This window comes from Aotus nancymaae, unplaced genomic scaffold (assembly GCF_030222135.1).
Source record: "Aotus nancymaae isolate 86718 unplaced genomic scaffold, 86718_ANA_hifiasm-v0.15.2.pri h1tg000029l, whole genome shotgun sequence".
Classification (NCBI taxonomy): domain Eukaryota; kingdom Metazoa; phylum Chordata; class Mammalia; order Primates; family Aotidae; genus Aotus; species Aotus nancymaae.
The window spans coordinates 65,177,612-65,249,700 of NW_026988442.1; positions in this window are offsets into that span (position 1 = coordinate 65,177,612).

The window sequence follows — 72,089 nt, forward strand, 5'->3', positions numbered from 1 at the left end:
TTTTATAGCGACTTTTGGCTTTTAGGCTAATTTGTGTTGTGTTATTTAAGTGGCTATTTTAGGGTTTATAGTACAGTAGTCCTCCCTTATCCAGGAAATATATTCCAAGACCCCAAGTAGATACCTGAAACCACAGATACTATCACACCCTATATACACACTGCTTTTTCAGTCTGACAACCAATATGGCCACTAAGTGACCAATGGATGGGTGGCATCTACCACATGGATATACTGGACAAAGGGAAGATTCACATCCTGGGGGAGGTGGGGAAGGGGCAGAATAGGGTGAGAATGTATCACACTACTTAGAATGATGTGTAGTTTAAAACTTATAAATTGTTCATTTTCAAAATTTTCCATGTAATATTTTTGGTTGACAACGAGTAACCAAAACATGCATGGAAAAAGAAACAGCAAATGAAGGTGAGCTACTGTATACGGTACGGTAAGTTTTTTAAATGATCATAGTCTACTTCAAGTGATAGTATACTATTAGACTTCAGGTATAATATTAGACATTAACAGCAGCAAGTTTCAATTCCTCCATTCCAGCTATTTTTAATGCAATTTAAAAACATTTTACCCTGAAATGTCTAAACATGTATCTGAAATAGGTCTCATTAAGCTAAAATCATGCTATCAGCAGGATTGTGTTCCTTCTGGAGGATGTAGGAGTGAATCTGTTTTGCCTTTTCCAGCTTATAGAGGTGACCTGCATTCCTTGGCTGATGGCACCCTTCCATCTTCAAAGCCACCAACGGCTGGTCAGTGTTTTTTATACTGTCTCACGCTGACATTCCCTGTCTTCCATTTCTCTTTTTCACTTAGGAGGATTCTAGTAATCACAAAGTGTCCACCTGTGTAATCAAGGACAAATCACCCCACTGCAAAGGTCAACTGATTAAGAACCTTAATTCCATCTGTAATCTTAATTCTCCTTTCCAGCGTAACCTAACATAACCACAGGTTCCAGGGATTAGAATGCCCACATCTCTGCGATAAGGATATCTTATACAGTATACAACATAATTTTTGTATTAGATGATTATTATGTAAAGATATTTTAAAATAAGAAAAATGTATTCTTTAATTACATAATTTCCTTCATTCTTTTGTTTAGATCCAGATTTGTATATGATATCATCTTCCTTCTGCCTGATATCCTTTATTTTTTCTTTAAGTACAGTTTGCTGGTGATGAATTCTTTCAGCTTTTGCACTTCTAACAAGGCCTTTGTTTCACTTTTTGTTTGGGAATTTTTTTTTCTAGTAAAGAATTCTAGATTGACCATTGTTTACTTCTGTATTTTAAAGATGGTTCTGCTCTGTCTTCCAGGTTAAATTGTTTTTGATGAGATGTCAGCTTTCATTCTTACCTTCGTTTCTCTGCACATATGTGTCTTCTTTTCTTTGGTCTCACTGTTCTTAAGATTTTTTCAAAATCATTGGTTTAAAGGTATTTGATTAAGATGTACCTTTTAAAAAATTTTAGATTTAGGCAGTATGTGTGCAGGTTTGTTATCTGGACATATTATGTGATGATGAAGTTTGGGCTTCATTGAATCCATCATCCAAATAGTGAACATAGTATCCAATAGGTAACTTTTCAACCCTCACTCTCCTCCCTACCTTCCCCAATTTGAAGTCCCCAGTGTCTGTTTTTTCCATCTTTATGTCATGTGTACCCAATGTTTATCTTCCACTTATAAGCAAGAGCATGCAGTATTTGGTTTTCTGTTTCTATGATAATTCACTTAGAATAAAAGCCTCCAACTCCATCTATGTTGCTGCAAACGACATGCTTTTGTTCTTTTTTGTTGCTGCATAGTATTCCATGGTATATATGTACCACATTTTCTTTATCTAATCCACCATTGATGGAAATCTAGGTTGATTCCATGTCTTTACCATTGGGAAAGGCACTGCAATAAACATACAATTGCATGTGTCTTTTTGGTAGAATAATTTTTCTTTTTTTTTTTTTTTCCTTGAGACAGAGTCTGGCTCTGTCACCCAAGGTAGAGTGCAGTGGTGCAATCTTGGCTCACTGCAACCTCCACCTCCTGAGCTCAAGCTTTCCTCCCACCTCAGCCTCCTGAGTATCTGAGACTACAAGTGCACACCACCATGCCCAGCTGATTTTTTTATTTTTTATTTTTTTGTAGAGATGGGGTTTCTCCATATTTCCCAGGCTGGTCTTGAACTCCTGAGCTCAAACTATCTGCCCACCCTGGCCTCCCAAAGTGCTGCAATTACAATCATAGGCCACTGTGCCCAGCCCACAATTTATTTTTATTTTAATGTATGTTCCACGATGGGATCGCTGGGCCAAATGGTAATTCTAATTTTAATTGTTTGAGAAATATAATGAATGTACCTTTGTGTAATTTTCTTCTAGTTTCTTTAGGTTGAGGCCAGTTGAACTTTTTTTTTTTTTAACATGGAGTCTCGCTCTGTTGCCCAGGTTGGAGTGCAGTGGCACAATCTTGGCTCACTGCAACCTCCACCTCCTGAGTTCAAGCAACTCTTCCTGCCTCAGCCTCCTGGCTAATTTTTTTTACTTTTTTAAATAGAGTTGGGTTTTCACCCTGTTGTCCAGGCTGGTCTTGAACTCCTGATCTCAGGTGATCCGCCTGCCTCGGCCTTCCAAAGTGCTGAGATTACAGGCATGAGCCACCCCACCCAGCCAGTTGAACTTTTTGATCTGTGTATTTATTGTTTTCATCAAGTTTGGGACATATCTGCCCATATTTTTCTCTTGAAATATGTTTATATCTCTCTTTGGTCTCCTGTCTTTAAGGATCTCTTATCACATGCATATTTGGCCACTTGATGGTGTCCAACAGAATTGATTTTTTTTTTCTGTTTTATTTTGCATATATTTCTTTAATATGTTTTCAAGTTCACAAATCTTTCTTCTACAATGTATAATTGACTCTCATTCTAGTGTCTTTTTCATCTTAGAAATCAGTTTTCTCCTCTAAAGTTTTGATATGGTTCATTTTTTTTCTTCCACATCTATATTTATCACAAGATGATAAATCATTTCTCTAACTTCTTGAATATATAAAACATACATATAATGACTGCTTTAATGTCTTTGTATAGTAATTCTGTCATCTGTGTCATTTCAATATTTTAACTGATACTTATTTTCTTCATTTTCGATCATAGATAACTGGTTTTTTGGCTATCTAATCATTGCTATTAGACGCTATACAGCATCCATTTTACATTACAGAGTTCTATTGTTGCAATCCTAGAAATATTATTGAGGGTTTTTTTTTGGGACATAGTTAAGCTATTTGGAATCAGTTTGAATCCTAAGGTATTGTTTTTAAGGTTGTTGCAGAATATTACTTAGTGTTAATAGTATTTAGTGTTAATTTTATCTTTCTACTAAGGCAAAGGTCTTCTGAGTATTCTAGCAATGCCCCATGAATTAGGAAGTTTTCTACTCAACCTAGTTACCATATGAAGGTTTGACTTAAGCTAAAATATTTACTTTCATACTCACTTATATGGCTGTGGGCAGGAGGCTTCCATTTCTTGCTGACTTTTGGCCAGGGGCCTCAGTTTCTCAGTGCATAGGAACCTTCACAGGGTTGACAGTGTCTGCACTTCATAGCAGACAACTTTCCTTCAGTGAAAATCTGAGAGAGAGCAATGTGAAAGCCACAAACCCTCTTTGGTCTATAATGGGAAGTCATATTCCATCATTTCTGCCAGAGTCAATTTATTCAAAGCAAGCCATTAAGTATAACCCGCACTCAAGAGGCTGGAAATTGGGCTCTGGCAGAAGAAGATAGTTTATGTACAAAATTTAGAACCACCACAGTCAGCCTTCTGGCCTCCAGTTATAAACATTCTTATCATATGCATTTTAAATGCACTTACCTGCTCCAAGATCCCCATATTTTCATCGCTTTACCTGCTCACCTCAAAGTCCAGGATCCTGGCTTCCAAACTAGGTGCAGGCATGGATGGGGTCTCTTGGATGTAATTGCTTAAATAAAGCTTCCCAAGTATAGCTTCTTTTAGATCTGTGAATTAACAAGACCAATTACATGCCTCCAATACATACAGCAGTTAATGATGGGATAGACACAGGACAGCTGTTCAAGGAGAAGGAAATGAAACTTCATCAAAGTCAGAAATATCCAAAAATTTGTGGACATATTTTTAAACTACCACACCCCTGAAAATAATTAACTTTTGACATTTATGATCATTTAATGTTCACCATCTTATTTTTCTTACAGTTATTAATGATATAAAAATGACAAGCCCTTTGAAAATCCCCTTCATCTAATGAAGTGTTGTGTTTATAAGTAGAGAATTTTACTCTTGTGATTATTCTTCAGGCTCCAGAGATTATTTCCTGAGGCTTCTCTCTTACTCCTATTTTATCTCAAAATTGGGGTCAGTAAGAATACTCAAGATTTGGGAGATTCATCTCTTTTTCTTACCACTGTTACTGTGAGTAGGAGTGAGCATAGTTAATTCTGCCTCACTCTACAAACATTTGTATGTTTTTTTTTTTTTTTTTCCTTCTGGGCACCATCAAAGAATATGTCATGGGGTTGTGCTTTCTTCTTTCACAGGGCTGTCAGTGAGTTTTGTCTAGATCTAACTTGATTTTTCTATTTTGTTTCATTTTGGAGGAGGGAGAGTCTGTGACATGATGTGATTTGACTTGTTGTCTTTCCTAAGGAAGGATCTCATGAATTTTAAGTGAGAGGACATGGGCCTGGATCAGGATCCGCACTTTTTTGTGTGACCCTATTTTAGCACTCCCTCTCCTGCTGACAGCATGCTCCTGAAGAATGAAATTCTTTTATTCAAAAAAGTATTCATAAAATAGAAAAATCATGGTTTCTAAAGCTGTAAAGTGCAGTATGAAACTTCACTCACTTATATATTGATTTCAGTGTACAGTATCCCAAGCTTTCTGATTCAATGTTTATTTTAGTTGTAATTGAATTAGAATAAATTACAGTTGCTATGTATATCATTTACTTCAAAATACTTCTAACTCTAGCTTACCTAAGAAGTGTTAGGCATGTTTGGGCAGGAGTCAAAGACATGCCTGAATTTTTCTCATATTTCCAACACTCAAAATGCTGCCTTAATAGAGTGCTGCCTTCAGATTCTACTTTTTTGAAGTACATAGCATTCAAGCCTTTTTATTCTGAAATACAACATATTTTAACTTCTCTGTTTCTAATGATTGTATAATTTGTATGTTATTCTCACATCCATGAGATATATATTATATAGAGTGGATAAAAATTAGAATTGTAGTCAACAGTGTTAAGAATCTATGTTGACTTTATGTTTTTCTTTATAATATTTATAGTAGTCTTTTAAAATTCAATCTCTTATTTGACAGTAACAAACAGATTTTTTTCTTTTTTTATAAATAGAGCCAATAAGGTTTATAGAGGTTTTAATGTATTAAATCCCAAACAATCTGCTCAAAGTAGTTTTCAGTCAGGACCAGAGATTTTATCACTTTTAAAATAGCTTCTACTCCCCAAATCTCATCACATCCCTGATTCATGTAATTTAGTCTATATAGCTGTAGTTATAGCTATAGATATAGATGTATATTACAATTAGCCATTTTAATATTTGCATGTTTTCCTAAGAAGCCAAGATGAACTTATAATTTTTCTTAATTATGCAGTTCTTTGGTTTTGAGAATCAGTGACTTTAATTGAGAACAGAGAGGTCTGTACTTCTTACTATTTACTGACTTTAAAGACCTTTTGATAAGGGCTTCATATCTGCTTTTACTGATATCAGATAGAAATAGAAGACTAAAGGGGAAATATTTTTCATTCAGTGACATATCAGTGACATGAATGATGGAATAATAACTTTTCCCTTATTTCAGTCAATTACCCAGAAACAATGAAAAAGCTTATGTTTTTAGATAGCTTTTACCTACACTGATGCCTGAAATGCAGATAGGATAATATGGCTTGGAAACAGAATATGAATACTAGATTTAAACACATACAAGACACAAAAGAAATTATATAATTTTATTTGCATCAGACTACCACCTGGTAATATGGAATCATTCTTATAGAAAAGAATAAAAAAATTATACAATGTTAGATGAGAATATGACACCTTATATGAAGTTGGTTTTAAAACAAAATATTTTCAAGGGACTTTAAAAATCAATTTAAAGTTTGGCTTTGGAAGGGAGATAAAATGAAGGATTTTTTTTTTTTTTTTTTTTTTTTTTTGAGGTGAAGTCTTGCTCTGTCGCCCAGTCTGGAGTGCAATGGTGTTATCTCAGCTCACTGCAATCTCCACCTCCCGGGTTGAAGTGATTCTCCTGCCTCAGCCTCCTGAGTAGTTGAGATTACAAGTGCATGCCACCATGCCCAGCTAATTTTTGTATTTTTAGTAGAGTTTTCACCATGTTGGTCAGGCTGGTCTGGAACTCCTGACTTCAGGTGATCTGCCTGCTTTGGCTTCCCAAAGTGCTGGGATTATAGGCGTGAGCCACCACACCCAGCCAGAAATATATTTTTTAATATAAAGCATTAAAATGATGTAATAAGAGTAATTGATACTTCTGCTTTGTTTCAAGATGAGGTAACAAAGACTGGAGTTATAATGGCTTTTATGTGTTGAACATTAGGCAACATGGAACTGTGAATCCCAAGAGAAGGGACGTAAGATGCCTAAGTTCTGACTGGAGGCAGTTTCCATATCTCACTGAAGGGAGTCAGGGCTTAGACAGAAATCAGCAGTCTCAGGACTTGAGGAAAAAGTTATGGTCTCTGCAGAAGCAGAAGTTCCTAAAGAGTTATGCCAACAAAACGTATTTCAGAGTTGAAAAGAATACCCTCCAAAAGACTCTAAACTGAGATGGAAAAAAAAAAAGTAAAACTGTCTTATTTGCAGATTACACAATTATCTAAAATTTTAAGGAATCTATACAAATAATCTCAGAAGATCATAAATGAGTTTAAGGTCAATATGTAAGAATCTATTAGAATTTATATTGCCTTCAAATGTCCATTTAGCAAAACTAACCATATGCCATTCCAAAAACTTAGCTTCAGCACATTTCCAGAGATATATATTATTTAATGCATATTCTCTGATATAAATGAATTAAACTAGAAATCAATACTGAATTGTTAAATAGAAAAAAAAGTAATGAACTAGAACCCAAACAATATATTTCAAAATAAAATAGTAAAAAATATAACTTAGATACATGTATAACTTGGTAACTTGTGAACTGCATCAGAAACACTAATTATACAAAAATATGTAGCCTTAAATGAATGCATGAAAAAAAAAAACAGGCTGAAAAATCAGTGATATAAGCTTCTATCTTAGGAACCAAAAAGAAATGGACAAAAACAAACAGCAAAGCAAACATAAGGAAAGTAGAAGAAAACAAATAACACAAAGATAAGAGTACTATTAAAGTGGAAAATATTCAAGAATTCATTATATAAAAAGATTGATAAGCATAAACTTCAACAAGAATTATCTAAAAAAAAAAAGGGAAATCATAAATTACCAATATTAACACTTTTAAAAAAGACAGGTACCTACAGATCCAACTGATATCAAGAAGGTAGGAGGGGATTACCAGGGGGAAAAAAAACAGTCAATTTGAAAGGAATTTCTAAAGAAGTGGACAAATTTCTTGGAGAGGGACTTAACAAAACTGACACAAGAAGAAATTAAATATCCAAATGGTCTGTTATCTGTTTAAAGCAATTGAGTCTATTCTTTAATTCAATTTCATAAAGAAAACTGCAGCTACTGAAGCCTTTACCAGTGTCTTATTTCAAAAATTTAATGAAGAAAAATTTAATGAAGAAAAAGTTCTTGAAAATAAAGAACACTTTCTGACCCTGCATAAGGTCAGTAAAATCTGCTTCAAAAATCTGCCAAATAAATTACAAAATTAAATTGAGTAATTTGAAATAATATATTTCATAAATATTGTTATAAAAATCCTTATCAGCATAATGTCAAATCATCACCAAGTAGGGTTTATATCAGGTATATAAAGATAGTTAGACTTGTGATGTTTAATAAATGGAATTTGTTATTGGGAAAAATAATTATTTCAACAAAAGGAGAACAACTACAAAATTCAACACCCATTTATGATACAATTTAGCAAATTAGGAGTAAAGGTAACTTCATTAAATTAATAAATTGTAGCTACAAAAAAACATACAGCAATCAAACTCTGTAGTGAAAAGTGGAACCGTTTCTTCTGCTAGTGAGAATGATACAAAAAAGAAAGAAAAGAAAGTGTAATTATTAACAACTCTGTTGAAAATGAAAAATACCTTATATATAAATAAATTTAAGATGTAAATTTAGCAGTTTTGCTGGACACATGTCAGTATACAAATTTAATTATATTTCTATCTGCTGTCAATAACTAAATGATATTTAAAAAATATACTACTATATACAAAACATAAAATATGTATGGATAAATTTAATGTAAAATTTACACAGAGAACCACGAAATAATTTTGAAAGATATTTAACATGTTAGGGTATGCCATTTTTTATTACAAACATTTTATGAATCAAAAGACTCAATATTGGAGCAATATCAATTCCCAGAAATTCAGTGACATACCAATCACAATTGTCAAAGTATTTTGTGAAAAATTAATAAGTTGATTATAACATTTTTATGGAAATAAATATTGCAAAACATATAAGTAATATTGAAGAATACAAAATTGAAAGATTTATTTTATTAAGCATCAGAGTATTTTATAAATCTACACTCAATTAGATAGAGGGGTGTTGGCCAGGGAATAGACCAATAGCACTTAAATAGGAAATAAAGTTCTGGAAATAGAATCGCACATACAATTCACTAGATTGATGATAGTTATTTCGTTGCAGAAAAATGGAGAAAAGACTGTGTTTTTGATAAATGATGCTAGATCAATTGAATGGCCATATGGAAAAAGAAAATCTTTATCTCTACCTTGTATCACACACAGAAATAAATTCCAAATGAATTGCAAAGCTAATAATGAGAGGTAAAATAATAAAGTTCATTAGATACTGAATTTGTTGAAAAGAGTACAAAATCTTGCTTTAAAAAAAAATCACCTTCTCCTGTTCTTTCTATTCCTCTACCTAACACCCATAGTTTATCAGCTAGCTATGTTTCATGTACTATTCTAAGAACTTTACATGGATTAACCTGCTTAATTAGTGTAATAACCTTATGAAATAAATATGCAATTCTCAATATATACCCAGATGGGGAAATGGAGACAAAGATTGATTAATGAAAGTAACTAATTCATTCACTTATTTCTCTTTGCTTCTCAAATGTTTTAAAATAGAATTTTAGCCAAGGAATCCGAAATCTTGAATCCCAAGCCTGGACTGACTTTTTTTTCTCTGGGAGACCAGGTTTAAGTTGTACAATCTGTTTAAGTCGTACAATCTGTTTAAGCCTCAGTGTCTTCACACACACACACACACACACACACACACACACACACAAGTGTAATATGCAGGGCTGTTATCTCCTGAAATTGTGAAGATCAAATAAGACAAATTTACATGAGAACTTATGAACTATAAATTACCATTTAAAATGTGTTAATGTTGAAAGATACCCAAGAAAGAAAGGCAATGCAGTTTAGGAAGCACCGAGGTTTAGGAGTGAAACAGATCAGCATTTGAATCTCCTCTTTTCTGTCTAGGGATATGATCTTGGCAAATTACCTGATGTTTCTCAACATTTTCCTCATATAAATTGGAGGTAATAGCATGCTGTTAATACATGCTGGCTATTATTATGTGCCAGATATTCTTCTAGGTGCTTTACATGTATTAACTCATTTAATCCTCACAATAGTCCCATGGAGTAGGTTCATGACTGATTTTCAGATGACAAACTTGAAGCACAGAGAGTTTAACTTGTCCAAGGTTACACAGCTAGTAAATGGCAGAATCCTTATTTAACACAGAAAGTTAGGTTGTTTTTGTTGAATAAGTTTATTGTGAAAATGGAACAAGGTGATATATAGAAAAATAAGTAGTATGTATATACAACACAGTGTACACACTCAATAAGTGGTAATTATTGTTTTAATAAACTAAGAATTTATACCTCAAGGATAAAAAGAACTATTGGAGTAATATAAAACAGAAACTAGAACTGAGGAATACATGGAGTTGCTTAAGTATTTGGCAAGAAAAAGGGGATACTTAGGATGATGAAGGAAGAGCACAGAGATGTGAAAATCTGAATAAACAGCAGCAAGGATGATGTAACTCACAAATAGGAATTATCTGCCCCAGTGACAATGAAGGCATTGTGGGTGTCTAGTGGGCTGCATAAATATCACTGAGGTTGTTATAAGTTGGTAACTTGTTGCCATGGTATCTTTAAACTCTCTTAGAGTATGTCCTGATAAAAGTCCTTAAATTAGCTTATCATTTCAGCTTTGTGCACCACATAAAAGTTATGTGATTCTGGAAAGTGCTTATAAATAAGAATCTGTACATCATCAACCAACACAGTACTAAAATCCTCATGTGTATCTTCATAGATTGACTCTTTTGAATGAAACAGAGCAATCTGTCACTTGACTTTTCTATGACATTCAAGATATTGAAGTTTATAAGAAAAGACTGATTTCGACACAAGTTTAATGAAATTAAAAATGTGTGATTAATGACATCTGTTTTTTAGGCATGATATCTGAAGTAAAATTAATTAATACCTTATATAAATTACACATTACACTGTAATTTGCCTAGAAAGAAGGGAAAATTTGTTAATTTTTTCTTAACATTCTTGAGTTTAATGCCTAGTATATATTAGATCATATAATTGCATTGGTCTTTCTTTTTATCTCACTATTCCCTCCTGAACTTCAGCATTGTTTAAATATTGTGATTCCATTTTTCAGCACTATAAGTTATCTGAGAAGCCAGATAATATCCAATTTTATTAGTTAGCTTATTTTAAAAAGTCTAATATGAGCTTTAGCTGGTTTTGCCTCTAAGGCATTATACTGTGCAATAAACTAGGGTAAATGTTTTTCTTCTTTATTTTTTTGATATGTTGGAAAGAATAAAAAAGAAGGGAGGGATATATTTCCATAGTAAATGTTGTTATATCATGTACACAAAATGTATACACTAGCACACCCCAGAAAACATTAAGAATCTTTTAAAACAAGCTTCATTTCAAATATACATGAAAACTAAACCTAAAAATATAGGTATATAACCTGTATCAATAGAAAGTTGTAGCCTCATTTTATTACTGCAGTAATGCATTTCTAATTTCTGTGATTATACATAGTTTTATGTTTTTAAGTACATTAGTATTCAGACATATTGAAAACACCTGGAACGTTGTAGAATTGTGTCTGTCTTGAATTCAGACTGAGCAGTTTGAGCGTTAATATCCATTGTCTTTTATACTGAGGATTGTAATTTGGTCATATCCTTGTAGCAACCAGTAAGAAATGTCAATAGATCCTCTTGGTGCTGTTTACTACTCAAAACAGTATTTAGTAAGCCTAGAGTTATCTACAAGAGCTTATACATATAATCTGGCATGACCATTTAGAAAGGATATCTGAATTGTAGACATGCACTTTCAATAATATTAAAAATAATATCAGGTCCTTTTCCATCTCAGTGCACTATACTTATATGTAGTTGAATAGGCAGAATTGTGTGTGTGTGTGTGTGTGTGTGTGTGTGTGTGTTTTAACAGCAGCTACTAAATTATACCAACTTTGGAATTTCTCTGTGGTAGCCAACTTAATTGAACAAATTGCTTTTGTGTGAAATTAGAGATTAAAATGAGTGAACTAAATGGTTGATTAACAGTATGCTGTGGATATTACCTTAAGCAGGAATTCTTCATCTTTATGCTACATTCCCCAATATCCTTTATTCTTTATGAGTCACATAGAACAAAGCTACTGCCTATGAGTTTTCTAATAACTAAGTCAAGTAGTTTGAATTAAACATATACCCTGAGAATCATGGCCCACAATAGAAAGTAAAGTGAAGGTAAAGATTGTTTGTTTCTATCAGTCTCCAAATAGAGAATCAAATAAATAGAAAGTAATAGCATGACAAGGAATATCTGAAAAATCTCACAATAGGAAGAGCTTGAAAGTTATGAGACCCATTAGTTCTCTTTTTCCAAAATGTGAGACTCAAGCTCCTGTGGCTTGTGATGCATGAAGGCATCACGGATAGACAAGATCTTGTTTTGATTAATTTTAAAGATAGTCTTTCAACATCTTTCTGTAACTTTGAGTCTTATATACTCATCATTAGGATATTCTTTCAACTAGAAAGCCCTTACTATATGCTATGATTTAAGATCATTCCCTTCTTATCAAAGTCAGACATCATCATTTTGTGACTCCCACACTTACCCGACCAAAAAATAAAAAACAACATCACTATGCTGAAATTACGTATGACCTCTTTTTTAGAATATGAATTATTTGTGAGGGAGGAAGGCTTCTTTGCTCAAAAATATTTGCTGACTTCTCACTATTAAAAGATAAATTTGGGCTGGGCACAGTGGCTCACGCCTGTCATCCCAGCACTTTGGGAGGCTGTGGTGGGTGAATCACTTGAGGCCAGCAGCTCAAGAACAGCCTAGCCAACATGGCAAAACCCTGTCCCTACTAAAAATACAAAAAAATAGCCAGGGGTGGTGGCAGGTGCCTATAATCTCAGCTTCTTGGGAAGCTGAGGCACTAGAATTGTTTGAACCTGAGAGATAGAGGTTGTAGTGAGCCAAGATCGCATCACTGCACTCCAGCCTGGGTGACAAAGACTCTACCTCAGAAAAAAAAAAAGATAAATTTGAAATCCTTAGATTGGTGTTTGCCAACTTTTATCATTTGAACATTTTTTTCTCCCACTACTTTTCTATGCAACCTCCAAATGTCAGTGAAATTCCTTATCCTTTCAGGATCCCCTTGAGGAGTATCATAATAATAGTTTCAATAAAGCATGACTTCTTGTATCTATACCACTTCGCAATATGGCCTTGCTTCTCCTTCCTTCAAAAGATGGAACCTTTGAAACCAGGACTGGCCTGGGAATTGCCTTGTCCAATCAGATGTGGCAGAGGTGATCTGAAGCCTTTATTTCAAGAGACCTTGAAGTTTCCACCTTTGCCCTCTTGGAATCCTAAGAACAGCATGCTATTTAGAAGTCAGTTTATCCTATTAGAATATGAGGGCCATGTGGAGGAGAGCCAAAGTGTTCCAGAAAACAACCAACATTCATTTCTTCATTTTTCTGGGTCAATCAATCCTCCATCAGAAATCAGTCTCATCTACAAGCTCAGGTAAAACCAGTAGAGGAACTGCACAGTCAATGCACAAAATCATGAGAATGGGAAATCTTTGTTTCAAGCTTCAAGTTTTGGGATTTATATTAGGCAACAATAAATAACAATAATATAAAGCAATAGATGACTGACACATGGTCCTTTCTATAGTAATTTCCCTGAATATTCATCAGCACTATACTTTCCCCTTAGGAAAGTTGTAGCACTGTATATCAGCTAATGCTATCTTATACATTTCATATTTTAAGAAACTTCTATGTTCCAATCTTAATGTAAATTATTTTATTATAGAATGGCATATTTTAAAGAGAAGGGCTCCTTATTCTTTAAGTGGTATTTAGTGTCCTTGAAGAACTTTGGTCAAATGTTCAGATTAAATAAACCTGGTTGGTTTTGCATTTTATTACACAGATTGTTCTTAAACTTTTAGAGATAAGACACAGGAAAAGGGAAGTGGGAAATACAGGATAATTTTTTTTTTTTTTTGAGATGGAGTCTCGCTCTGTCGCCCAAGCTGGAGTGCAACCTCTGCTTCCTGGGTTCAAGAGATTCTCCTGCCTCAGCCTCCTGAGTAGCTGGGATTACAGGTGGGTGCCCCCAAACCTGGTTAATTTTTGTATTTTTTAGTGGAGAAGGGGTTTTGCCATATTGGTCAGGCTGGTCTCAAACTCCTGACCTCGTGATCTGCCTGCATTAGCATCCCAAAGTGCTGGAATTACAGGCATAAGCCACCGTGCCTGGCCATACATGAGAATATTTAACTGTAGGTTTTATTCAGTGTACAGTTATTGATAATATGCAATATGAAAGACAAATAATAGAACTTCTTCAATATACATAAGAGACCAAAGTTAACATCTGTATTCAAAAAGTTTTTCATTTAGACAGAATTTGTCTGTGGCCAGCCAGACAGCTGCCTGCTTCTTTAAATAGGGTTTTACTGACACATATTCATGCCCTTTTATCTGTGTATTATCTATGGCTGCTTTTGTGTTACAACAACAGAGCTAGTAGTTGGCTAAACTACTGTGTGATTTTTCAAAGCCCTAAATATTTACTATCCGTCTCTTTAAGAAAAAGTAAGCTGCCGGGCAAGGTGGCTCACGCCTGTAATCCCAGCACTTTGGGAGGCCGAGGCTGGTGGATCACGAGGTCAACAGATCGAGACTGTCCTGGTCAACATGGTGAAACCCCGTCTCTACTAAAAAAATACAAAAAATTAGCTGGGCATGGTGGCGCGTGCCTGTAATCCCAGCTATTCAGGAGGTTGAGGCAGGAGAATTGCCTGAACCCAGGAGGCGGAGGTTGCGGTGAGCCAAGATTGCTCCATTGCACTCCAGCCTGGGTAACAAGAGCGAAATTCCGTCTCAAAAAAAAAAAAGAAAGAAAGAAAGAAAAGAAAAAGTAAGCTGACCTATGTTTTAGTATAAATAATAAATATAAGTATAATCACAGAAAAATATAAAGTTCAAATGGTGGCAAAGAGACAAAAATAAAATATTTGACAAGTAGGAAAGAGAGATCATTTTTGGCTAGAATATTGAGGAAAGTCTACATGAATAAGAAATAATTTGATACGGTTAGCGAAATAAGGGTAATGTGCTAGAAAGTAGTTAATTTAAGGGTGAGAAGTTTGAGATGAGGAAAAATAAAAAGAGAAGACATTCCTCTTCTGAGACCTCACCTCAGAAGTGAAGAGGAAGATAAAGGAATAGTTGAGAGTTAGGGAGAGAATTGGGATGTTGTTATGCCTTTGGAAACCAATGGAGAAGAGTTATAAAGCAGGATGGCCCCCAGTATAGACAGCTGCAGAGCATTATTTTAGTTCCCTGGAGCTGCTGTAACAAAGTACCCAGCACTGAATGGCTTAAAACAACAGAAATGTATGGCTTCACAGATCTGGGGGCTTGAAGTTCAAAATCAAGTTTTCTACAGGCACTTATTCTCTTTGACAACTCCAGAGAAGAATTATTCTAAGAAATGCCAGCAATTTTTGGCATTTCTTGGCTTGTAGATGTACCACTCTAGCTATACAGCAGTCTTTTCCCTATACATCTTTACATCTTCCCTCTGTAAAAGTCTGTCTCTGTACCCAAGTTTCTCCTTTTTATAAGGACACCAGGCTTATTAAATTAGGACCCACCCTAATGACCTCATTTTAACTTGATCACTTCTGTCAATAATTTATTTGTGATCATGGTTACATTCTGAGGTACCAAAGGTTATGGCTTCAGCATATCTTCCTTGAGGGACACAATTCAACTCCAAAGAGGTATAGATCAGAAAAGGTGGAGGGGCCAGGGGATGTGCAGATTAGGTTATCACTGGTGAAATTTGAAAAACTAACTTAAATTAGATTGGTGAGTTTTGGAACCATCGGGTTGCTAGAAGCTGTTATGGTAGAATAATTTGTGCATAAATTCAAAACAATGAAAATAAAGATAAAGAGCAGAGTAGTTTTAGAAAATTGCAGTGTTAACCTTCGTTTTAGGAGAGTCAATACCTTCACATAGAAAACAAAGAAATGGAAGAAATACAAGAGAATAAAACAAGGAATTGAGCAAGTTTTAGATTTAAAGGAAGGAGAGAAACAATCAATATGACAAGCAGAGGAGAAAACTTGGTAAAAAAGAAAGGTATATTTTTCCTCGAAGATTGAGTAAAGGAAAGAGAAGTCTCAAAAAGTCATGAAGATAGTTCATACTAGATTCAAAATTTCTAAGCAAAGTAGGATATGACATTATATGCTTACAATAAAACAATATAGAGTGTATATAGGGCCTAAGGTTGTGAAAAAGTGTAGGAAAAAAGCCAGCATTATAAATTTGCTTTGGTACCAACAGAAGATGAATATGTATATATATATATACACATATATGCTCTTCAGCAGAGTGCTCCAAATTGAAGTTAGGGAGCATGGATTTGTAGTAAATGTTAGCATAGTTATGTAATTTTTCTACTAATGCTTAGCAGCCCCAGAGACCAAACAGAGGATGCAGACTGTAGGGATGATTGAGACCTGGGGCCCAGTAAGTATTGGAGATAACAAACACTCTGCAGTAGAAGTGAATGCACAACATATTTTACTTCAATGCCAGTTTGTTAAAAAGTCAGGAAGATGATAAAATATGGAATGAACTTACGGACAAGAAAAAGGGAAACATCTAGAGTTCGTAACGAGAACTGAGCCCAAATCTAGTAGCAGTGATTGAAAGAGGTGAGAAGGAGATTTTAGAGTTTGATGTCTTAGAGATGGAATTGTTGAGTACTGACGAGGAGAAATGTGTGACGAGGCCAGTGGGTTGTTGCCATCAAAAGACTTTTGGGAAAAACAGGATTTATAAAGCCACCTTGATCTAAACAGAGGACACAACTTCAAAAGTCAGACAAAATGAAAAAATGGACAAAATGGACAAAAACCTAAAAGCCAAACTCCTTTTATATATTTTTTTGAATGTGAGAATCTGAATGAAGTGAATAAAACATTTTCATCAGAAAAAGATCATTTTTCATATGACTGTGATAGCTGATGATAGATTTTAAGTCAATGAAAATGTACATGCATGTTAATATAAGGTCTTTTTTTTTGCTTTGCAAAACTGGAGGGTGGGTGGAGGAATTATTACAGAATATTTAATTGTTAATAGGAAATTGTGTGGGCAGCTTGTTTTATTGCTAGGCAAATGTTAATGAATAAATGCCTGAGATTATTGGGTTTTTATAAAGGATTTAATTTGAAGTCATCTTTTCTCTTACTTTTCAAATCATAAACTGTGAAGAATTGTCTAGGGAGGATATGTTATCCTTGGCCTTGGAGACATGAGTTACATAACATTTCTACTTGCTAAGTCGGTCAGATCGAACTCAAAGTAAGTACAAGCAGGAAAACTTCATTTTCTCTTTACCACACTCTTAACCAAGATCTGTCAAATCTCTCCTGCTATCTTAGACAGAATCTCAAATAGGTCTCATTACTTTTCTGTCTCATTTCACCATAAAAATAGTTTTATGTCCAATTGTTAAAATGTTCAGTCTAGTGTTTTTTGTTTTTTGTTTTTGTTTTTTGACAGAGTTTCACTCTTGTTACCCAGGCTGGAGTGCAATGGCATGATCTTGGCTCGCTGCAACCTCCATCTCCTGGGTTCAAGTGATTCTCCTGCCTCAGCCTCCGGAGGAGCTAGGATTACAGGCACTTGCCACCATGCCCGGCTAATTTTTGTATTTTTAGTAGAGATGGGGTTTCACCGTGTTGGCCAGGCTGGTCTAGAACTCCTGAACTCAGATGATCTGCCTGCTTCGGCCTCCTGAACTGCGGGGATCACAGACGTGAGCCACTGTACCTCCCTAGTTTTTAAATTAAAATTTCCATCTCACAAACAATTAAAACACTTTTCCTCTTAATAGCTTAAGCATGATATGTCTGACTTTATAAAACCACCAGTAAGCAACATGGTAGGGAGTGGGTGGTCCTTTTGTTCATCACTTTTTTTAACCTACTCTTTCCTTCTTACCTTTATTCTCTCTCCTCTAAGATTAGGGCAAGAGGTGATGAGGAAAGGTTAGAAAAAGAGGCACAATGGATTGTACTTCTCTGATGCAATCTGTGATTTTCTGTTAGTCGGTATTTTCTATCTTTAATCACTGTGATTATTGCAGGCATTTGAAAACTGAAATAAGTTTGCAGAATTTGGGGAGACTCCTCTGAGGTCTTGTTATATCCCTGGTGGTACACTCTTCCCCTTGGAAGATCTCTCTGTTTGACAGAATTCCTTAAAATGCCTCATGTCTGCTACTTTCTGCATATATTTACTTTGCCCATTGGATACTCATGTATCCTTGTCTCATCAAACTGACGTAGACAGGTTTTCTGACTTCTGACTCCTTATTTCTCATCCTGCCACGTGGGTAGTCCCAGCCAGCTCCTGTGTTTAGACCTTTCTGTATAAATAGCAGGCACCCTTCTCTATGTTTTTGTTTTCCCCTAAAGTCAGGTTTTCTCTGGAGCTTTCTCATCTTAACTCATCTAAATGATAGGAAAAGTATGGGCTCTAACAAGTCTCCTGTTGGGGAATGAGATGCCTCTCTCCTTCTGATAAGCACCTTAATCCTATAAGTAATTCTTTTGAGGTGTCCATCACTTAACTTGAATGGGGAAGGAGACTACACATCCCCTTTTCTCAACAAGAAGAGTTAAATCATTCTGTGTTTCTAAGAATTTTCTTCAAACACTCTATTTAAACATTGAGTCTTTCATTATAAAGGCTCTTAGGGATCACCCTCACTGGATTCGCTCCATTTTGTTTAATGTCACATGGATGATTTTATTACCACTCTTTAGAAGTTTAGGCGTACACCATTCCTATTGTTTTCATCTTTCAAGTTTTAGCTGAAAACCTGAAACCTCAGAGACAGTCCCAAACTTTCTCTGCAGACTAATTTTGACTACTATTTATGTTAAGCATGAGACTGAGCTTACACGTGGAGAGCTGTAACCTACAGCAAACAACACAGTAAGAAGGAGGATGATATGGTTAGGCTTCATGTCCACACCCAAATCTCATCTTGAATTTTGATCTCCATAATCCCCACATGTCCAGGGAGAGACCAGGTGGAAGTAATTGACTCATAGGGACAGTTTTCCCCTACTGTTCTTATAATAGTGAGTTCTTGCAAGATCTGATGATTTTATAAGGGGTTCTTCCCCTGCACTCCTTACTCCACAGGCCTCCTTCCTGCCATCATGTGAAGAAGATGCCTTGCTTCCCTTTTGCCTTCTGCCATGATTGTACATTTCCCGAGCCTCCTCAGCCATACTGAACTGGGAGTCAGTTAAGGCTCTTTCCTTTATAAATTACTCAGTCTTGGGCAGTTCTTTAAAGCAATGTGAAAACAGACTAATACAGAGGATATCTAAGTTTGTCATCACTTTCTCCTAAGATTACTGCTGAAAATAGGAACAACTCACAACATTTACAAAAAACTTTTGGCATTTTCTTTATGGCTACAGATTGAGATTTCTATTGGTTGGTATGGAGTACTTTCATTCAAGTTAGTATGTGGTCATATTTGTATATGTAATAGTCATTAAAATCTTCAGAGCAAATGAGTGCTTACATAGCTGACACTTAATTCATGATGAAGAAATATGATGTGTGATTTTCATAATTTTACAAAAATTTAAGTCCTCCATTTATTTTTTATAGAATATTTATTTAATAAACATTTAAGTAGCATTTACTATGTGTCAGATGCTGTTCTAAATGCTTTATAATGCATTTAATTCTCATAAAGACTCTATGAGGTGGTTACTCTTATCATTATTTTACCAGAATAAACTGAAGCACGGGAATCTTGAGTTTGTGTAAGGTCATACCATACAAAGTGAAGCCTGGGTTTGTGCAGAGAAAGTCTGACTTCAAAATGTGTGTTCTAACCGTTACAAAACGTGGCCAGTTACTACTAAAGAGATTAAAATAAAAGACACACAAAAATACCACTAAAATAAAAATTGGAAAATCCAAATCATGAAGTGAATGAAGGGAGAAATTACCATAATGAAGAGCTAAGTGCTAAATTTAGCTAAGAGTTTTCTAACAGGTAAATCACAAAGGAAAATAAGATGAATTACATAGCTCTTATAGTCTCATTCTCATATCAAAGGAACTTTAGAATTTATTTAGATGAAGAAACTGACTCTAGCTTTCAATAAGAATAGGTTTATACCAGGAGGGTCTTTTCATAAAACATACCTCCCATAAACTTTTTGCAGATTATATAGAAATTCTATTTCTATTACATCTTATAACAAGAAATAAGCTGAATATAATAATGAAAACACTAGAAATTTATTAAGGAAGTTCTAAAAGACACTAATATTTATTAACATACCTGGCAAGCCTCTATTCTCTTTTAATTTAATGATATACTGTAGATAGTATAGAGGAGCTATTTTTATAGATTTTGCTCATCTACTTCCTAAAAGAATTCTCAAAAATAATTTATCCCCTTGTACATTTTAAACTGGCATCTTATTTATCTTATACTAATTTTAAATGGTTGTAATGAATGTAATTTCTGAAATATAATTATTAATATTTAAAATAAAGCTGTTAAATCATTCTTTTAGTGTGTCCAGTAGAATCTTATTACTCTAATAATTTGATATCTACCAAAATAAATTTTAAGATTTATGAACCAGACAAAAATTTTATACTGTGCTTCAGAATTCCATTCTATTATACATATAGAATATTTACATTTTTATTCTTGAAAATCTTTTGCTAATCACATTTTCTTACGTCTCTTCAACAGCTACCTGTCTATAAAAATTATCTACATTTTAAATTTAAATTCTAAACATTTAAATTAAATGATATTTAAAATATTCTGTACCATTGGAATCTAAGTTTTAAGAATTCTTTTTGGATCAACTATAATTGTAAGCATTATTTATGTTATCAGAACAAATAAATAACAGATTTTGGTAAGTACTAAATACAGAAAATAATATTATATTAGCAATGACTTTCTCAATGATCTTTTTCAATTAATTCATAAAACTTTTGGATTAATATTACTTATTGATAGAATGATACAGGGTTTGGTAGAAAGTAATTGCAAGAACAAGTTTTTGGGCCACTAAGTGCAAGACTTACAAAAATACATTAATGGTTGTTGTGAGTCTACTTTTAGAGTAGCTCCTGCAAAATACTTCTCTAAGGATATTTTCTTGTAAGTACATAGTAGGGATGAAAAAAAGTTCAAAATTCTATCTTATTAAAAACAAATATAGGTTATCAGATTTCAGACCTGAATAAGTGTTAGAGGAAATATGCAACACATTTTCCCTTCAGTATATGGTCATTTAATTCAAAGATGTAATGCTGGTCTATTGTATATGAGAGCAGAATTTATACTACTATATTCTTTTTGAAATCATGGCAAAAATATGTCACTGATACAAACAATGGTCAATGAGAATCCCCTCCCCAAACTCTTTCTCATTATTGAAAATGATAAAATTGTGGAGAACGTGTACTTTGTAGCAGATTAATATTTCTATTAGTCCGTTTTCACACTGCTAATCAATACATACCCAAGACTGGGAAGTAAAATAGGTTTAATTGGACTTACAGTTCTACATGGCTGGGAAGGCCTCAGAATCATGTCAGGAGGTGAAAAGTGCTTCTTACATGGCAGTGGCAAGAGAAAATGAGGAAGAGGCAAAAGCAGAAACCCCTGATAAACCCATCAGATCTCATGAGGCTTATTCACTATCACAGGAATAGCACGGGAAAGACTGGCCCCTTCATGGTTCAGTTACCTCCCGCTGGATCCCTCCCACAACACATGGGAATTCTGGGAGATACAATTCAAGTTGAGATTTGGTGGGGACACAGACAAACCATATCAATATTTAAAACATAATTTTCATATTTTAAACTTCTAAATATTTAAATAGATGGTTAAATAGATAAGCCTTACATTAGTGTATCACTTGGATGAAATAAATTTCCACTAACCTCTGTGTTTTTATTTTGACCTCATGTGATACTCCCTCAAAGCAACAGATTCCTTAATGATAGTCAAGGGATAGAACAGATGAAATTATTAAACAAAAGTTAACAGTTCTACCATATCACTATAAAATATATCTAATTCACAGCACCCAAATTACATTTGTAGGATTCAACAACATTCATTTTTTTTGATATTGTATTCCATTCTAATGTCATAAAAATACATAAAAGCCATAATATAATTGCATGGTGACTTAAAGGAATATACTCTGATAGCAATATTTGAATTAACCTCTTTCCCCACTTATTGGGGTCTTATAGATTTTAACATTGTAAGGCATTGTATAATACTGAGATATGAAATGGTTGGAGAATGTGATTCTCTTTGGTAAAGTATGAGAAGGGAGAGTGTGGATGAAGAGCTGAAAGCAGAAAGCCTGCATGATGTTCTTATTGCTCCTACTTTCTCAGGTAGGTCACCTTTCAGGAGGAGTGTGGATTTCTATTGAAGATCTAGAAATTGACTATATGAGACTTTGAGCCCCATGGAAAGTTTCTCTGTACCATCAGGGGTATATACAAACCCACAGGTACCTATACCATACTAGACTATCAGTCAGATGTTTAATGTAGTATGTCAGTTTGCCATTGGAAAGCTCTAGATGTTGACACAGAATTTCTCTGATGGATATTTAACTGTTCAAATTTTGTACCTTGGTTATATACCCCTCTCTTAACCACTGTTTTGACTTTAACATCATAGATTAGTTTTGTTTATTTTTTAAACTTTATATATAGCATGTAGCATTTTTGTGAGTGAGGGTGTGAATTCTTTTGTCAAATTAATTCTTGGGAAGGCCATTTGTAGTGTGACTGCGGTTTATTTTACTTTGTATTGCATTTTATTTTATGAATATACCACAATTTACTTGTCTATTTCATAGTAGATAACAATTTCAGGATGCTTTTCATTTCAAACTTTTCTGCTATACATTTTCAGAAGTTCCTCAGTCTAGTGGTGATCACTATCATTACTAGCCAATGAAGAGTACTTTGGTTCCTCCTCTTATCCCTCCTACTGGTAGAGCTGGGTAAATTTCTTGTTACAGGAATAAATGCTCATAAAGAATGCTAAGTAGATGAGAAACATGAAGCTACTGCATCCAATTACGACTGAAGAAAACAAATTTTATTTTACCAAAGCATGCTCACCAATTAAAGCTGTTTCTCTACAAAATTCACATTTCAAAAATATGATCAAAATTTGCAGCCATTTATTTACTTCATTTTAGCTACCAGAATCTAGATATTTTATTGAAAAGGCAAATCATATGAAAAATTCCTAGAAATAGAATTATTGGATGAAAAAGCAGATATATTTTAAGACTTCTGACAAAGGAACAGTGACAATTTACACCCTATCACCAGTGTACTGGAATGCCAATCTCCCCTTGCTAATGCCACATGTTATTGATCATTGCCAATTTAATTGGCTGAGAATGGGATCTCTGTGTTGTTTTTATTTGCATTGCTTTGACTGCTAGTGATGTTGAACAGTATATCTAATAGTGAGACAGAACTTGAGTAAGAAGAGAAGGGAGGGAAAGAGATAAGTAAGCTTGTGTGTGGTTGCTATTTTTAATGCTCACATTCTAATTTATGTTATTCGAGTGTGTGAAAATGACTTTGGATAAAGTGCCCCCTTTATCATCTGCTTATCACTTCTTCAACTCTTTTTCTACTGAATTATCTCCCTATTTTTCTAAATTTCAGATTTCTAGATGAAGCTGAATATAAAAGACATGGAGGGACATCTAGGAGATGTGATTAGCTGGGACCAGATATCACATTTGACTTTCCTCCTCGTCTGTCCTACCTAAATTTAAATTGTGATTCAGGGAAACATATACTGTGATAAGTATTTTACCATGCTTCAAAAATCACAACACCCCTAAATATTGAAATACATTTTGTTCTGTTGCCTTGGGAGTAATAAAACATAAAGGAACCACACTTGAACAACAAAAAATTAATGGCAAATTATCTTTCTTCATGTTTCATCTCCTTGTATACAGTAGACCTTTTAAACATTTTGAAAAAATAAATACATAAATGAATGAGAAAGTGAATGAATGAAGGTTCTAAATAACATTTACTTGAGATATGTGAATGCTAGCAGAAAACCATTTACAATTAAGTAGGAAAATCTAAGCTGATTTAAATTTCTTCTATGTCCACTGTTTACTGAAAATCTTTGACATTTGATTTATTAATCAGTGAATGAAAAAATTAATCTAAAAAGGAAATAATGAATTTCATAGGGTCCATTATTATATGACAGTTTATGTGATAATACAGTTTGTCAAAAGTAAATCCAAGAATTTGGTGGTAATTGCTGTTGAACATACAATTACTCCGACTTAGCTGGTAATGAAATTAAACATTCTATGGTAAGAAGAAAATTATACAAAATACTATCAATGAAAAATCCACTTTGATAAATATGCATGATTTCAGAGATTAACCAGTGTTGTTACAACTAAACAACCAATCCTGAAATTTATAATATTAAATGTAGATGAAATATTAGAAGCACAATTATAATAGTAATAATAGAGTATCCATTACAAAGAAATCAGTTCACAAAATAGTAAGCAGTTTGCTTCCATAAAGGATTGAGAAATGTGGAATTAGAAGGGAAATTAAAGAAGGATAGATGGGGGCAAAGAATAGAGACCCATTTCCAGGTTAGCTTAAATGATGGAAAATGTTTATAAGGTAGATATAGAATATAAAAAATGAAAGTGGTCTCTTAGCAGGCCTATGAAATATTGGTACACAATTTTAAACAAATTGTATATGAGAAGTAAAATACTGAAATGCAGCTCAGCTCAGGAACTACTCCCACTGAGCGCGGAAACAAAAGTAGTTCTCTCTAACGCTCTGCATCACAAAGACTCAAATTACTTCCAGTTTCAACTTCAACAGCTCTTGCCCTTGCAAACTGATTGATTCCTCTCTTCCTTTTTCTCTTGAGCTGTAATATGTCTTGATGATTTCTGATTACTTATGGCTTATGTAGGCTTTGATTGCCTCAAAGGGTCTGCTTAAGGCTTCTTGTTTTGTGTGTATCCAAATTTGCTCAACGTGTCACCTGATTTCTACTTTGTGTGTCATAGTCTTCAAATTCAGTGAGATTATCCAATTAGGCAAAAGAGTCACTAAATATGATGTATTTCTGGTGGAACTCACATCAGAAAACTCAGGAGTCCTTTCAAAAGAATCACCACTAGTACTTATTTCGTATTAAGTGTTCTGGAGTTTATCCTGAGAGTAAAAATATAGGCCAAAAAAGTGCTGTCCTGGGATCAAAATTACTAGTCCAATCATTTGGTGGAGTTCTGAGATTATGTACCTATAACGACACCCTTAGGGAAAGGTTGTAGGTAAGACCGGTGCACTAGAATTTTCCTGAAGGAGAGATTGTGGAACTGGTAGATACCTTCCACTCTGTTCCCTTCAACCTATGTTAATGATGAGACTAAACATTTTGAAGACTCAGCAAAGATCACGGAGCTTAAACTCCAGTATGTTATTTTAACAGGAAATCATTGAATACGTTGCAATGCTATTTATCATCAATATTTTGCCAAGAAGTTGTGGTTATAATGAATAACACCTGAATCAATGGAAGATGGTAGTAATATGTTGATATTTTAATAGTTTTTATGGGATCAGACCCTTAGTGTAAACATAAACTTTAAATTTAGAAGGCAAAGGAATTGGTGATTTAGGGAGATTTGACAGTAATAATTAGTTTTTTTAAATTAAACATAATAGTTTATCTTGAAAACATTTAGTCACCAAAGCCATAGAATTATTCTGTGTCTAGAACTTGAGGCTCTCACTTTCTCAGTAATCAAAAAGATAAGAAATTTTCAGAGAAGGAGAAATGTGAGTTTCTCTGTGAATTTTATTGTGTGCTCTTATGCACTGGTGAAATGTTTTCCTATTTAAGGTGATGTATTAAGTAGAGTGACATGTGGCTGCACCATTCTTACACCTCCTTGTTAAATGACATACACTTCCATACACTGTTTGAAATAATAAGTGAGCAATTTGAATTAAGTGTGGGTGTTAGTAGCATTTGCAGAATTTTCCACATTTTGCTCTTGGCTCCTGCAGTTAGACTTTTAACCATTGAAAAACTGAAGTCGTAGACATTTAAATTATGCCATTCCTGATTTCTTCATAATGCCAATATGCAGCCAGCTTTTGCCATCAAATGAATATGAGGAATTTCAGGATGAGGGTACTATGTCTAGGATAGGGGATTATTCCCATTATTGCAAGTAAATCCCATTAATTTGATTAAATTAGGAACAAATGAAAAACCCCTTGGTTTATGTGCAGTCTGTGTGCTACAACATTTTGTTCTTACTGATATGCTTCTTGATGCTTTCATGTGGCATTCTCTCTAAAAATCTCAAACTCCTAGAGGTTGAAGAGCATGTTCTATATTTCTCAATACTTCTCCTTAGTGCCTGGTGCAATGCCGTGAATGTAGTTGTTTAACAAATATGTGTTTTCGAGGTAATTATGGGATTATCCTTAAGCTCATGAATGAGGTGAGTTATCAAACAGGTGTAGTCATATATGCCTTTAGTTTTAACTCTTTCTCTCTCCATTTAAATTTGTTTGCTGATAATGTTCTTTAAGAATATCTACAAGTCCTCAGGTATTTCTGCCTTGTGCATTGTAAGAAAGTAACTACTCTGTCATTTTTCTGGGAGGAAACTAAAATTGAATGATCAGGTGACCCTGGAACTTGGAGATAAAGAAATTGCAAGTTTCAAACTGTCATGACTACTGACACTCTGAGCTTTAGTAGGTGTTAGGGAAATATATCAGCATTGAGAACTTTTATACATGTTTACATATTACTGAGTGTTTTGAACAGTTCATATATGATACTAATCAGAAACTGTTGTTAAGTGATAAAGTGGAAGACTTCTGAAATAAAACTGTGATGCTGTAGAGAATCTTAGATTAGCTAATCCTATAAGTAGTAGTGTCAAGAAAACCTGGAGAAGAGCACATGGTCATAATGGGCACATGCACCCAAACTGTACCTGTTAGGGCAGTGTATAGATGGCTTAAGCAACGTATCACAAACAGGCAACTTCTAGACATGTCTTACTTGACATGTGCAATACTTAATAATATTTGAAATCGTTATTGACATTTAAACGATGGGAAATTTTACTTAAAAATTAGAAGGTCTGGTAATTTTGGTTTTTCATCTTATCATGACTACAACTGGCAGGATTGGCTGGCCCTTTTTGATGAGGTAGTCACTTTACAGAATGGTTATATGTAATTTTAGTCCCCACTGATCTTCTTCACTCATTGATGTAATCTGTCTAGGACCTTTGGCTTCTGGCTTTGTAGGTCCTGTCTCAAGCTCACAAAGATCCCTGTCCTAGGAAATTTCCGGACTAATCTACAGGACATTTGAACTACATTCAAAGTCAGAACAAGAATTACATTCAAAGTTAAAATCCGTGCTGTTCAGTGTAGTAGCCACTAATTGGGCTACTTAAATTCAGTAAAATTAAATAAAAATAAAAATTTAATTCTGGAGTTGCATTAGCTGCATATCTAGCTGCGTGTCACATGCACATGGAGAACATTTTCATAATTGCAAAAAGTTGTATTGAACAAACTGGTATACTTAGTAAAATCTTTACAAATGACAATTACAAAAGAAATGCCCTAAAATGATAGACTTCAAATGGAAAATTCTAAAGCACAAACAGACAAACAACTGGCACTCACTGGCTGAAGCACAGAAAGGATGAAGTATTTTAACAGATCATTTAAATCTCCTTAAACCAACTTAGGAGCACTGGACCAAATGAATTGCATTCCAAAGAAACGGAAGTATTTATACGTATAAGAGGAAAAATTACCACTGACAACAGTTGAGATGAGTTTCCAGAAGAAAAAAACTGAAATAAAAAAGAAAAATTCAGCCGGGTGCAGTGGCTCACGCCTATAATCTCAATGCGGCCGAGGCAGGGGGATCACCTGAGGTAAGGAGCCTGAGACCAGCCTAGCCAACATGGTGAAACCCCTGTCTCTACTAAAAATACAAAAATTAGCTGGGCGTGGTACCACGCACCTGTAATTCCAGCTACTCTGGAGGCTGAAGCAGGAGAATTGCTTGAACATGGGAGGCAGAGGTTGCAGTGAGCTGAGATCATACCACTGCACTTCAGCCTGGGAGATAGAGTAAGACTCTATCTCAAAAGAAAACAGAAAAATTCTTATTTTGGATTCAGGGGGTGCATCTGCAGGTTTTCTGCCTGGGTAAAATAAGAGGTGAAATTATAAGAATAAAATAATAATGTGCAAAAACAAAAGAAAAATTATACTAATTAGATATGAGGACACTTACTAATCTCCGGGTGGGCATAATTATATGATGGCTCCAAAAGCTGATAGCTTAGGAGCACTTCAGAAAACAATTGCATAATGGGCCAGCTTAAGAGAAAAGCAAATAATGGCAAAATATCTATTAATTAGATTTCTATTTCAAAAAATGTGATAAAGACCTTCAAGGTATGTTATCTTCCCTGATTGAGATTTGCCTCAGTGATCTTCAAGTCCTCTTAAAGCTAAAAAACTGACATTAGACTTTTACTACTGAAAGACGAATAGCCTTGAATGTAACATTTAAAACAATTAGGCAGATGTATAGGTAAGTAAATAACTTTACTTAAAATATACTCACTAAATAGATGGTAAGTTACAGCACTCTATAAAATCAGATTATATGTTGAGCTGTGTCATGTTTTATATTTTTCTCAATGACTTGAATGAGTGAATTCATAGAAGGCAAGCTTATCAAATTATCAGGTGACACAAAGCTGAGAGAAAAAGTTAATATATGCACTGTAGAAGTTAAAATTTGAACAGATTTGATGTAAAAAAAAACTAACAAGATATGAGTTAAGAGGATTTTTTTCATTTTAAAGATGATGCTTAATGGGGATTAAAAAAAAAAAAGAACACGAACTTGTATTGCTTGAAAAGTTGTGAATTGCAAACTCAAGATTCAAACTAACTTGGCAGCCTAGAATTCTGGGTAGAATTGAACAAGATGATTAACAGTAATTCATGGTATTCAGCCTGAAATAAAACCAGCTGTGATGGTAAACCTCCCCCTTGAAATGTATTCTTCACTTGCCTTCAGATTCCTCTAATTAGTCCTGGTTTTCCTCCTGCTCTACAGACCATTTCTCAGCCTCTTTTACTAGTCAGTTCACCCTCATCTCCTGTACCTCTGAACATTGGAGAGCCTCAGTTCCTGTACCTCCATTTTCATCTCCACTCCTTCCTTTAGTGAGTGGGTTCTCATTCATAGCATTGGTTCCTTTATGTAAGGGAACTTCTCAGTTTTTAAATCTCAAGCCCACACCTGTCTCTGAACTCTGGGTTAATATATTCAGCAGCCTCCTGGGATATGAATCCTCCACTTGAATTCCCATTAGATTTCTCATATTTAACCTGATGGAATTCCTACTTTTCTCTTCCAATCCTACACTAACTTGAGTTTTCTCACCTCAGTTGTTAATGGTTCTTCTGTTCTTCCTGCAGTTCAGGACAAAAAAAAAAAAAAAAAAAAAAAAAGAGTCATCCTTGATTCCTCACTTTTTCTAATACCTCAAATCTAATTAGTCAAAAAATTACCCGAAGATTTCTGATTCCTAGGTTTTCAATATTTCAATATCCCCTCTGATCAGCTCTAACCTCATCTCACACCTGGATATTGCAGGAGCCTCTCAACTATCTTCCTGTGTCCACCGTTGAAGCATTCAATGTATTTTGAATGTTATAGTTCAGTAATCCATTTTATATTTAAATACATATTACTTCTCAGCTCACAATCCTCTAATGCTGTTCTTTCTCACTCAGGATGTGCTCCTATCATCTCTTTACAATCGTCTTCAAGTTGCTACTACTGCATTCGGTTTCTGACCTTATGTAATTTCTATGGCCACAGTGGCCCCCTTCTATTCCAGTTCTGTTCCAGACCTGATCTCACCTCAGGCATCTGCATCCTGCCTATAATGCTTTTCTCTGAGATCTCTTTGTGGCTCATTCCTTCATATCCTTTAATTTTTTATTCAGATATTACTCTCTCCGTGAAATGGTCTTGATTTCTTTATTTAAAATTTCTTTTCCACCCAATGCAATCTTGCTTCCATACTTAACTTTTCTCCATGACATATATTACCTTCTGAACTAAAATATAATTTATATATTTTATTATCTTTATTTCTTCTGACATAAATTCCATGATGACCAGGACTTCTTCCTGTTTTGTTCACTGTTCTGTCCCTCACTCTGAGAATAGTGTTGGTATATAGTAGGTGTGCAGTAATTGTTTCTGAATAAATACATCTTTATGGGAACAAATCAAGGATGAATAAATAAAGGTACTATAAACTGGATGTAGAATATAACATAATCAGGTAAAATGTTCATAATTGTGAGGCGTCTAAAAAAGAAAAACATCCAAGTTTATAGAAATGAAGTCCAGAATAATAAATATAAAAACCCCTTGTTTTCTGCACCAGTGTAAACTTCTTATTTTGCATTCATGCCTTTGAAGAGGACACTTGAAAATCATCTGTGTATCAAGAAGATTCTGAAGAGAATGTTTAAAAGGTTTCAAAAATAATTTAGAAATCATAGATATAATAGAGTAGAAAATTGGAAAAGTTGAATTAAATTTACATACTTTATGTTTTAAGATGTTAAAAGAAAAAGGAATTAATCTTATAATGAGTAGATTCAGAAAGAATAACTAGTAATAATAGGTGAAAATACTGATGAGGGTTCAACATTTGAAACATTGCCTTCAATATTCTATACAATTAATATTTTAAATTTGTATGGTCTATAATAGTAGGAAGCTTCCTTTTCCAGGGAGAGCTCAAGTAGATGGCAGATGGTTAACTGTCTAGAAAATTATCAATTGAGATGTGCATTGCATGGGAGGTGAGGCTTATAGATCCCACTTGAAGTCTTATATTACATATTTGTTTTCTATAAATAGGCATAGCTATGCACAACTATGGCTATATGAACAGCTATATGTGTAAGTATATATATATACACACACACATATATACATATATTAGATTTATGTATATCTACATATATATACATGTATATGCCAGTTTTATTGATATGGACATTAATTGGATCCTGGAGATTACCTCATTGCATATAAAACTCATCTCATAATATCAACCTTTACCTAAGCTCAAAGTTTAACTACCACAACCTTTTCTCTTCCATTATTTTCTCTTGTATAGTGAAATAAAACTTTCTGCACAAAAGCCTTTGGGTAATAAGCATAACTTTGGGCTTTTAAGATCAAGATCTGGGTATGCTGTTAAGTATTTTGACCGGACATTACTTACTGCTAAACCTAAGTTTTAAATTTTCTCCAGTATAAACCATTTTCCACAGAATACGCAATTATAATTACAGTTCTATTTAACAGGACATATTTCTATCTTATAAGTTAGTTCTTAAACTTTTCCAAATTCATGCAATTTTCTGGAAATAACAAGCATCAATTAATCTATAAGTGTGAAGTTTACTTGTTGAAACATGGAATTGTCTTTTGCTTACTGAACCAGGTCAAAGGGAAAGAGATTTTTTTAAAAAGTCAATGAGCTGGCAAGATGAGTAAAGATTATATTCTCTGTTGTCTCAGAGAGCAGATGTTACATTTATTATCTCTGCAAAACATGTAAGAATGTTAGGTGAGAATTTTTGTATTTTAGAAAAGATTCCCTTATGATTGAACTCCTTGCAAAAGATGATGACATGGTTGTCAAATAACACCTAGTTTGTTAGGTTTAAACATTCACATAAGTTAATGTTTACAAAAATAACAATTTTAAAATAGCCCCATACCAGTGCTTCTTAAACATTAAAACACATGAGAATTACCTGAGAAGTAACATAAAAATGATTTCCAGGGCAGAACTATAGATATTTTGATTTTGTAGGTTAGAGTAAGGCACAGAGATATGCTTATTTAACGAGCACAAACCTCTAACATCTCTCTGCTATTACAGTATAGGTCATCCAAGGACCACTCTTTGCCTAACACTATAAACCTCTATGTAGATCTATATTTTTAAATCAAAGGTATCTTCTGTATGCCTGATTCATACTATATAGTTATAAAGAGAGTATTAGTCCTTTGGTGTTAAGGCTGAGACATTTATTTCATTATTTTCCTACAGGATGTACTTATTCTAACTCTTTCTTGTCTTCCAAAATGTATGTGGAAGGAAACAGCAAAACAATCTTTCCTAGCTGTGGTTGGCTCACTTTACATATAACATTTTTGGGGATAGAGCACCCTCATGTGGTAATATAATGCTACAAATATTCCATTATTTTATTGTATGTCTTGAGCAACCACAAGCTAACAGTTGCTGGTAACTTGTACCAACTCATTGCATCATATTTCTAAAGAATTTTTAGAGCAACTTTTGATAAAATCTAAAGAAGATATTCATGTACAAAAATTAATACATTCCCACTGTATATTTTCATATTCCAATAACTGTGACTTCCTTTAATGAGTCAGGAAAGCTGTGACAATGCTTCTGTTAAGTCATTATAAATGACTTCACCAAATTAAGCTTCTGGGACACAGAGCTCATCAGCACACAAACACAGCATTCTGTTATTAGTCTAGTGTTTTTTTTTTTTTTTTGGACCATGGGAATAATTCCATTCTGCTCCAAAGTAATAAAAATCAAAAATATTCTAAGATTTAGGGAAATTTTGAATAAACACTAAGTGATTCAAAACAATAAAAATAATTTTTTCACATAAACGGAACTGCCTTGAACTTGAGCATGAAGTCCTATGGATAAAAACATTTCTGTAGAAGGCAAATATCCTGCTCACTTTGCTGCCGTTTGGGGAATACCAGACCTTCTAAAAAACACAAGCAATACCTTCAGCCAAAAGAATAACAGTAACCCTACTAAACAAAAGGATATTGCAGTCAAATATGCACTCTTGATTAAAATGTACAATAATGTAAATGAATAATTGTGAATGCTTACAATGAAATTGATAATCGTTTTTAAAGTCATTTCAGTGTCATAATTGGCCATGATTGTTCTATAAGGAGGGGAGTTGACTTAACGTATGCCTCCCATCTCCCAGTGTATCCAGAAGTTAATCTGATGTCACAGTGACTTCTCAAAAATTGTATCCTTCTTGGAAAAGTGTTATTTTGCCGTGGTTTTAAAAGCATTTACATTTGTTTTTTTCTGTTGAATATTTTCCTTGTTCGACAAATGTGACTTACCCCATAGGTAAAGGGGTTTTTTTTTATAGTTATAATATAGATTTGCTTTTTATTAATACCATTTCAATGTAAGCAAGCAGCTTGTGCTCATTATAAATAATATAGTATCAATTTTTTAAAAAGAGAGAGAAAAGTATGTCACCCATTACAATCTCTCTTTCTCACACTTCCTTGAGATAATGGTTCTTACTGTCTTGGTATGTTTGAATTCAGTATTTTCATTCATGCAAAGAATATGTTTACAAATAATTACAATGTATATAGAGAAAATATGTATGAATATATATACATGTTTATACTTGTGATCATGTTGTATATATAGCTTGATGTCTTTTGACATTGTACCGGGTTAATTTTTCTGTTAAATCAAATGTTCAAAACTCTAGTATATGAATATATATAACAGTTGCTGGTATCTTGTACCACCATTGGATCAATTTCAAAAATGTTCATATATACTCTAAAGGGTTCATATATACTCATGTATATATGTATTCATGTAAATGTATAATACATATATAAACTCCTAATAATATATATGCCCCATTAATAATAGATATATGCTCATGTAAGAATTAACATTTCTTTAGCCATGTTTTAAAAAATTTGGAGGTGTATCCAATATTTTAATAGTAATAAATAATTTGATAGTATTTGTCACATGGATTATAATCATGATTATCATCATAATTAGTGCTATATATAATGAATTAAGAAAATAAGAAAGCCTAAGAAAACTATAATAATGAAGATAATAAGAGAAGATTCATTAAGAATTTGAATAAGATAAAAGTTCATTAAAGATTTGAACCCAACAATACAAATGAGTGATATTACCATGTATGAGAGTAAAACATTGATAACAACCAAGAACAAGAAAATCTACAGTTGATGGTGTAAACTGAGACTTCTTTAGCTACACAGTATGTAATTGGCCTAAGGCAACGGAATGACATTTTCAAAATATGAGGCTCAGGAGTTATACAATCCAGACATTGTTCTAAAAGAAAAGAAAAGAAAAGAAAAAAGTGAACAAACACAGTTTAACACACAAGTTTATTTTGTTTATTATCTTTTCATTCAGTTTGCATTTTCCTGATGGCCTACAATTAGCATTTACAGAATTCTAAAATTAATCAAATAATTTAATTTAAATTAGTTTTTAAAAGTTTATTTTCTAAATAAACACACATTAGAAACAGAAAATGAAAGTCATATGACATAATGTGCTAGAAGGAACACCACATTTTAGCAATCAGAAGGCTCTAGCCTTAGTTTAAAAGAAACTTAATTTATTCAAGCCTATAAACATTCCTAAATGCCAATCTTTTAGGCATGAACTGGTTTTTAAGATAGCCTCTATTCTGCTGATTTTGCGGCTTTTAAAAATAGTTCCTTGATTACTTATTCATAACATGAGTTAATGTTATTAATCATATGTATCACTGAAGGATAATACTTCAAAGATGAAGTAACCCTTTTTAATATAGGCATTAGCATCTGCCTAGCTTATTACCTTTCTAATGGAAATGAGAACCAGCACATTGCAAACAATATTATCATGTAGCCCAAGCTCTCTGTGGACCTGCAGGAAGCAGGGATCTAGCCTCTTATTCACCTTTCCATTGTCAACATCCCACCCACATGCTTACTTCACACTTGCTATTTCATAATAGTGGAATTAATCAGTTGATTAGCTAGTTAGTTATCCAATAAAAAGGAAACTTAAAAAACATTTTGAATAGTGGAAAGGTCTTAGGATTTGCTAAAGGAAAGAGGATTTGTTGAGAAAAGCCAAGTTTACTCATTAAAATTAATTATGTTAATATTATTAAACATTAGATAGCATACTTGAAAAATTAAAATAATCAGATATAGCTATATCTGATAGCTTTTTTCACAAAAAATGACAGTCTGGCTAGCTGTTCACCAATTTCCCTTCCTTCTCACATAAACAGGCTATAATATTCTATACCACACAATATAGTGATTCGTATTAGGATGGCTCTATCTTTGTATCTAAATGTATTTATAAATTTCAAAGTTTTGAGTCATTGTGCGTGCAACTACTGAAAGAATAGCATTTAAACTGTGATCTTAATCAATGGGATTTCTATGGCTCTTGCTTTTTCTTTCCGTTTGTGATTTATACACACTGTAAGCAAGTAGAAGACAGTCACACTCACAGCATTTCAAAACGTCTTTAGCATCCTATAACACACACATTATGTTTTTGTTCAATTTCTTTTTCCCTAGCTTTGAGCATTGAATCTAAGAGTCAGACTGTTAACTGTATTTATGAAAATTTGGAGAAAGCTGATAGGTTTTCTAAGTTACGGCAATTCTATTATATTTGATTTTTAAAATCTGAATCTAAGTCTTCCTTTATATTACCAATAACTAAAGATAGGGAACCCTTAATTGAATTTGTGCGCAGTATCCGTTTTCTACTTTCTCTGATTCACTAGCTTTTTGACTTGGGTAAGACCTTTTTTTTTTTTTTTTGGCCCATAGTTTTATGATTTGTGAAAGAGGAGAATTAAATAAATACTCTCAAACGTCTGTCTTGTCTCTAAAATACAAACCTGAGAAAATAAAGTTGAAACATATGAAAATGCCATTTTCTAGGTCAAATTGTTGAGTATTGTGGCATTTCATATGATTTTATCTGGTAATCAAATATTTTGTAGGCCTAAAACTGTCATATTTGTCTTTGTTTCATGAGGTGGCATTGCTAGTGACACCTCTGAGATTATGCCCTCTTTTCGTTTCTTTATTTGCCTGAAATTCTAATCTCTATTACAGCCGGGATTGTATTCATTTATGTTCTATGCCCCAGTGCCTGGAACAGTGCCTGACAAATACTAGACTCGGAGTAAATGTTTGCTGAAGGAATAGTGTTGTGACTTAAAATGTTCAAATTTTACAGAATTGTAATTATTAATAATGATGATAATCAGACATGTTAAAATACTGGAGTAGATAATACCAAAGGTGAAGTTTCTGACAGCTCTGTTAATGGGAAGGTGACAAGTTAATGTTAGCTAAAATAATCAAAGGTGTGGCACATCAGACAAAGATGTAAAAGCTGTGTCAGGTTAGTTCAGGGATAACACATGGTTTTATAAATATTTCTTTTACAATTATATATATTTTTTATAATTACAAATATTTTTTATATTAGAAAATATAAATATATAGACATGGTTAAAGGAAAAATCATTTATAGTGTTACTACCTAGAGAAAATAATAAAATCAGACCCATATATATAACTTCTCATGCCAAGGTAATTTTTCCATGTGATTAAATATTCTTTGAAAGCATTTTTTCATATTTTACTTGTAAGTTTTTGCAAATAAGTAGAGAAATAATTCAGTAAGCCCACAAATACTCATCATCCATATTCAGCATGTATCAAGGTTTGCTTGATCCCTTGCTGCACCTATCTTTTTTGCCTTTTTGTTGTCATATTTTAAAACTAAACCTAAAATTGAATCATTGAATATCTATATACTTTAGTATGTGTTTCTAAAAGTAATATGGTCATTTTATATAGCCATGATGCCAACAAAATTTTTAAATAAGCATTTAAGGTCACCTAATACTCACTATGTGATTGAATTGCTCCAATGATCTCAAAAACATGTTTTAACAGATAGTTAAAGAAACTGACTCCCTCTCCCTAAGTTACAGGACAGCAGCCTTGCTTGTTAGAATCTAGATCAGGAGCCAATCCTGAGACAGCCAACAGCAGACTCGCTGCAGGTAGCTCCTGCCCATTCCCAGGCAATGGGAAGGCTGTAGTCATGGCCCCAAATCAGCTCCTTGCAGGCAGATTACATCAGCTCCTCAAGTTGAGGAGACAGCTGGGCCTTCCTCCCGCAAAGCCTGGTTAGGAAAGGGAGACTGAGTGACTCAGAGGATGGGAGGGTGTTCAGGGGCCCCAGTTCACAGTTCCCACAGAGATGACCTTGAGTCACTCATTGACTTTGAACTGCCCTGGCTAAGGAGCCGCACCCCAGTCCTCATCCACAGCTTACCAGAGATGAAGTTGTCTGGCCTGAAGATCTGCCCTAAGGGTCCCAAGCGCATGGAGTCCATGGTGCCTCGCTCCAAATCCACAAGCGCAGAGCAAGCCACGTACCTGCCACCTGAAGGGAATGGGAAGGCATCGGTAAGGAGAGGCCAGCGTTCCCAGGAGAGCTACTGGGGCAAGACTGGAGTCTCACCACTGGCCTCGCTGTAGTACACATTGATGCGCTCCAGCTGCAGGTCACTGTCCCCACAGTAGGTGCCAGTGGAGTGGTTGCCATGTTCATGAGATATCACCTCCCAGAACTGCGAGAGATGCGAGAGGCCAGACAGGCCAGGGCTGAGTCACAGAGCTCAGGGAGTTGGAGTTGCTCCGGTCCCTCTCCCACTTCCACCCCCACCCTCAGGCCGCTAAGTCCCTTGAGGTTCGACCTGGCAGTCTTGCCAGCCACCCAGCTCCACCGCATCCTGGGCAGGGAGCCCAGGGACCGCAATGCAGAGGCGCCACCCCTTCCACTGCCAACATCTTCACCGGCCACCCCGCAGACCCTAGCTGTGCCCTTAGATTAGACCACTGGCTGCCAACCTTTGCGCCAATATGGTTCCTGCAGTGTCTGGTTTGGGTGAGCATGAACTCCCTCATGGCCAAGTCAGGACTATGGGAAGCAGAAGAAACGTGAAAAGGAGAAGCAATCACACAATGATTCAGCCTGCAGTCCGCCAATGCTTCAGTAGCCCCGTGCCCACCTCCTGCAGCCTTGGATTGGGCTCTCAGAATAAGAAACAGCTTTACTTTTCCACGAGTGTATCCACCTGTGATTCCCTTGGAGTTTAACGTCTATTGGAGAGATCAGGTGGCCTTGCTGCGGTCCTTTCCACATTGGGGAAAGCTGGTCAACTAGAGAACTTCTTCCCGCGTCTTCAGTAAGACCAAATCCCTAGCTGAGTTGAAACTGAATTTTCTTCCTGTGTGGGAGGGGAAGCCTTTTGTTTCCATATTCACAGAGTGCCTTTGCACCTGTCCTAGATTGATGACATATTTTTGTGATTGATGAGATGAGTCCTTTCATCTCTTAGGAGATCTGTGGTTAGGAAAGGCTTTCTGTATGCCAATTCAACAGGACCTAATTATAAGTTTTCCTTTGGAGCAGCTCAAACCCATAGTAAGCTATGGGTGTTGGAGGTAGTCAGGCCTCTGATTTCGTTAGAGTCTTCTTTAGAGTATGATTAGTTCTTCCACGTTTCCAGAGGACTACAGTCTCCACGTAGAGCGAAGGTGATATTTGATTCCTAAAGCTGAGGATAGGTGTTGGGATATGCCTGATGTGAAAGATGGGCCATTATCATTTTGCAGACTTTTAGATGATCCAAACTGAGGAATAATATCTTCTGGTGAACACTTTTCAGAGAGCATGGGGAACGCCTTGATCTAACCAGTGAAGGTATCAGTAAGTATTAGCAAATATTTCAATGTCCTACACAAAGGCATCTGAGTAAATTAGAGTTTTCAGCCCTCACTTGGAAAGGATTCTCAATGTTAGGTTAAACTAGAGGAGAAAATTGCTGGCTGTTTGGGTTATTTCAGGCACAGAGCTCAGGGCAGAGTCACCTGTTTTAGTGTCTTGAAAAGATTTATTGTCATAAACCAATGAGACATTAACCAAAACAAACAATCCTTTCTAGGGTGAAAAGAATCATGTAAGTGCTTAATTATTTTCCTATGATTAGTACTTGGCATTAGTAATGTATTACCATGAGTCAGCCAGCCGGAGGGGTTCTGGGCTACACTGCATTCCCTGGCCCATTTTTCTTCTTCTTCGAAGCATTCTGGCCCAGCTCTGGGTATGCTGACCAGCATGCCCATCAGCTTCATTGGCCCTTTCAGTGCAGTGACCTTGGCTACCCCATCTGCAAGGGCATTTTCTTTAACACGGTCAATCTGTCTTTTGATGTCCTCTGCAATGAATTATAGTCACTTTTCTTTGGCAGCCAAGCAGCATTCTAACAAGCTCAAAATCTGAGTGATGTATGGAAAAGCCTTGTGGTCAGGAGTCCCTACCCATTCCAAATTGCAGTATAAGCATGAAGCACTAAAAAAATCATACTTAGAATCAGTGTAAATGTTTACTTTTAATCCTTTCTCAACTGCAGGGCTCTGGTAAGTTCAATTAACTCAGCTTTTTGAGCTGAGGTAGAGCCAGCAAGGCTTGTGACTTGATTAACTTGTGCTGACTAATAAGAGTATGTCTAGCCCTCCTGTTTTCCTGATGCATAAAACAACTTGTATCTGTTAACCACTCTTCCTTGGGATGGTCAAGGAGCTCATCTCAAGTCTGGCCTGCTAGAATAAATTTGTTTCATAACCTGTGACATGGTTTGGCTGTGTCTCCAGTCAAATCTTATCTTAAATTGTAGCTCTTATAATTTCCATGTGTCTTCTGAGGGACGCAGTTGGAGGCAATTGAATTGGGTGGGGGCTTCCCATGCTGTTCTTGTGACAGTGAATAAGCCTCATAAGATCTGATGATTTTACTTTTTAATTTTTTTTTTTTTGCTTGTTTTTTGAGACATAGGCTTGCTCTGTTGCCCAGGCTGGAGTGCAGTGGCATGATGTCGGCTCACTGCAGCATCTGTCTCCTGAGCTCAAGTGATTCTCCTTTCTCAGCCACTTGGGTAGCTGGGATTACAGGTACCCACCAATATACCTGGCTAATTTTTTTGTTTTTAGTAGAGATGTGATTTTGCCATATTGGTCAGGCTGGTCTCAAACTCCTGACTTCAGGTGATCCATCCAGCTTGGCATCCCAAAGTGCAGGGATTATTCCCCTTTGTAAAGGGGAGTTTTTCTACACAAGCTCTTTTGCCTGCTGCCATGTAAGAGATGTGACTTTGCTCCTCCTTTACCTTCTGCCGTGATTGTGAGGCCTCCCCAGCCATGTGGAACTGTGAGTCAGTTAAACCTCTTTTCTTTATAAATTACCCAGCCTCAGATATGTCTTTACTAGCAGCATGAGAACAGACTAATAAAACCTGTATGCTGGAAAGGCTGAAAGCACCTGTGTACTCTTGCAGATAAGTAGCTGGGTTTATGGTTTGGCAGACTTCAAGGGTTATGTCTGAAGTGTCTAGCAATAAGGCCTGATACTTTAATAAATGTTCTCCTATAATCCACTGGTGTCCTTTAGTTTCTAGGACCACGTTCCCTTGGTGTGGGGTCAAAAAATCTTTAGGTGCTGTCCTAGTGTTTGTTTATTAGCCTTGCTTACTAGAAAAGTTGTAGCAGCAACAGTGCTAAGAAATCTAAGACACCCTGAGGCCACCTGGTCTATCTGCTCAGAAAAGTAGGCTACTGACCTTGGATTGTTCCCCACGATTTTTTTCATGTGGGGCTGTTAAATAAATTTCAACTTCTAATTATAATGATGGAGAGGTTATTGCTGATGTTTTCTGATAATCAAGGTAAAAAAATACTAGATTCCAAGACATCTCTTTTTTTTTTTTTTGAGACGGAGTTTTGCTCTTGTTACCCAGGCTGGAGTGCAATGGCGTGATCTCGGCTCACTGCAACCTCCGCCTCCTGGGTTCAGGCAATTCTCCTGCCTCAGCCTACTGATTAGCTGGGATTACAGGCACGCGCCACCATGCCCAGCTAATTTTTTGTATTTTTAGTAGAGACGGGGTTTCACCATGTTGACCAGGATGGTCTCGATCTCTTGACCTCGTGATCCACCCGCCTCAGCCTCCCAAAGTGCTGGGATTACAGGCGTGAGCCACCGCGCCCGGCCCGACATCTCTTTTTTAAAGTGTCACTTGGACCAGTGGCAAATTAAACAAGCAATCAGCTAAAAGTCAGAAAATCATTGAGGAAAGTAAAAGCTAAATGGTTTGAGGTCTGCTTCCTGTGGTAGCCTCCAGGCTGCTACAAAACAGAGGCAGTGAGCAGAAAGGTGACAAGATGCAGAGCCTTGAGGTGAGGGACAGAGATCACAAGGTAGGCAGTCCAAAAGAGAACGTGGCAAACATCTTGTTTAGCAAAATCCATTCTTTTCAATATACCCCAGGGCCTCTAACCCTGTGAGCTTGGCCTCTAATCTGAGTATGACACCCCAAGACCTTTAGCTGTTTTGGGCTGAGTCTTTCACTCTAGCATTATACTGTAGGGCCTCTCACTTAAGTGATAATGGATAATCAGTCTTACCCACCAGAATGGCTTTATGACTCTAAAAGATACCCCACTTGCTCAATGTCAGCTGATTGATTCTGTATGGATTGTTTTCCTTGAAGTCGGGGTCTTACCTTGGTGTCCCTTCATGATGTTGCTGAAAGATGTTGCTGGAAAAGAGGGTCCTGATACAGACCACAAAGGATTCTTAGATTGTGTGCAAGAAAAAATTTGAGGTAAGTCAGAGAGCACAGTGAAAAAAGCAAGCTTATTAGCAATGACTCCAGTACAGAGTTGGGTATCCTCAGAAAACAAGAGCAGAAGTGCACGGTCTTTTGTTAGTCTCTCTATTTATAAGCAACTATAAAGAGAAAGAGTTACAATTAAACTTGAAAGTGAAGATGTACTTACTAAAGGCAGGTGCTATTTGTTTTAACGATGGCCATTAAACCTTTGACCTAAGCTAGATCATTAATACTATCTTTAAGAAAAAATGCTGCACTCCTAGGACATTTATACATTTTTCAGGCTTGGTGGAAGATGTCTTGTATGGCCATACATATTCTGCAATTGTAATTGGTGGCCAGCTAAAATATGTGGCTATTTTCAGACCATAAGTATTAATCTTTTAGCTGTCTTGTGAGTACCTAGCTACTCATATTAAGATAGAGTATTCTAGTCATGTTTATTAAATTAGAGGCTTGGTAACCATGAGTTCCTCTAACACAACAAGTCTACTCCTCATGGAGAAAATGTATTTCTCAGGAATTTTGTGCATTATGTTTGATGGAATTTGGTATGTTTACCAAAATGGTAGAAAACAGTGAAATTAGTCCTCAAAAATTCCTCAGAATTATATATCAAGTAAACAAAATGAATATAGATAATATGTAGGTTGATACAGTTGATACTCAAAAGGAATTTTGTTTGAAACACAACGAGGTTTTTCTATTTTCATTTATTATTATTATTATTATTATTATTATTATTATTATTTTGAGACAGAGTCTTGCTCTGTTGCCTAGGTTGGAGTGCAGTGGCACCATCTTGGATCACTGCAACCTCCACCTCCCAGATTCAAACAATTCTTCTGCCTCAGCCTCCTAAGTAGCTGGGATTACAGGTATGCAACACCACATCCAGCTAATTTTTGTGTTTTTAGTAGAGATGGGGTTTCACTATGTTGGCCAGGCTGGTCTCAAACCCCTGAACAAAAGTGATCTGCCCACCTTGGCCTCACAAATTGCTTAGATTACAGACATGTGATTAGATTAATCACATGTGATTAGATTAATTACAATTTAAACCAAATCAGATTCAACAAGGAGTATCTCTTAGTTTCAAGATGTTTCCTGTCATTTTAAAATGTGGCATTCTTCAGTGGAAAGGAAAAATAGTGTTTGTCTCCAGAGTAAAGAACAAGGTTCCCTGCAGGCATTGGTTGACTGAGAGCTATGGCTCAGGATTAAAAATCCTTCTTTCTTAAACTTGTAAACCAAAAATAAATTCCTAAGCCCCTGTTGTCTAAATAGAGCCCTCTTCTTGGAAAAGGACATTTCAAAGTTAACCTGAAAAGTTAGTTCAGGCCATGGATCACACATGCCTCATTATACTCTCCTCCCTTTTTTTTTAATTTTAATTTTTAAATTTATTTTTGTGGATACGTAATTTGTGCATATATTTATGGGGGTACATGACATACTTTGATACAGGCATTCAATGAGTAATACATAATGAAAAATGGGGTATCCATCCCCTCATTCATTGATTGCTTGTGTTATAAACAATCCAATTATACTCTTTTAGTCATTATAAAATATATAAATTATTTTTGACTATAATCACCCTGTTGTGCTATCAAATATTGTCTTATTCATTTTTTCTAACAATTTTTTGTACCCATATAACATTCCCACTATCCCCCTGTTCCCCCATTGCCCTTCCCAGCCTCTGGTAACCATCCTTATGCTCTATCTCTATGAGATCAATTGTTTAGAATTTTAGCACCCACAAATAAATAAGAACATATGACATTTGTCTTTCTGTGTCTGACTTATCTCACTTAACATAAAGACTTTCAGTTCCATTTATGTCATTGCAAATGACAGACTCTCATTCTCTCTTATAGCTGGATAGTTTATATGTACCACAATTTCTCTACCCAGTCATCTCTTAATAGACATTTAGATTCTTTCTAAATCTTGGCTATCATAAACCCTGCTGTAGCAAACATGGGAGTACTGATATGTCTTTGATTTGCCAATTTTATTTATTTTAGGTATATACTAAGCAGTGGGATTCCTGGACCATATTGTAGTTCTATTTTTAGTTATATCTGAAACATCCAAACTGTTCTTAATTGTGTTCTCAACAACAGGTTATGGGGGTAAAATGATATCTCATTGTAAGTTTGATTTGCATTTCTATACTAATCAGTAATATGGAGCACCTTTTCATTATCTGTTTGCCATTTGTATGTCTTCTTTTCATAAATATTTATTTAAATTTTTTGCTTACTCTTTAATTAGGTTATTACATTTTTTCCATAGAATGTTTTGAACTCTTACTATATTGTACTGTGTTAGTCTGCTTCTGTACTGCAATGAAAAAAATACATGAGACTGGTAATTTATAAAGAAGATCAGTTTAATTGACTCACAGTTTCACACAGCTGGGGTGGCCTCAGGAAACTTAAAATCATGGCAGATAGGGAAGCAGGCACCTCTTACATGGCAGTAGGAGAGAGAGCAGGTATGTAAAGCAAAGGGGGGAGATACCCTTACAGAACCATCAGATGTCATGAGAACTCACTCACTATCACAAGAAAAGCATGGGGGAAACCACCCCCATGATCCAATCACTTTCTACCAGGTCTCTCCCTCAACAACTGGGGAGTAAAATTTAATATGAGATTTGGGTGAAGACACAAATCCTAACCACATTATGTAGCTATTAATCCCTTTTCAGATGGGTAATTTACAAATATTTTCTCCCATTCTGTGGGTTTTCTCTTCACTTTGTTGATTGTTTCCTTCACTGTAAAAAAGCTTTCTAACTTGCTGTAATCCCATTTGTACATGTTTGCTTTGTTTGTCTGTGCTTATGGGGCATTATTTAATAAATTTTTGCTCAAACCAATGTCCTAGAGAATTTCCCCAATGTTTTCTTGTAAAAGTTTGATAGTTTAAGATGTTAGGTTTAAGTCTTTAACTCATTTTAATTTGGTTTCTGTATATGGCCAGAAATAGGGTTCTAGTTTCATTTTTCTGCCTATGACTTGCCAATTTTCCCAGCTCTATTTATTGAAGAAATTGTCTTATTTTTTATTGTATGTTCTTGGCACTTTCATTGAAAATAAGTTTACTGTAGGTTTATGAGTTTGTTTTTGGGTTCTCTATTCTGTTCCATATCTGTGTTTATGCTAGGGCCATGCTGTTTTAATTACTATAGCTTGGTAGTATAATTTGAAGCCGGGTAATGGGATTCCTCCTGTTTTGTTTTATATACTCAGCATAGCTTTGACTATTATAGCTTTTTGTGGTTCTGTATAAATTTCAGAATTCTTTTTCTATTTCTTTAAAGAATGTCATTGTTATTTTGGTGGAGATGTCATAAAATCTATAGATTGCTTTGGATTGTGTGAACATTTTAAAAATACTGATTCTCCCAATCTGTGAACATAGAAATATCTTTCTATGTTTTGTGTCCTCTTTCCTTTCTTTTACCAGTGTTTTATAGTTTTAATTGTTGAGAACTTTTATTTCTTTGGTTAATTTCTACGTATTTTGTTTTATTTGTGGCTATTGCAAATAGTATTATTTTTTAAAATTCTTTTTCAGTTTGTTGACGGTTGGCTTACAGAAATTCTACTGATTTGTATATATCAATTTTGTATTCTGCAAATTTGATTAACTTATTAGTTCTAATCGTTTTTTTAGTGGGTATATTAGGCAATTCTCACATTGCTATAAAGAAATAACCTGAGACTGGGTAATTTATAAAGAAAAGAGGTTTAATTGGCTCATGGTTCTACAGGCTGTACAGAAAGCATAGCACAGGGCCCTGCTTCTGGAAAATCCTCTGACAGCTGACACTCAAGGTAAAAGATAAATCTGGTGCCTGTACATCACATTGTAAATGCGAGGGTGTGTGTGTGTGGAAGTGCTACATACTTTTAAACAACCAGCTCTCATTAAAACTTACTATGTGAGGATAAGAAAATGATACCAAATTGTTCATGGAAATTCTGCCCTCATGATTGAATCACCTCCCCAGTAGGCCCACCACCAACATTGAGGATTACATTTCATTATGAGATTTTGGTGGGAGCACACACTCAAACTATATTAGTTTGCCCTTGGCCATTCCAAATCTTATATCCTTCTCATATTTTAAAATACAATCATGACTTCCCAATAATCCCCAAAGTCTTAGCTCATTTTAGCCTTGACTCAAAAGTCAAAAGCTTCATCTAAGGCAAAGCTAGTTTCTTCCTTCTATATGCCTGTAAAATAAAAAAAAAGGTAAGTTAGGTACTTCCAAGATACAAAAGGGGTATGGGCATTGGGTAAATACTCCAATTCTAAAAGGAAGAAATCAGCCGAAAGAAAGGGGCCACAGGACCCATGCAAGTATGAAACCCAGAAGGGCAGTTATTAAATTATAAGGATCCAAAATAATTATTTTTGACTCTCTGTCCCATTTCCTGGACATATTAATGCTTTGGGAAAGTCTAACCTTGTGGCTCTGCATGGTTCAGCCCCTATAGCTGCTCTCATGGGCTGGTATTGTTTGTCTCTGACTTTTCCAGGTGCAAAGCCCGAGCTGTAGCTGGATCTACCATTCTGGGGTCTGGAGGACAATGATCCTCTCCTCATAGATCTACTAAGCCATGCCCCTGTAGGGCACCTGTATGGGGACTATAATCCCACATTTCTTCTCTGCATTGTTTTAATAGAAATTCTCCATGAGGGCTCCACCACTGCAGCATGCTTCTGCCTGAACTCCCAGGCTTTTGCATAATTTTTTGAAATAAAGGTGGAGGCTCCCAAGTCTCAACTTTTACATTTTGTAATAGGCCTAACACCACATGGAAGCTACCAAGACTTATGACTTACACCCTCTGAAGAAGTGACTGGAGTTGTAACTGGGCCAATCTGAGATACTCCTGGAGCTGGAGCAGTGGCCAGGATGCAGGGAGCCATGTTCCAAGGCCTCCCAAGGCAGCAGAGTCCTAAGCCTGATCCCAGAAACTATTGTCTTCTTTTAAACCTCAGGGCCTGTGATGGAAACCTGCCTCTTAGATTTCTAAAATGCCTTCAAGTCCTCCTTCCCACTGTCTTGGCTATCAATACTTGTTTTTTTTAAGTTATGCAAATATCTCTAACATTGGTTGCCCCACAGCCTACTTGAATTTCTCTCATATAAAAGCCCTTCATTTTTCTGCCACATGGTTAGCCTGCAAAGTTTTCAAACTTTTGCACCATGCTTCTCTTGTAAATAGAAGTTTCAGCTTATTTTTTTTGGCTCCAGCATGTAAGTATAAGTTGTTAGAAGCAGCCAGGCCATATCTTGAATGCTTTGCATCTTAAACATTTCTTCCAACAGAAATCCTAAATTGTCACACTCTCAAATTCAAACATTTATATATCTCTAGGGCATGAACCCAACTTAGCTAACCATTTTGCTGAGACATAACAGGCATGACCTTTGCTTTGGTCCCAATAAGTTCCTAATTTTCATGTGAGACCTCCTCAGTCCAGCCTTCACTGTCCAGATTACTATCAGCATTTTGGTCACAGTCATTCAACCAGTCTTTAAGAAAATCTCAATGTTCCCTCATTTTTCTGTCTTCTTCTGAGTTCTACAAACTCTTCCAACCTCTGCCTGTGTAGCCAGTTACAAAGCTTATTCCACATTTTCAGGTATTCTTATGACAATTTTCCCCTCTTTGGTGCCAATTTTCTGTATTAAGCCATTTTTGTGTTACTATGAATACCTGAGACTGGGTAATTTATTTTTAAAAAGGAAGTTTAACTGGCTTATGATTCTACAGGCTATACAGAAGACATAGCACTGGCATATGCTTCTGGGGAGGCCTCTGGAAGTCTACAATCATGGCAGAAGATGAAGCAGAATCTTGCACATCATAGGGCAAAAAGCAGGAGCACAAAACAAAGGAGTAAGTTGTTACACCCTTTTAAATAACCAGATCTTAAGGGAACTCACTCACTATTGTGAGGATAGTACCAAATGGGATGGTGCTAAACCATTTATGAGTAATCTACCCTGATGGTTAAATCACCTTTCACCAGGCACACTTCCAACATTGAGAATTATATTTCAATTTGATATTTGGGAGGGGACATACATTCAAACCCTATCAGAGGAGTCTTTATTATGTTCCAAATATAAGATTATATCATCAGCAAAAAGAAAATAGTTTAAATTCTTTTCCAGTTGGGATGCCCTTTATTGCTTTCTCTTATCTGATTGCTCCAGCTAGGACTTTCAGAATTATGTTGAATAACAGTGGTAAAAGTGGACATTCTTTTCATCTTCCAGATTTCAGAGGAAAGGCTTTTAGTTTTCCTTCACTCAGTATACTAGCTGTGTGTCTGTCATATATGACTTTTATTATGTTGAAGTATGTTCATTCCATACCCAGTTTTCAAAGGGTTTTTTATTATAAAAGAATATTAAATTTTGGCTGGGCTCAGTGTCTCACGCCTGCAATCCCAGCACATTGGGAGACTGAGATGGGTGATCACAAGGTAAAGAGATTGAGCGCATTCTGGCCAATATGGTGAAACCCTGTCTCTACTTAAAATACAGAAAAAATAGCTGAGCATGGTGGTGCACATTTGTAGTCCCCACTATTCGGAAGGCTGAGGCAGGATAATCCCTTGAACCTGGAGGCAGAGGTTGCAGTGAGCCAAGCTCATGCCACTGCACTCCAGCCTGGTGACAGAGTGAGACTCTGTTTAACAAAAAAAAGAATATTAAATTTTATCATATAATTTTTTAGCATAATTGAAATGATCACATGGATTTTGTACTTTATTCAGTTTATATGATGTATCACATTGATTTTCATGTTGAACCATCTTTACATCCTTGGGATCCACTTGATCATTATGAGTTACCTATTTATGCATTCTTTCATTCAGTTTTCTAGGTGTTTTGTAAATTTTTGCATCAATATTCTCAGATATGGGCCTGTAGTTTGCTTCTTCAATGTAACTTTGTCTGGTTTTGATATTGGGTAATACTGGCCTCAAAAAATGAGTTTGAAAATGTCCCCCCCTTCTCTAATTTCAGTCTGGTCCTACAGCCTTTTATATTCAGGTTTTAATTTTGTTACATGTTATTGGTCTGGTTAGGTTTTGGATTTTGTCCTCGTTTAATCTTGGTAAGTTCTGTGTGTCAAAGAATTAATTTCTGCTAAGTTTTCTACTTTGTTGGCATGCAATTGCTGATAGTAGCCACTAATGATTGTTCGATTTTCTGAAGTATTATTTGTAATGTCTCCTTTCTCACCTCTGATTTTATTGATTCGTATCTTCTCTGCTTTTTAGTTGGTCTATTTGTCAATTGTTTTACTTTTCAAAAATTCAAGTTTTTGTCTCATTATCTTTCATATTGTTTTATTTCCACTCTAATCTTTATTATTTCTTTGCTTCTAATTTTGGGTTTGGTTTGGTCTTTTTATTCTCGTTAATTAAGATATATTGTAAGTTTATTTATTTGAAGTTTTTCTGTATTTTATGTAAGTACTTAAAGTTACAAATTTTTCTTCTATAATAGTACCTTATTTAATATATTACACAGGTTTTGCTATGCTATGTTTCCATTATCATTCGTTTCAATAAATTTTTCTATTTCTTTCTTAACTTTTCTATTGACCTACTGATTATTCAGGAGCATGTTGTTTAACGTCCATGTGTTTGTACAGTTTCTGAAATTCTTTTTTTAAAATTGATTTCCAGTTTTATTTCACTGCAGTCAGAGAAAATGATTGATATTACTTCAGTTTTTTGAATGTTCATAGACTTGTTTTGTTACCTAACATATGGTCTATCCTTGAAAATAACCCATGTGCTAAGGACAAGAATGTGTATTCTGTGGCTATTGGATGAAATTTTCGGTAAATATCAATTAGGTTTATTTGTTCTATAGTGCAGATTAAATCTGATGCTTCTTTGCGGGTTTTCTGACTGGAAGGCCTATCCAATGACTAAAGTGGGTTGTGGAAGTGGCCAGCCATTATTCTATTGAAGTCTCTTTCTTCTGTTTCATTTATCTAGGTGCTTTAGTGTTGGGTGCATATATATTTCCAATTATCATATTTTCTTGATGAATGTATCTATATAATAAAATATATTTATCTCTTCCTACAGTCTTTTGTTGAAGTCTATTTTTGTCTGGATTAAATAGAGCTATTTCTGCTCTTTTTTTGGTTTCTAGTAGCATGGAATACCTTCTTCCATCCTTTTATTTTAAGCCTAAATGTATCTTTATAGGTAAAATATTTTTTGTAGCCTACAGATTATTGTCTTGCTTCTCTATCCATTCTTCCACTATTTGCCTTTTGACTGGAGTATTTAGTTTATTTACATTCAATGTTATTATTGACAAGTAAGCACTTACTCCTGCCATTTTGTTATTTGTTTACTGATTGATTTTTGTCCTCTCTTCCTTCTTTCCTTCCTACCAGTCTTCCTTTTAGTGAAGGTATTTCTCTTGTAATATAGTCTAATTTCTTGCTTTTTGTTTTTTCTGTACATCTGTGGTATGCATTTTGATTTAAAATTACCATGAAGCTTGAAAATAATATCTTTTAACCCATCAGTTTAAACTGTGGACAATTTAACACTGAGTGCATAAACAAAGAAACTAGCAAAACAACTAATAAAAACTTGACCCTTTAACTTCATTGCCATTCTTCTAGAATTTTGTTGTTTCTCTTCATTCCCTATTTTACTGGCTATGTTTTGGAAAGGTGTAATTTTTTTGTTGGTTTATTGTTTACTCTTTCTGAGATTTTTGCATACCATAATTACCATGTTATAATATTCTGTGTTTTTCTGTGTGCTATTACTAGTGAGTTTTGTACCTTCGGGTGATCTTTTATTGTTCAATAGCATTTTTTTTCTTTCAGATTAAGAACTCCCTTTAGCATTTCTTATAGGACAGGTCTGTGTTAATGAAATTCCTCAGTTTTTGTTTGTCTGGAAAAGTTCTTATTTCTTCTTGAAGTTTAAAGGACGTTTTTGCCAGATATATTATTCTAAAGTAAAAGTCTTTTTTTTTCTTTCAGCTCTTTAACCATGTCATGCCGCTCTCTCAGCCTGCACATTTTCCACTGAAAAGTCTGCTGTCAGATGTATTGAAGTTCCACTGAATGTTATTTGTTTCTCTTCTCTTGCTGCTTTTGGAATTATTTCTTTATCCTTTATCTTTGAGAGTTTAGTTAAGTGCCTTGAGGTAGTCTTCTCTGGGTTAAATCTGCCTGGTGTTCTGTAACCTTGTACTCAAATGTTGATATCGAATGTTGGGGAATTGTTCAATATTATTTAATATTATTTCTTTAAATAAATGTTTGACTCTTATCTCTTTCTCTACCTCCTCTTTAAAGCCAATAATTGTCAGATTTTCTATTTTGAGGCTTTTTTTTTTTCAGATTCTGTAGGCATGCTTTATTTTTTATTCTTTTTTGTCTCCTCTGACTTTGTATTTTCAAGTACTCTGACTTCAAGTTCACTAAACCTATCTTTTCCTTGATTAATTCTTTTAAGTAATTCTGATGTATTCTTCAGTATGACAATTGCATTTTAACTTCAGAATTTCTGCTGCTTTTCGTTTTACTTCAATCTCATGTTTAAATTTATCTGATAGAATTTTGAATTCCTTCTCTGTGTTGTATTGCATTTCTTTGAATTACCTCAAGCTACTATTTTTGATTTCCTGTATGAAAGGTCACATATCTCTTTTATTCCAGGATTTGTCCCTGGTGCTTTATTTAGCTTGTTTGATGGTGTCTTGTTTTCCTCGATGGTCTTGATACTTGTAGATGTTCATCTGGATCTGGGCATTGAAGGATTCAGTCTTTATTGTAGTCTTCACAGTCTGGGCTTATTTGTGCCCATTATTTTTGGGAAAACTTTCCAGGTATTCAAAGAGATCTGGGCCCCAAATCCAATAACACCGTAATTTATGCAAACAAATAGAGGTATTGCCTTGGTGGTCTTGGATTAACATCAAGAAAAAATATCTTGATTTATCAAGTAGAGAATCTTGTCCCCTTCCCTTACTTTCACTCAAACCAGCAGAGTCTCTCTTTCTGTTCTGAGGCATGTGGAGCTAGGACTGGGTAACATAAGCACCCCTGTGACTACCCCCACTGGGACTGTGCTGGTTCACACCTGAAGTAGGCATGGAACTTGGTCTTACTCAAGACCCACTGTAACCACTACTTGGCCACCATAGAAATTTATTCAAAATCCTAGGGCTCTATGATTAATAGGTGGCAAAGCCATGTCTCTACCTCCAGGGTGTCAAGTTATCCTAGCCATGAGTATGTCAGTAGTTGCTATCTGGGAGCTAGAGATTGAAGTATAAATCTTTAATATTTACTTGCTCTTCTATTTTACTGTAGCTAACCTGGCACTTAGGCCATAAGACAAAAAATTCTCTACTCTTCCTTCCCTCATCTGCAGGCAGAGGAGCCTCTTCTGTGGCTGCCAAAACCACTGGCCCATGGAAGGAGTTCTGCCAGATCATCATCAATTTCTCACTTAAAACCAGAGGACTCTTCAGTAAGCTTGTGATACATTCTGCAATGACTGGGACTCAACCTTTGACCCAGGATGAGTGCAGAAATGCTAACCAAGACCCGAGGCCTGGACTAAGAAACTCTAAGATTCTGCTTGGTGCTCTACCCCACTGTGGCTGAGCTGATATATGAGGTGCAATACAGAATTTTCTTTACTTTTCCCCCTGCTTTCCTCAAACAGAAGTATTTCACCATAGCTACCACAGCTGGAAATATGCTGTTTCACACCTGAAGTTAGCACTTCTCAGAGACCAGCGCCTATGGTGTATGACCTGGGTGTTGCTGTTTTTTATTCTGAGTACAGAGGTGCTTTAGTCAGCAGGTGATGAATTCTCCCAGATCCTTACTGACATGGCAGCATTGAGTTTCATGTAAAGTCCTCCAGTCACTGTGCTCTCCCTCTCCCAAAGTCACAGGTTTCTCTGTGTTACATGGCTGCTTCTGGGTGGGGGTCAGGGAGTGGTGTTGTGAGCACTCCCTTAGCTGCTCTGGCTGGTGTCTCAGTAGGCCATGTTCTCCCACCCGACCCCCACATTCCACTGGCCCTAAGCCCAGCTTGGCAGCATGATTTGCCTAATAATTGATGTCCTGTGGGCTAGATGGCTCCTTAAATTCTCTTAGGGTTCAATGGTACTTCAACTCATGGTGGCAAGACTTGTGAAGACTCAAGTTCCCAACATTGAGGTGGGAGATTTTCCTTTTGCTATGGCCAATCCTAATGTTCTCTTCATTGTCAGATGTCAGCTGATTACAGCCTGGTTCTGCTTTTCACTGTGACAGGGAAGTACTGAGATTATTCCAAGGTCTCACAATCTGTGCTCTCCCTCTCCCAAACATATAATCTCTGCACCATGGGGCCACTACTGATGGTTGAAAAAGGGTGGCATTGGTGCTTCTAGACTCATTTGTTTTGTCTTCTCCAATGTCTCTTTCAGTGATATGAAGTTAATACTAAGTACTGTGATTACTCACCTAATTTTTGGTCCCTTTGACAGTGCTTCCTGCATGTAGTGAGTTGAAACATATTTGGGTTTTTGTATGGGGGATGAGTGGTGCAGGATTCTTTTCTGCCTTCTTACTCTGTCCCTGCCTTAAACTTTTAGATTACGCAGGTTTGTTACCTGGATATATTGTATGATGCTGTGATATGTGAAATATTATTGATCCCATCACCAAGTTAGTGACCATATATTATGGGATATGATTGATCCCATCACCAAGGTAGTGAACATAGCACCCATAGTTTCTCACTCTGCCCTCCTCCTTTCCTTCTTCATCTAGTAATCCTCAGTGTCTATTGTTGACATCTTTATATTCGTGAATACCCTATGTTTAGATCCCACTTATAGGGAAGAGCATGTGGTATTTGATTTTCTGGTCCTGTGTTAATTTCCTTAGGATAATAACCTCCAGATGCATTGATGTTGCTGTACAGAACATGATTGTATTCTTATTAATATATGAGTAGTATTTCATGGTGTATATGTAACCTATATTTCTATTCAATTCATTGATTTAAACATAAGTTAATTCCATGCCTTCCCTATTGTGAATAGTAATATGATGAACATACAAGTGCATGTGGGTTTTCTTTTTTTTGTAGAATTTTAAATTTTCTTTTGGATATATACTCATTAATGGAATTGCTGGTGGAATAATACTTCTGTTTTAAATTCTTTGAAAATTTTCCAAACTGCTTTTCACAGTGCTTGACATTTTGAGGGACTAGAGAATGACAGTGGCAGCTGATTTGATTCAGATATCACTAATTCTAATATGAGCTGTATTGGAGGATCATTGCAGAGTGAATTGCTGCTGTATCCACAAGAAAATAAGTATAAAACTCTCAGGATAGCACCTAATTGTTATATTTTTAGTAGAGGTGGGGTTTCACCATGTTGGCCAAGCTGGTCTCAAATTCCTGACCTCAAGTGATCCACCTGCCTCGGCCTTCCAAAGTGTTGGAATTACAGATGTGAGCCACAGCACCCAGCCAGCTCTATTTCTTTAAGCCTACACATTTTGCCCTTGTTGAAAGTATTTGAACATAAAATTATCAAGCTTTTTTTGTTTATGTGTGCTTAAATTTTGTATAAGCTTAAATATTTTTTCAAATCTAAGTTTTATTTTATCACCTTTCTTATATATTTGCATAACTTTAGGTGGCTATCTTCATTGAAAATTTGTTCTCAAAAGTCTTAAAATAGAACATAGTTCTTGGCAGCAACTTGAAAGTTATTTGAGGAGAAGGGGAGATTTATAATGATGATGCAAAGGAAGCAAACTAAAAATTAATGAAGTAAGACAGAGGAACTCCTGACCTCAAGTGATCCACTCGCCTCAATCTCCCAAAGTGCTGGGATTACAGGTGTGCACCACTGCACCTGCCCTAAAACTTCTCTTGTATTCTCCCATTAAACTAATTCTAAGAACCACCAAAACAGGAAATTTTTTTTGAAAGCAGTAAAATGATATGGACTGTTAGAATGTAAAATACAGGAAATAAGTCATTATATTTTAGTGCTGCTCTGACATAGAGATGTATTATTGAGAATCAACTTTTGCTCAGTTTTCAGAGAATGAAATAATTCTATCACTGATCTATGAAAAGAAGTTGAAGAACTGTTTGAAAGAAAATGTAGTATGTCTAAATTGGAAAAGTCCAGTAATACTTTGTTCATGAGCATTTACACAATGCAGTTACTGTTCACCATGGGAGTACTGTGGACAAGCCCAGGGCCGCTGGTCAATTGTGCCATTTTTACACGTTTTTCCTCGTAAGGTGCTTTGTAGTGTCTGTCTAAATATTAGAAACATTATTTGTTTCTACATTACTGCAAAGCTAAGGAAATGTATTTCTTTAATCTGTTTTGTTACATGCGATATTTGGTGGGATGTGGTGGCTCATGCCTGTAATTCCAGCATTTTGGGAGGCTGAGGTAGGCAGATCACCTGAGGTCGGGAGTTTGAGACCAGCCTGACCAACATGGAGAAAACTTGTCTTTACTAAAACTACAAAATTAGCCGGGTGTGGTGGTGCATGCCTGTAATCTTAGCTACTCTGGCGGCTGAGGCAGAAGAATCACTTCAACCCAGGAGGTGAAGGTTGTAGTGAGCCGAGATCCTGCCATTGCACTCCAACCTGGGCAACAAGAGCAAAACTCTTTCTCAAAAAAAAAAAAAAAAAAAAAAAAAAAAATGGTATTTACCAAGATGCCCCTGTTGTCTCTACTTTTATCTTGACGCATCACTGAGTTCATGTTAGATTTCAAATTCTTCTTTACCCTTACACTATTCTGTCCTGAAGCTACCTTTATATCATAATGAAATAAGTTAGCAATTTGTTATTATCATCTATCTGTTGGCATATATCAAATGTTCACCTAAAAATAGCAACAACCAGTAGAAACCTTATGTATTTTGCTGTTTCTATTTGGATGACTATTTACTTTGCAACATTACTAGCAAGCTATAAAATTGTACAGTATGCAGAATTTTAACTAAATTGCCTTAAGTGAACATTTAAACATGATAAACAGTATTGAAGTTATTTATGTTAATATACTTGAAATGAACATTTTGTCTTCAATATGAATAATATAACCTACCTCTCAATGAAAATGAAAACCTAGAATTAGAGTAAATTTCCTAATGAATTCAATAACTTTTCCACAATATTTTTAGTTATGTGCTTAAGGTTCTCTTAGTGTTTCTTGCACTTTATAATAGCTTAAGCCTTTTTTCCTGGTTTTTGTAGGTTCTTGTTTGTTTCTTTGTTTTGAGGCAAAGTTCAGCTCTGTCACCAGGCTGGAGTGCAGTGGCACAGTGTTGGCTCACTGCAACCTCCACCTCCCAGAATCAAGTGACTCCCCTGCCTCAGCTTCCTGAGTGGCTGGGACCACAGGTGTGTGCCACCACACCCAGGTAATTTTTGGAATTTTAGCAGAGACAGGGTTTCACCATGTCAGCCAGGATGGTCTTGATTTCTTGACCTAGTGATCCACCTGCCTTGGCCTCCAAAAGTGCTGGGATTACAGGCATGAGCTACCACATCTGGCCTTTGTTGGTTCATTTTAAAGGAAAAAAACAACCTCATAACATGTGCTACTGGGAAGCGTGGACATTGAGGATTTATTTACATTTTTATTGAAAAGACCTGGATCTTAGGAATTGAATTGAATATTTTTTTAAACAAATTATTTTCTTAATCTTATCTAAAAGCATAGGCTTTGGGGACACAACCTGGCCAGATCTCTTATCCCGTCTGAGCCTTAGTATCATCCTCTTTTGTGGTCATGAGAACTGAAGACCTATCTCAAAGATCTGATAAGATAGAAAAGTGATTCACATAATACCTGGCATATAAATACATAATAAATGCTTCCTCCTCATGTCTTTATTTATTTGTTTGTTTGTTTATTTATTCAGACAGAATTTTGCTCTGTCACCCAAGCTGGAGTGCAGGGGCATGAACTCAGCTCACTGCAACTTCTGCCTCCTAGGTTTAAGCAATTCTGCTGCCTAAGCCTCCCAAGAAGCTGGGATTATAGGCATGCACTACAACACCCAACTAATTTTTGTGTTTTTAGTAGAGACAGGGTTTCACTATGTTGGCCAGGCTAGTCTTGAACTCCTGACCTCAAGTGATTTACCTGCCTCGGTCTGCCAACGTGCTGGGATTACAGGCATGAGCCACCACACTCGGCGTATGTATTTATTATGTTATTAAATTAGTACTATTCTGAATAAAAATAACTAGCTATAACTGTTTTATAAATTGACTAAGACAGTCTTATAAATGTCAGTGCTTTTTATAAGGTGAAACAGATTATGTTGTGGGGCTTTTGTTTTGATGGTGATTTATTAGATTGTTTTGTTTAAAGACAATAATGTTCAGTTACTATGAAATTATAAAAACAATATTCACATTTTGTAATTTTAAAGCAGTCTTAAAGGTGATTGCCTTAAGGAAAGATACTTTTGTTTTGATATACAAGTGTGATATTCAAGTTTAGCATACAGCAAAGGACATTAAACCTAAGTCAGCACTAATGTGCACTTGAAACTTTAGTACAAATATCAATGTGTAGCAAATAGACTTTAACATATAATGATTGCCAAAAAATGGAGCTGTTCTGATGGGAGATCATTGGTTATATTTGATTTTAATACTCCCCATGCTCTTGACTTTTATTTTTCTTTGTTACCTAGGCTGGAGTGCAGTGGCACAATCTTAGCTCACTGCAACTTCCACCTCTCAGATTCAGGCCATCCTCCCTAGGGACTAGAGGTGAGTGCCACCACACCTGGCTAATTTTTGTATTTTGAGTAGAGATGGGGTCTCCAACTTCTGACCTAAGGTGATCCATCTGCCTCAGCTTCCCAAAGTGCTGAGGTTACAGGTGTGAGCCACTGTGTCTGGCTAGCTCTTGACTTTTTGTAGCTGTTGTATTATTTTAATCTTTAGTAAATAAATGCTAGCTGAAATGTATAGTTCAGAAGAATCTTCTGCTTCTGTTATTTAAAAAACTATATATTTTTAAGTCCAATAATGTTACACTGATGTTTGTTTTAAAATTATTACCTCTTCTATTTAGTACTGTATGTATTAAATAATATTAGCTAGTATGTTTTTCTGGCTTTATAATGTGGTTCAGATATTTATAAAAAGTTTAGCTGTTTCTATATTGCCTTAAAGTAATGAAACATTTCTATATCATTTTCTTTTTTTCTTCTTTCTTTTTTTTTTTTTTAAACTGGAGTTTCTGTCTTGTTGCCCATGCATTAGAATGATCTCAGCTCACTGCTTAGAAGGTGATTCACTCAGAGAAGGTGAACCCACTGTTAGTAAAACATGTCTAGTACCAGATGCTTTTTGATCTCCTAATGACCTATCAAACTGCAGATCTTTTGGCTTTGTAATATATTCAGTTCCACATTTATTCATTTAAAAATTGAAGACTTTTTATATCCCCATTATGTGCCAAGCACTGGGTGGGACACTAGGTAACAGAGATGAACAAACCTTGTTCCCAGGATTTCACAGTGGATGTTAGAATTTAGTGCCATTTAGCTTCATTTGATTCTGAAGTAGTTCCAAGATTTTCCAAGATGATCCTGTCTTCAAGTGTCCTGTTGATTCAACTTCAGAATCAGTCTCTCTTCACACCTTACTGCTGCCACTCTGGATTTATCTGCCATCATCTCTTACCTGGGTTATCTCAGTAGTCTTCTAACTGGCTCTTTTGTTTCCATGTTTGCCTTCTTCAGTCTACTCTCTTTCTCTCTCTTTTTGTTTTTTAGATGGAGTCTTGCTTTGTCACCAAGGTTGGAGTGCAATGCCATGATCCAGGCTCACTGTAACTTCTGCCTCCTGAGTTCCAGCAGCTCTCCTGCCTCAGCCTTCCTAGTAGCTGGGATTACAGGTATAAGCTACCATGCCCAGCTAATTTTTTGTATTTTTAGTAGAGACAGGGTTTCATCATGTTGGCCAGGCTGGTCTTGAACTCTTGTCCTCAAGTGATCCACCTGCCTTGGCCTCCCAAAGTGTTGGGATTACAGGAGTGAGCCACCGTGCCTGACCACTCTACTCTCAATACAACAGCTAGTACAATCCTTTTACAGTGGAATTAAGGTCTTAATTACCCCTCTGTTCAGACTCTCCAGTGGCTTTGTTTTGTACATGACCTGGCCCCTGCTACCTGTCTCACTGTTCTTCCTGCTACTCTCCTGCTCTTACTCCTTTTTATAAACACTGAGCTCATGTTGTTTCCTTTAGCATGCCAGGCAGGCTTGATCCTATCCTGTCTCTGTGTCTTGCTGCTTCCTCTGCCTGGAACATTCTTCCCCTACTGTCTGCATGGCTCACTCTCTCACTGCTTTGGATTGTGGTTCAAAAGTCACTTTATCAAGGGCCTCCAGGCTGCTCTGAGACTTTGATCACTACCTGCGGAGGTCTGTCCTGCAGACCTTGTCTTAGCAACGGATGAATGAAATACTCTCTTACATACAGAATACAGTATAAGAGTTGGGCTAAGGGGTCCTCAGCTGCTTTTAGAGGGTGATTGCAGCTAATTGACTACAACTCCTTGTTCCTTCTTGCATTTATTCAGTATAGATTTAATAACAGGTTTTAAGTCAACATGCTTGTGAATAATTAACATGGATAAAAGAGTGGATTTACAAATCATAAAAACCTTTGGTTCTGAGGCCCAGAATAAATACTATTAACTAGTAATTACTTTTCAACCTCCCCCGAGAGGGCCATCTAGCACAGAGTTTATATGAGTAAACAGAGTAGAGACAAAGGAATGTGGGGTAAACAGATTTAACTGGGGAAGCTTTTATTATCTTAATCTCCACCTTGTGACTTAAAGCTCTAAGGTAAGAACTGGCTGTCTTCAACCGGCTCATTAAAACTTTTTGGCTTTCCAAAAAGGTTTGATACTATAATCTATAATTTCCCTAATATTTCCCTTAATATTTTGACAGCCACCTTGAGTGAATCTCAACACTGCTCTGCATAAAACATATCCTTAATTTGTATTTCCTGTTTGATGCCTGACTCCCCCTTGTCCTTCACTAAAATGTAAACTCCATAAGGGAAGGGATTTTGTCTGTTTTGTTCTGTTGTATCCCTAAATACCTAGAAGGTGCTCAGTAAATACTTGTTGGTTGAATGAATAAATCAGCCCATTATTGAATCAGTCAATATCTTCTGTAGAAGGGACTTCTCATACCAGTGGTGCATATCTGTATGACAGCTGGTGTAGGGAGGGATGTGGTCAGAATGGCTCTGTCTATGTGGACTAGTTTTGCCTAGCATGATCCCAGCAGGCTCCTATTGGGGTTAAGCCATAGTTTCAGCCATATTAGTATCATTCTTTAATCATAAAGCCAGAGGATGTTAAGACTGGAATTGATCTGGGTGACTATTCAGTCTACCTTTCTCGTGATTTATATGAGAATAACAGAACCTAGAGAACGTAAGTTAATTACTCACAATTGTAAAGCTGTAGAGGTCTACCTGAAATTAGGCTTCTGACATCAGACTCTGTTGTCTTTCCTACATGTGTTCCCCCCTGACTGAGACAGTTCGTGGGCTTTCAGATTTGACAATTTTCTCACCAGTTTCTAAACAGGAGCTTTTATCTGCACATTATAGGTTAGCATAGATGAATGATAACCCTAAAATGTGTGGGAAAATCCCAAAGATTGACCACTGTGAATGGGAGCTACCCCAGATGTGTCAGGAGCACCACAGGCATGTTCACTTCTTCATTGGCTGGAGCTGGGTAAAATGGAAAGGAAATCCAAATCAAGACCCTTTGCTGCTTCAGTTCTTTTATTGCATGTCACAGTCCAATGTGTCTCCATTTAAAGTCAGATTTTTTGATGAATGGTCACACCAGCTGCAGGCCCTTTGGGTCGGAAGTCTTGATATCACCAATTGTTCATTTTCTTAATGGACTTCCATACTTCAGGCATTTGTGTGTAGCTGGTCAGTTGTGAAGTTTTCAGAGTGGTGTAGAACGCTCTCTTTTGGGGACAGTTGGTTCTCCTTCTGCAGCATGTCCTGAAGCTGGCCTGTCTCCATCCTCTTTCTAAGTGTATGAGGTCTTTTGTTAGGCAGGATAAAGTGAGAGAGGACTCCTAAAGAGGGAGAAAAACTCCTCCAACATTGCTGAAACATGTTTGTAAACTGACCAAGATGTAATTGTAATGGCATAAAAAGACTAAAATTTATTTAATTTCTTGCCATCTGGCTTGTGATATATGGTGCCTTCAATTGAGTTTGGAAGGAACTTTGATCATAGGTCAAGAGGTGAGACACACACACACACACACACACACATATGTGTGTGTGTGTGTGTGTGTGTGTGTGTGTATATATATATATATATATATATATATATAGAGAGAGAGAGAGAGAGAGAGAGAGAGAGAGAGAGAGAGAGAGAAGAGATGGAGTTTTGGAGTTTTACTCTCTTGCCCAGTCTGAAGTGTAGTGGTACAATCTCAGCTCACTGAAACCTTGGTTTTCTGGGTTCAAGTGATTCTCCTGCCTCAGCCTCCCAAGTAGCTGGAATCACAGGCATGCACCACCATATCCAGCTAATTTATGTATTTTTAGTAGAGACCAGGTTTCATCAAGTTGGTCAGGCTGGTCTCGAACTCCTGACCTCATGTGGCCCATCCACCTTGGCCTCCCAAAGTGCTGGGATTATAGGTGTGAGCCACCACATCTGGTTGGATAATTGAGTTTCTTATTGTATCTGGATTTCTGCAGAATTTTAGTGACTGAAGAAAGTACACTAGTGTTAATTTTGTTTTTCTTTGTGAAAGAAGTAATTTACTTTTTATATAATTACTTGCCAGTCATGGGAAGGAAAAGTCCGAGTTTTTGTCCACAATGATAGGAATTATTGTTACATTACAGGATGACTCTGTGAATGCCTTTAGGAAAAATCCCTGGTCATATCTTGACCATTTTACTAGCTGTGAGACCGCCATTGTACTGGTTACTGTAATATTTCTTGGTTTTCTTTCTAGACCTGAACTAGTTATTTGCTACTTCCCTGCTGGAATGGCTAGTAAAATAAACACTAAAGGTAAGAGATTACATGTACTTCTTATTATATTTCACTACATTAAGACATTCTTTACCAGCATTCCTGAAATCATACAGAATCATTGCCCAATGTCTTTGTGGGACTTGCAGTTAATTTCTTGGCTTTTTAAGGTATTTTATTTAATGGACCTTTTTTTCTTTCTTTTTTCTTTTTTTTAAATTTACTGAAAGTGTCACATGTGCAATTCCACTTCATTTATCTTTCCAAGGCTTTGTTGAGCCCCTTGTGGAGGATTACACTGCAAGTTTAATTCTGCAGGTTTCTTTGAAAATCGCCAAACTGTATGAGTTTTATACTCTGCTCTTATAAAGCATCTTCTTCTGTATTTTTTCTACAATATACTAAGGTAATTCTGTGCTTATTTTACAGCTTTGCAGTCCCCTAAAAGACCATGAAGCCCTGAGAGTAATGTAAATATTCCTGAAATTGAGGTCACCATGGAAAATAAGGGCCGGTCCTTGGCATGTCTCTGTTGATTCTCCAGTTTATTAGTTATGTCAGTTCACTAGCTATATGTTTATACAGATGAAGTTAACCAAGCTAGTTTCACATGTGCACAGCTGCCTGTGATAAAGCTAAATTTCTGAATGTTTTTAATTGACATTTTGAAAATCATTAACAGAAAATAAATAACATGAATCACCTTACAAACTGCACTCAAAAAATTCCCTAAAATGCTTTTTCTTTATTACAACAAATAAGGATGCAGAGGGTCACATGGAATGTTTCTTCATCTACTATCCTCTTTGTTTTTTCTATTCTTTTAAGGAAAGAAAGCTTAGGGGTAGTTTAAACAGCAGTGCCTGGAATGAAAGCATTTCCTACAACACCCTCTAATGTACTTCCTTCTCTCCATGCTTACGGGGTCTGCTCATAAGAGGGAGATAAGACATGAGTTCCCTGTCATGTCTTCATCCAAGCAGGACATATATAAGTAAAGAAAATGCAGTGTGAGCCCTGCTTGCAGCCATGGTCAAGAAAAGCAAGAGGCTTTTTTTTTTTTTTTTTTTTTTTTTAATCCTAGCAGAATTTTGCATAAGTCTCTTGGTTTTAAAAAAAATAAAGCACAAACTCTGAGGCCAAAGTGATAGAATTAAAATCTGCATTCTGCCACTTAGGAAAATCCTTTAAGTTCTCTGTCCTTTCCAGCACTTTGGGAGGCTGAGGAGGGTGGATCATGAAGTTGAGAGATCTACATCTTCCTAACCAACTTGGCAAAACCCCATCTCTACTAAAAATAAAAAATTAGCTGGGCATGGCAGCACGTGCCTGTAATCCCAGCTACTCAGGAGGCTCAGGCAGAAGAATCACTTGAACCCGGGAGGTGGAGGTTGCAATGAGTCAAAATCACACCACTGTACTCCAGCCTGGGTGATGGAGCAAGACTCCATCTCAAAAACAAACACAAAAAACTGAGATGTTATTTATTTATTTTTTCTTTTTCTCTGAGATGGAGTGTCACTCTTGTTGCCCAGGCTGGAGTGCAGTGGCGCTATGTTGGCTCACTGCAAGCCCCACCTCCCGAGTTCAAGAGATTCACTACCTCAGTCTCCCAAGTAGCTGGGATTACAGGCATGCACCATCAAACCCAGCTAATTTTTGTATTTTTAGTAGAGATGAGGTTTTGCTATGTTGTCCAGACTGGTCTCAAACTCCTGCCCTCCGGTGATTTGCCCGCTTTGGACTCCCAAAGTGCTGGGATTACAGGCATTAGCCACTTCACCTGGCTGAGATGTTATTTCTTTAATAAACAGCTGCTATCATTTCAGACCACTTGATATGATATTTAGGCACTTAAGAATTTTTCACTAGAAGACATGTAAAGAAAGATGATGAGCATTTGTAAAGGATTTGGGATTTATCATTTGACTGCATGACTCACCCCCAGAGCTGGGATTTTAGTAAGAAGTTTTTCAGAAGCCAAATTAATTAGCTAGTAACTGAGGCAAACCAGCCACTACCCTCACCATTCAGTGCTCTTTTTCCTCTGTTTCTCCTCAAACTTGGTTACTCTCAGAAATCAATTTTAAAAACTTTCTTTCTTTCCTTTTCTTTTCAGAGACAGGGTCTTGCTCTGTCACTCAGGCTGCATTGCAGTGGTGTGATTATGGCTTGCTGTAGCTTCATTCTCCTGGTTTCAAGCAGTACTCCCATCTCAGCCTCTTAAGTAGCTAGGACTACAGATGTACACCATCACACAAAGGTAAATTTTTTATCTATTGCTGTAGAGATGGGATCATGCTATGTTGCCTAGGATGGTCTTGAACTACTGGAATCAAGTGTTTCTCCTGACTCTGCCTCCCAAAGTGCTGGGATTATAGGCAGGTATGAGTCACCTATGCCTGGCTGCCAATATATATATGTATTTTTAAATAACACCTTTATTGAAATGTACTTCACATACCATACAATTTATTTATTAAAGTATGCAATTCAGTGGTTTTTAGAATATTCATGGAGCTGTGCATCTATTATCCCAATCAATTTTAGAAGCTTTTATTACCATATAGAGAAATCCTCATTTCTTTATCACTAGCTTCTACTCCCCCTATAACCTTATGCTCCCATAGGCAACCACTGATCTATTTTCTGTCACTATAGAGTTGCCTAATCTGGACCTCTTATATAAACAGGATTGTGCAATGTGTGATCTTTTGTGGCTGCCTTTTTTTTTCACTTTAGCACAATGTTTACAGAGTTCTTTCATGTCATAGCATGTGTCAGTATTTGATTTCTTCTATGGATGAATAATATTCCGTGGTAGAGACACACCACATTTTGTTTATCTGTTTATCAGTTGATGAATATTTGGGATGTTTTCCTGAATTGGCCATTATGAATAATGTTACTATTAAGATTCATGTACAAGTTTTTCTGTGGGCATACATTTTTATTTCTCTGGTAAATAAAAAAGAGAGAAATTGTTGCATTCTATGATGCTGTACATTTAGCCTTTTGAGAAACTCTTTTCCAAAGTGTTCATACCAGTCATGTGCTGTGACTCACACATGTAATCCCAGTTACATGAGAGGCCAAGGTGGGAGAATCATTTGAGCCTATGAGTTAAAAGAAACCAGCCTGGGCAAGATAGTGAGATCCTATCTCAATTTAAAAGAAATTAAATTAAAATGACAAGAAAAGAAACACCCAAACAAAGTGGTTAAATCATTTTATGTTCCCACCAGTATGGTATGTGGGTTCCAATTTCTTTGCATTTTCACCAACATTTATATTTTTGGGACAGCATCTCGCTGTGTTGCCAGGCAGAAGTGTAGTGGTGTAATCACGGCTCACAGCAGCCTTGAACTCCCAGACTCTCATGATCCCCCCCTTTTTTTTTAACCTCAGCCTCTTGAGAAGTTGGGAATACAGTCACTATGGAAGGTAAGGGCCACCACACTCGGCTAATTTTCTTTTATTTATAGTGGAGACAGGGTTTCACTATGTCATTCAGGCTGGTTTTGGACTCCTGGACCCAAGTGATCCATCTGTCTTAGCCTTTCAAACTGCTGGGATTATAGGGGTGAACCACCATGCCTGATCCTTTCTCTCTTTTCTTTCTTCCCTTCCTTCTTTGGTAGATGGGAATGTGTCTTGTACCAGCTATTCATCCAATGACTGCCCATCAATTCCAAATTCACTCTTCACTGCCTGCTCTGCAAACATAGAGGTGGGTTCCTTAAATGCTTCCTCTGTCAGCTGGTACATTATTAAATGTTGTCAGTATATGGTGCTAGAGGGATGTTGTAAGAGGCTTTTCTTTCTGGTTGTGCTGTGAAAATCTCCACAGGCACTGAGCTTCGCCAGTACCAGCCTCCTGCCCTGCATGGTGCACAGCAGCACCCAGTGACTAGCAGTTTCTCTGCATTTGCCTGGGTGGTTTTGTAGGGAGAAAACTGTTCATTAATAGCTTAAGCTAGCACTCTAGATGGCAGATTTTCAGCAAATTCCAGAGGACATATTGCCAGCATGTTCCACCATGTGGTAATGCAGCAATTCTGCCATTGAATTACCCATGACTGTGCCCTCTCCAAGGAGGCCTGGATCTCAGCCCTAGTGGGAAATCCCTTCTTTGGTCACTGTATCTCAGTGTAGAGACAGTAAAAACAGTTACTGCTCATTGTATCAACTGATCCTATATTTATATATATATTTTGAGACAGGGTCTCCCTCTGTTGCCCAGGCTAAAGTGCAGTGGTAAAATCATGGCTCACTTCAGCCTTAACCTACTGGGCTCAAGCAATCCTTTCACCTCAGTCTCCCAGGTAGCTAGGACTACAAGTGTGAGGTACCACACCTACCTTTTTTTTTTTTTTTTTTTTTTTTTTTGGTAGAGAGAGAGTCTCACTGTGTTTCCCAGGCTGGTCTCAAACTGCTGCCCTCAAGCAATCCTCCTGCCTTGGCTTCCCAAATTGCTGGAATTATAAGCATGAGCTACCATGCGTGTCTCTGCTAGTCCTATGTTCTCTAGAGTTCTCTTTACTTTTGTAGTCAATCTCATTATGGTGTTGCCCTGTTATAATTAACTTTTTTATTTTAAATTTTACCACTTTAAACTTTTGAGTGGTTTATGTCTTTTGATTGAACTCTGACAAATACAGAACTGATGCTAGGAAGGGAGATAGACTCACACAGATGGGATTTGGGCATAAGTTTGGTTATGCAAGGGGTAACACTGAGCTTCTTGCCAGTGGGAAATGAAATGCTGGTGATTTCCAGGAAGTGACCTCATAAGGTCTCAAGCTACCCTTTACTGTTAATTGTGATGAAATACCAGCTGAGGCACATGCCTCGGGAGCTAAGTGGCTTCTGCACTTGACCAGTATGAAGACTGGTGTGGGAAGAGTTCTTTTGGTTGCACTTGAGCAGGGGCCTTTAATCCCTCGGTCACAGGCCTGTACTTGGCCACACAGCAGGAAGTGAGCAGCGGGTGGGAGAGCAAATCTTCATCTGTATTTACAGCTACTCCCTTCATTACTTCCTGATATCTGCCTCCTGCCAGGTCAGTTGCAGCATTAGATTCTCATAGGAACACAAACCCTATTGTGTAACAGTGAATGCAAGGAATCTACATTAGTCTGTCCTTAGGAGAATCTAATGCCTGATCATGGGAGACAAGCACTGTCTCCCATCACCCCCAGATTGGACCATCTAGTTGCAGGAGAACAAGCTCAGGACTCCCACTGATTCTACTTCATGGTGAGTTATATAATTATTTCATTATATACTACAATGTAATAATAACAAAGTGCATAATAAATTTAATGTGCTTGCAATATCCCAAAACTGATCCCCTGCCCCAAGTCTGTGGAAAAATTTTCTTCTACAAAATTGGTCCCCGGCACAAAAAAATTGGGGACCACTGCACTTGAGCACTTACAGAGAGAAAAATAAAAAACTCAAGACTTTACCTCTCAGCATAAGTCATGGTCTAAGATCCAGAGAGCTTCCATGGTAGCCCAAACACAATTCCTTATTTCTTGTATCTACAGGGCTGATACTATTGAAAATCAAACACAAACTTAAATGTGTGGGTTGCTGAATTATAATGACAGTTGGATTCACTGTGTCACCAGGTTCTCATGAGAACATTAGGGTACTATAGGAAAGAATGGGATTTTTTTTTTTTGAGACAGTCTCCATCTGTTGCCCAGGCTGGAGCACAGTGGTGTGATCTTGGCTCACCATAGTCTTACCCTCCCAGGCTCAAGCTATGCTCCCACATCAGCCTCTGGGGTAGCTGGGACCACAAGTATGAGCCACCACACCTAACTAATATTTTGTGTTTTTGGAGAGATGTGGTTTCACCACATTGCTCAGGCTGGTCTCAAACTTCTGGGCTCAAACCATCTGCCCACCTTGGACTTCTAAAGTTTTAAGATTACACACAGGAGCCACCATTCCTGGCCCTATTTTCTTTTACACTGATTTATTGTGAGGACCTCCAATTGTCTTCCTGAATTCTAGGCTTACTCGCTTCAACCTGTTCAATGAAGCCAGAGGAATTTTTCTAAAAGGCAAATTTGGGTCCAAATGGTCCTTGACTAAAACCTGTTGGTGACTGCTTATTACCTTTAAGATAGAGTCCAAACTAATTTGGCCATGGGGCCTGGTAAGAGCTGGCCTTGGCTCACTTTCCCAGTTTTATTCTGCGCTACACTCCCCATATCCCTACCCTCCAGTCACATGAAATGTCAGTTTTCTTGGGGGACTTTACCGGTCCTTCTTCAGGAAACACTCCCCTACCCTCATCATCACTCTTTTATTCTCATCTTTGTTCATCTTTAGCCTCAGCTGAGATGTCTCACCTCACTCTCTATGATGCAACAAGAAGCCTCTTGGGAGCGTCTCCACCCCACTCTACTTCTGTCATTGTGCTCATCACAGTATGGCAAGTGTTGGTGTACGATTCCTATATTAGTCCATTTTGCATTGCTATAAGAAAACACATCAGGCTGGGTAGCTTATAAAGAAAAAAGGTTGGCCAGGCATGGTGGCTTAAACCTGTAATCCCAGAATTTTGGAAGGCCAAGGCGGGCAGATCATGAGGTCAAGAGATTGAGACCATTCTGGATAACATGGTGAAACCCTGTCTCTACTAAAAATACAAAAATTACCTGGGCTTGATGGTGCGCACCTGTAATCCCAGCTACTTGGGAGGCTGAGGCAGGAGAAATGCTTGAACCCAGCAGGCAGAGGTTGCAGTGAGCCGACATTGCACCACTGCACTCCAGCCTCGGCGATAGAGTGAGACTCTATCTCAACAATAATAATAATAATAATAATAATAATAATGATAATAATAAACTTAGCTGGGTATGGTGGCACATGCCTGTAATCTCAACTACTCGGGAGGCTGAGGTGGGAAGATCCCTTGAGCCCAAATGATGGAAGGTGCAATGAGTCATAATCACCCCACTGTACTTCAAACTCTGTGTGACAGAGGTGGACTCTGTCTCAAAAGAAGGAGAAAAAATGAAAAAATATATTTGTTGGGTTAAAAAAAAAAAAGGGTAACAAAAAGACTAAACAAGCAAAGGTGTCAGGAGAGTACTGTAAATGTGGGTCATGTCAGTAGAGTGTAGGGACTTGGGCAGGAGTGTCTGGACTTGAAGAGCAGGTTGGTGGAGACCAGATCATTCATCCCACACAGTTTGCCCTGTAGCATGTACGTCAAATATCCCACATTGGCTGCTGGTGACTGAACTGGGCTTCCTGTTTCTGTGTTTGGTTTGCCCAACACAGTATTGAAAACCCTTTGAAGTGAATACCTTGCAGTTTGCTACAGTTTCCCCCCCTGGTGTCCCACATTATTTCAGCCTCCTTTCCTCATGTAGATTTTTCGACCCACTGAGACCTGTGTTTGCTATGGGGGGAAAGCAGGAGGGCAACAGAAAGTGAAAAACCTCCAGCCCCCGGTCTTCCCAGGTAATCCCCCATTCAACCCCAAGCTAGGCCTGACCCAGGTTAGCTTCCATGCTGGGGCACTCTTAGGCTGCTATGGTGTCTGAGAGCTGCTGCATCAGACTTCCACAGGAGGCCCCTGTGGAAATAGGGGAGCAGGGGAGTGGGAAATGGATGGCCAAAAAATATGGGGACAGTTGGAAAGCATTGCAACATACCGCTGAAAGCAGGAAAAGAGTAGGAAGCCAAAATAATACAGCCTCCGGTCTCCCCATGCTGTCCCCAATCCAAGTCTTAGACAGAACTGATTGTGCTTAGCTTCCAGGAAGGGGCACATTCAGGCTGCTATGGCACTCAAAGGCTGCCAGGATGGACCACCACAGGGAGGTATCTGGTACAAGCACAGGCATGGGGGAAAGGGAGAGCTAGGGAGTTGGGGTGGTTTGGAAGCATTGTGACAAGCGGGGGAAAGCAGGAAGGGAGCAGGAACCCAAAAGCCTCCAGCCCTCGGTCTCTCAAGGCTGTCCCCCATCCAAGCTTCAGCCAGGCCCATCCCTGCTTTGCTTCCAGGCTGGGGTGCCCTGAGGCTGCTATGGCACTGGGGGCTGCTGGCATGAACCCCACAGGGAGGTCACGGATTGCGGCTTAAGTGCAGGCTAGTGAAAAAGTGGGGACGAGAGAGTGAGGAGGAGGTTGGGAAGTGCTGTGACAAGCAGAAGAACACAGGAAAAGAGAGGGAAGGAAAAGTTTCCAGCCTTCTTTTCCCCGAGGTGGTCTTTCATCCAAGCCTCAGCCAGGCCCAAGCCTGTTTAGCTTTAGGAATGGGTGGCCCTCAGGCTGCTATGCCACTTGGGAGCTGCCACAAGCGATCCCCAAGAAAAGGTCAGGGGCCGTGGAGTGGCAGAGGTGGGCAGGCAATGGGGGACCTGAGAGTCAAAGCCCAGTTAAAACCATTGCAACAAGTGGAAGAAAGCAGGAAAGGATTGGGAAGCTGAAAGCCTATAGCCTCAGGTTTCCCCAGCTGGTCTCCCATCCCAGCCCCAGCCAGGCTGAACCCTGCTTAGCTTCCAGGTTGGGGCCGCTCAGGCTGTGATGGTGCTCAGTTAATTCAGAGACAGACCCCTTCAGGGAGGTCCTGGGCCAAGGCAAAGGCTCAGGCAGGCAAAGAATGGCTGGCCAGAGAGTCAAGGTGGGAAGCTTTGCAACAATAGGGCGAATGTGGGAATGGAGCAAAAAGCCAAAACCCTCCAGCCCCCTGTACCCCCAGAGGGTCCTCAATCCAAGCTCCAGCCAGGCCTGACCCTGCTTAGCTCGTGGACCGGGGCACCTTCAAGCTGCTACTGTAAAGGGAAGGTCCCATGCTGAGACAGGCTTGCAGGCTGACAGGAAAGATGGGGTCAGAGTCAGGGGGCAGTTGGGAAGTGTTGCAACAAGTGAGGGAAAGTGAAAAGGGAGAAGGAAGGAAACAGCCTCCGGCCCCCAGTCTCCCCAGGCAGCCCTCCATCCAAGCCCTAGCAGGCTCAACCTTGCTTAGCTTCCATGCTGGGGCCCCCTCAGGGTGCTATGGCATCCGAGGGCTGCCAGGTGAACCCCTACAAGAACATTCCAGGCTGCTGTGGGAGCACAGGCCAGTGGAAAGGGGGCCAGTGAGTCAGGGGACCATTGTAAAGCATTGGGAAAATCGGGGAAAAGCAGAAGAAAGAGGATGCCAGAAACCTCCAGCTCCCAGTCTCCCCAGGTGGTCCCCCATCCAAGCACCAGTCAGGCCTGAGCCTGCTTATCTTCTGGACTGGTGCACCCTCAGGCTGTTATGGTGCCAGGGTGCTGCCCGGATGAACACCCACTGTCCCTGTCCTTGGCGGGGATGCAGCCAGGCGGGTACCTGAAATAGAAAGCCAGAGTGCCAGAAGGCACTTCGGAAGCATTGTCACAAGTAGGGGAGTAAGGGAAGGAATCTGGAAGCCAAAGCCTCCAGCCCCTGTTTTCCCAGACCATCCCCCATCTAAGCCCCAGCCAGGCCAGACCCTGCTTAGCTTCCAGGCTTGGGCACCCTCAGGCTGCTAGGGTGATGGAGGACTGCCTGGGCAGACATCCGTGGTAAGGTCCTGGGTCGCAGCAGTGTGGGTAAAGGCAGGCAGGAAAGGGGAGGGGCAAACAGTCAGCAGATGGTTAGGAAGCATTATGACCAGCAGGGAAAGGTGGGAAAGAAGCGGGAAGCCAAAAGTTTTCAGTCCTCGGTCTTCTTGCAGTCCTCCATCCAAGCCCCAGCCAGACACAACCCTCCTTAGCGTTTTGGCCTGGGAGTCCTCAGGTTGCGATGGTGCCCTTGGGCTGCTGGAACTGACCCACACGGGAAATTTTCAGGCCATGGCAGGGAGGCGGGAAATGTAGCCAGAGAGTCAGGTATCAGTTAGAAAGCATTGTGAGAAGCAGCAGAAAGCAAGAAGGTAACAGAAATCCATGAGCCTCCAGCTCCCGGTCTCCCCAGGCTATTTGCCATCCATGTCTCCACCAGGCCAAACACTGCTTAGCTTCCGGACTTGGGTGCCCTCAGGCTGCTATGGTGCCAGGTGCTGCCAGGACAGATTTCCACAGGGAGGTCCCTGTCCATGGTGGGGATGCATTTGGGCTAGAAATGGGGGCCAGAAACTCAGGGGGGATTGGAAAGCATTGACAAGTGGGGGAAAGCAGGAAGAGAGCAG